Source organism: Ziziphus jujuba, chromosome 12 (genome assembly GCF_031755915.1).
Source record: "Ziziphus jujuba cultivar Dongzao chromosome 12, ASM3175591v1".
Lineage (NCBI taxonomy): Eukaryota > Viridiplantae > Streptophyta > Magnoliopsida > Rosales > Rhamnaceae > Ziziphus > Ziziphus jujuba.
The window spans coordinates 8,241,846-8,312,156 of NC_083390.1; the positions used below are offsets into that span (position 1 = coordinate 8,241,846).

Genomic DNA, 70,311 nt, shown 5'->3' on the forward strand with positions numbered 1-70,311 from the left:
TCTCAAGCGCACTAAGTGCAAGCTCTATGGCTATTTCATTAGTCTCTAGAGTGGCTGTAACATCACTTGTATTCCATGTTGTGGATGAAGTGTAATAAACTGAAATGGCAAGTGGACATAGGCTGGAGAAAGGGTGAAGCTATAACGTTGAAGAATCATGGAAATAGCAATCTTTGCTTCAGTGATAGCAAAGTTGTTGCCCACACAATTTCGAGGCCCCATTCCAAATGGAAAAAATGCAGCTGAGTTGTTTTTAGTAGCTTCAGAAACACCTTCGGAGAATCTTTTTGGATTTGAGCTGATTCATATCTTATCCCCATATTTGTGGATCATGATGAACTGCTAAAGTTAACATATATAGGTTTAGATCAGCAGGAAGAATCAGCTTTCCCCAGTTTAACCTCCCTTTCAACTTTTCTTGCAAAGCAAATAACAGGAGGATATAATCTAAGAGTTTCATTGAAGACCATGCTCATCTGCAAGAAATATTAAAAAAATAAGTAAATAACCGGGACTTGAAATTTTAAATGATTTCGTTGCCGTTACGTGCTGTTTAGTTTGGCTATGCTATCTGAATTTGGATTTTCATGGCCAAATAAATTGATTACCTCCTTTCAAGCTTGTTTTTGCCAATCTCTGGCTGTCATTGGCATCGTGGTGAGCCTTTAAAGGCAATCCAAGAAAATCACTTCCAAACCTGTCTTCTTCACCACTTGTTACCTTCTCTTCTCTTTCCTTGATTATTCCTATGATGCAGTGATGAATTTTTTCTCAAGCATGTCCGCTTCAATCTCATCGGCAGTTTTAAAAAACTTGCTGCAAAATGGATCAATGACATCGTAGCAAAAGAAGAGAATATCATTTCCTAAATTTAGGTTATCCAAAAGGAATTTACCTGATGCCAGGGAGCCTAAGTTTATACATATTTTTGGTTGTTAACAAAGCCAATCTACTAAGCATCTCAAAAATGTCCTTCCCTCTTAGATAATTACGTCCGATTGCTGTTCTGGAAATTACTTCTGAAGTCAACAATCTGAATTCTTGAAATATGTCCACCTCTTTACCTCCATATGATTTCCACCTTTTCAGCATCATCTCAACACTAGAGATCATTGCAGGCACCATACCCTGTTAAACATTCCATCATACAATTAGCATAATCTTTTCCTCTCTTGTCAAAATTTTCTGAATAGTGATTAGTAGTTTCTTGGTAGATAACAACAACAACAACACCTAATTTATGACAGAATAGCTCAATCTCAGGCTTAATCTCAGCCCAATCTCAATCATGCAGTTGATCAATCTCAATTTGGCACCCCTTGCTAAACACCAGCAAAGAAATGACAGCAAAGGCAACGGCTAGTAATCAATCATGCAGCTGATCAATCTCAATTATGCAGCTTACCTCTTGATAAACACCAGCAAAACAATGACAGCAAAAGTTATTAATGAATGGTTAATGGAGTCAACCAGCAACTATGGAAAGAAATGATAATGTCTATCAACATTCTTAGAAATAAAATAAATCATATCCATTGTATTCTCTGAAATATTATTTTACCTTCTTTTCTTAGCTCTTCTGTTTTAGGAAATTAATCAATATTCCATCCCGTGTGTACTTTATATATGTATGCATTTCTTGTAAAAGTCAAGCCTTGATTGAATAATACCAATATTCATCAACTTCTTCATGGTATCAGAGCATTTTGCTGTGCAAAACTATATTTCCATGGAACCCCAAAATAAGAAATCCTCTCAAACACAAGATATGCCATGGCTACCTGCAATCAATCAAACAGAACCCATTCTCACAATTCAATCCTTTCACCAATGCACCAGCCTAGTTTCTGTAAAGCTGAGTGTATCTAATTTTCTGCTTTGGCAGTCTCAAATATTACCATTGGTTTGAAGCCTTGGCATAAGCCATCACCTTACCAATGCTGGACCACCAGACGAATTTCTTCAAGATGAAGAAAAGATCATTGTGATAAACCCAAATTACAATACATGGGTTAACAATGATGGAGTACTCACTACATGGCTCCTAAGCACCATGACTAAATGTTTGAATATAGGGATTGACAATGCTCATCCTCTCTAGAAATCCATTGAAGAACAGCTGCTGCCCTCTACAAAAGAGCAAGAACATCTTCTAAAGAATAAGCTTTCATCTCTCAAAAAGGGATCATCATCCATTGAAGAATATACACAAAAATTCAAGCAGGTTTGTGATAATCTTGCTGCTATAAATGTACCTGTTTCTGAAATTGAAAAGGTATTTTCCTTTGCCCGAGGACCTGGTTCAGATTATAAGGAATTCAAAATAGCCATGCTTTCAAAACCTCCATATCCATTTTTTCATCGGTTTTCCTTAGCCGTTCAGAATCATAAGCAATTAATAGGCACCGATGAACAAAAGTTTGAGCTCGATCACAATCAAGCTTTCTTCAGTCAACGCAGACGTGGACGAGGAGGCCAAGGTGGTCGTTTCAACTCAAGAGAAAGGGGTTTTACTCCTGCTGGCAGGTTCAATGAAGCTGTTGAACAAAAACAAACTGAACACAAACCACGCAAACCTACTGCAGACCAAGAAAAACAACAGAAGGTAAAAACTGAAGGAAAACTCATATGCCAGATTTGTGACAAACCGAATCATAGTGCAATAGGTTTGATTATTCCTATACAAACAAGGAGGTTCCCGAAGCACTTGCTGCATTGAATATAGCTGATAATACAGATCCAAATTTCTATGCAGACTGTGGTGCAACCTCACATATGACCAATGATGCAGGTAAGGTCTCTAATCTGATTCCTTATAATGGTATTGATGGAATTCTTTGATGATGGAAATTGTTTGAAAATTTCACATACTGGTAATACAAAAATTAAAACAGAAAATGGATCTCTTAAATTAAATAATATTTTGGTTGTTCCTCAATTAAAGAAATTTTTTTTATCTGTAAGTCAAATGACTCAAGATAACAAATACACTTTTGGATTCTCATCTTCTGTCTTTGTTATTAAGGACCGCCATCAAAAAATACTAACCACAGGCCATAAAAAGGGAAAGCTATACGTGTTGGATGAAGGAAGCCATCAAGCTTTGAATGCAACTAAAGCTTCTTCAGAACTTTGGCATCAACAAATGGTGCATCCAAACTCCAACATCTTGAAGGATTTACATTCAAAAAATAATATTACTATTTCTATTTGGAAAAATAAATTTCATGTTTGTGACAGTTGCCAAATGGGAAAGAATTGCAAACTTCCCTTTGGTGTTTCAAATAATTTCTCAACTATGCCTTTACATAAGATACATTGTGATTTATGGGAACCAGCCCCTATTATGTCTACACAACATTTTTGGTTTTATGCTATTTTTATTGATGAATTTTCTAGATTCACTTAGTATCCTTTACATAAAAAATCAGATTTCTATGACTGTTTTATCAAATTTCAAAGAATGGTGGAAAAACAGTTTGATGATCATATAAAAATCTTTCAAAGTAATGGAGGAGGTGAATTCACTTCCACAAAATTCAAAACTCACTTGCAGGAACAAGGAATTGTCCATCACATCTCTTGTGTAGGTACACCTGGGCAGAATGGATTAGCAGAAAGAAAGCATAGACATGTAGTTGAAATGGGACTCACCATGATTTTTCATGCTAATGTACCACTAAAACTATGGGTTGAATTCCAAATAGCTGTATATCTTATCAACCGTCTACCTTCTAGACCTTTATAAAAGGATACACTATTCTTCCATTTATATAGACAACACCCTAATTATGGTCATTTACTTGTCTTTGGATGTAATGCTTTCCATGCTTAAGAAATTATGGTGACCATAAATTTTCTAAGAAAACATATCCATGTGTTTTCTTAGGATAGAGCCCTCATCACAAAGGTTATAAGTGTTATTATCCAGAAACAAAAAGGGGTTTATATTTCCAGACATGTAGTTTTTGATGAATCAAGTTTTCCGTTTTGCAAAATTACTAAACTGTTTCGTATGAACCTCTTGAACTTGTGGGCTTTCCAAAACATGAAAATTATATACCTTTAAACAGAAATTCTTTTCCAGACACCACTTACAACAACAACATTCCAGAATCACATTAAAACAATGCAGAAGCTGCTGAAAGCAACAGCACCAGCAGTAAAAATAAAGAACAAAATGAACCAGAAACTGGTGCCTATGTGAACAGTAACTATGTGAATAGTAACCGTGTGACCAGTGCCTGCGCAAGCAATACCGAAGCACCAGCAGCATGCATGAGGAATAGAATGAACAAACAAGTCCTCCTTCTATCACTGATTCTTTAGAAACCAGCATCTCGAATCAACAAAGAGATGTTGATCCTTCTACATCCAACATTAAGCAAAACCGTACCAATCAATCACAAACAGAACAGCCATGCCAATATGAAAAACAACCATATCATCCTCTTATCTCAATTCATGATCCCAAAGGTATTCAAGATAATCTAACAATTGATTTGTAGGTCGCTCCAACCAATATCAATCAAACAAATTCAGAAAATCTCAATGGTCATCCAATGATTACAAGAAGAAAACTTCAAAGCAATCCCAATTGTGCATCTCAAATGGCACTTGTATCTGCTGAACCAAAGAATTTTCAAAAAGCTTTTCAAGATACATCCTGGTTTCATTCAATGCAAGAAGAAGTTACTGCTCTTCATAATAATAATACTTGGATAGTAGTTTCAAGACCTCAAAATACAAATATCATTGGATCCAAATGGGTGTACGGGACCAAATATAAAGACGTATAGAGGATCAACTGAAAACACGGTTGGTGGCACAAGGATATACACAGGTTGAAGGGGTTGATTTTGATGAAACCTTCAGTCCAGTAGTCAAGCATACCGCTGTCAGATTAGTCATCTCAATTGCTATTATATCAAACTGGACAATTCAGCAGCTTGATATTAAAAATGTTTTCTTACATGGACATTTAAAAGAAACTGTTTATATGGAGCAACCTCTAGGTTTTATCTCTTCAACTTATCCTGACCATGTTTATTTGTTAAAAAGATCACTTTATGGACTCAAACAAGCCCCTAGAGCATGGTTTGACCATTTGTCTCAATTCTTACTTTGTCTTGGTTTTAAATGTAGCAAATATGATTCCTCTATCTTTGTTTTCCAACAAAATAATATTACTATCCTATTATTGATCTATGTAGATGACTTACTTTTAATAGAAAATGATCCTGCTATGATCAATAGTTTAATAAGTAGATTGGGTACAGACTTTGCTACAAAGGACCTCGGAAAGCTGCATTATTTTCTAGGAGTTTAGGCACAGTATTTTCAAGGGGGCATCTAAGTCAAGAAAAATATACCAAAGATCTTCTACTTCGAGCAAAGATGCCAGAATTTGCTAAAATTAAGACTCCACTGGCCATAAAAGTGACACCTCAAGATGATGATAACCAGCCTACCAATGCTACAGAATATCAAAAACTGGTTGGCAGTTTACAATACCTCACATTTCACTCATTCAGATATAGCCCATGCCATTAGTAGAGTATGCCAACATTTCCAAAATCCTACCCAATCCCTTCTCCGTGAAGTCAAACACATACTTCGTTACCTCAAAGGAACAATCAATTTTAGGCTAAGATTCATTCAACAAAGTTCTTTTAATTTAACTGGTTTTTGTGATGCAGATTGGGCCGGATGTCTGGACACCCATTACATCGAAGCCAACTACATCTCTTGGTCCTCGAAGAAACAACTAATTGTTGCACTATCAAGTACAAAAGCAGAAAATCGAGCAATGGCCTCAACAACTGCTTCTTTGTGACAGTCTCAGTGCTTTGCATATGACAGTGAATCCAGTTCTTCATGGCTGTACCAAGCATGTCCAAATTGATTATCAATTTGTTAGGGAATGGGTTGCCATAGGACAGCTTGTCACACGTTTTCTTCCTTCTCACCTTCAGATTGCAGACATTCAGACAACACCATTGACCAGTGACTTGTTCTACAAGTTTCGAGGCAAGCTTGGGGTTCATTCCATTCCACCCGCTGGCTTGAGTGGGCATGACCGAATAGTGCAATCTCAGCCCAATTTCAATCATGCAACTAATCAATCTCAATTATGTAGCTCACCCGTTGTTAAACATCAGCAAAGCAATGACAGCAAAGGCAACAGCTAGTAATCAATCATGCAACTGATCAATCTCAATTATGCAGCTCACTCCTTGATAAACACCAGCAAAGCAATGACAGCAACAGTTATTAATGAACGATTAATGGAGTCAACCAGCAACTATGGAAAGAAATGATAATCTCAATCAACCAGCAACTATGGAAAGAAATGATAATCTCAATCAACATTCTTAGAAACAAATAAATAATTTCCACCGTATTCTCTACAACATTATTTTACCTTCTTTTCTTAGCTCCTTTGTTTTAGGAAATTAATCAATATCCCATCCCAGCATGTACTTTATATATATATGCATTTCTTTTAAAAGTCAAGTAAGCCTTGATTGAATAATACCAATATTCATCAACTTCTTCAATTTACTCCTCTGTTTCTTTTCACAAACAATCACTTACCATGTCCAAATAAAATTAATAGTAAATGGTATATGGCAAAACTAAGAACTTATTTTTAAACTCTCTCCAAGAAAGGTATAATTGGTCAGTTTTCGCTGTTTCGCCCACTTCACCTTTAGTGGTCACAAGACCATCTCCTAATAACTTCTTGACAAAGCCTTGATTGTCAGATTTTGATTACCAATTGGATACACATTTTTATATTTTTCGAATGTTCTATAATTCTTTTTTTTTTTTTTTCATTTTCAGACACATTTTGGATACGTTCCTTGATATATTAAAAAAAAAATAAAAAAACGATCCTTCTTAAGAGTTTTTTTTTTTTTTTTTTTTTTTTTTTTTTTTTTTTTTTGGTGGGAAAAATTACCAAATCCAATAGTCTAGAGTATATGTGGAGAAGAGGAGTTTACTGACAAAAGAAACATTTTCAGGATGCGTGGAGAAGAGAAGGAGTTTACTGATAAAAGAAACATTTTCTTTAAAAGATTACCATTAGATTGGCGAAGCATTTTCTTTCAGAGATTACTGTAAGATTGGTGTTGAAAAATTAAATATAATAATTATGAATTTAGAAGTAGACAAATGGTTTAAAACTAGTTCTAATGCATATCATGGTTATCAAGGGATTAAAACTTCAATGTTGTTAATAGCTAAAGAAAAATGTAATTAAAAAAATTTGAATGAGCAATTAAAAATTGTTAAACCCTTATCGTCTATATAAACTAGCGTGTCAAAGTTTAGCAGTGTTAAAAAAAATTTTTTTTTTTTTTTCAAAATTTCCTTAACATATCCGTATCCTAAAGTTAACAAAATATTATTTTGACTTGAATTTACATATCATGTAATGTCATATCCGAATTACGTATCTTCTTAGACTTTTGACCGTTCTGTGCTTAACTTTTGACAACATATAATCAGCAAATAAAAAAATGAGCTATTTTTAATCGACTGCAATAGTTGACTGCCCATCTAGGATTAACACGTTAGCTAAATAATCTCAAGTAGTAATATAATGCTTGCTGAATTTTAAGCAAAATAATGATAGCAATATGAAAATTACCAAAAAAAATAAATAATTATTCTAGTGAAATATAAATGATAAGACATAACTTAAAATCAGGCATTCAAAACAAGGGTCATGTCAATCCTTGAGATTCAAAACGTGTAATTGTGAATTAATATCTTGAATTTGGTAGAAAGTGATTACATACCATCTATGCTCCAGCTACGGTTCAATTTTGTCTTAATTGTCATATTGAAGCATGAAGTTCTGCAGATTTTCGTGCCTGAAACATTAAGGCAAATGAAGTGAAGCAAAGTAGTTATGTGATGTTTGACTTATTAGGAGGATTGTTTGTATTTGGTCTTAAACACAATGACCACATTGTTGTGATCCACTGATCATAAAAATACACAAAACCGACATAGAAGATGTATTATTCTTTCTAAAATTAATGCACCAAAAAATTTCTCTAAAAAAAAAAAATACATCATCTCCAATCTGTGTGATGTGTTATAGGATTGAAAACTAAACACCTATTTATAAGTTTCTAAGGTTATCCTTCCACAAAACAATTTATCCACCAAGCAAACCTAGAGAACAAATAAAGAAAACCCTAATAGGCTGAGCTTTAGTAGAAGATTGAACCCAACACATATCAATTGTTACATTGTCTTTTGTGACCCCTCTCAATACGGTTGAATCATCAAAGTTGTTACACATCTTCTTTATTGTGTTTGATTTGTTTGCTTCAAACAGTTGTTACTAGCAATTAGAGTTTGTTAGACATCACAGTCAATTTAAGGAATAAAATAGAAACACAGGCACCAAATGAAATCCAATTTGAAATTTTATTTCCTTTTCTATTTTTGTTTTTTTATTGATTTCCTTTAATTTAGTAGTTTCTTGAAATATTTAGCAAACTCTAACTACCAACTAATAGATATTTTTAAAAAAAAATCATACACAATTAATTTTTAAAAAATAAAGCCAAAACAAGAATCAAAATGACAATTAGTAACATTTATTTCATTAAATTTGAAGATTATTCTATTCTAGCAATTAGAGTTTGTTAGACATCACAGTCAATTTAAGGAATAAAATAGAAACACAAACACCAAATGAAATCCAATTTGAAATTTTATTTCCTTTTTTATTTTTGTTTTTTTTATTGATTTCCTTTAAATTAGTAGTTTCTTGAAATATCTAGCAAGCTCTAACTACCAACTAATAGATATTTAAAAAAAACAAAAAAAATTATACACAATTAATTTTAAGAAAATAAAGCCAAAAACAAGAATCAAACACATTACTAAATGACAATTAGTAACATTTATTTCATGAAATTTGAAGATTATTCTATTCTCTTATGTCAATTATTTTAAGGATTGGTAATAACACTATTCAAACCTTTAATGAGGCAATGAATATGTAGATGGAAATAGATCTGGCACTTCTAAGAATAACACATAAGAGATTGAAATCAAAACATTATGTGTAAAAACAACTGTCGTACACATTTATTTATGCATTTACAAATGCCCATATGATCAGGACTCATGAAGCTCAAATCAAATCACTGTGTTTTATTTTCTGGTGCACCAAATGCAAGTTCTATGGCAATTTCACTAGTCTTTAGAGTGGCTGTAATAGAACTTGTATTCCATGTTGTGGATGCAGTGTAATAAACTAAAATGGCAAGTGTACATAGGCTGGAGAAAGGGTGAAGCTGTAGCATTGAAGAATCATAGAAAGAGCTATCTTTGCTTCTGTGATAGCGAAGTTTGTTAGTGTAATGTCACTTTTGTTGCTGTCATAAGTTGATTTGTAATGATTAGTTATTGTACTTTCAGTTTTTGATAAAAACAGTAGTGTATTAGTTAGCCAAAGTATGGCTTGTCTTTTGGCAATATGATTACTGCAGTAGTAGGTGAAAATTAGGTGGTTTACTATTTCTGAAAACTTATGGTTATATGCTATATCTATAATGAACAAGGGTGTTGAGACCACACCAGTTTAAGCTTCTTTCTCTTTTTTTTTGCTGTGTTTTTTGTTCCAAAAATCCAACAAATGGTATCAGAGCCCTATTGATCTTAGAGGGGCTGTGAGTGAAATAGCAAAAAATACAAGAAACCTTCCTTCTACCTTTCCTTCCTTTTAAATGGCTTCAACTCATTTTTCTGTTCCATCACCTCCTATATTTTCTGGAGAAAATTATGCCATGTGGTTTATAAAAATGAAAGCTTACCTTCAAGCTTTTGACTTGTGGGAAGCAGTAGAGACCGAAAGAAATCCTCCCCCTTTGACAACAAATCCCATTATCGCTCAAATAAAGCAACATAGTGAGGAGGTTGCTAAAAAGTTTAAGGCCTTTATCTGCCTTACATGCTGGTGTTTCAGAAGTGATGTTCACCAGAATTATGGCTTGCACTACAGCTAAAGAGGTCTAGGACAAGCTAAAAGAAGAGTTCCAAGGAAGTGCAAGAACAAGACAAATGCAAGTATTGAACTTGAGGAAGGAGTTTGAAACTTTAAGAATGAAGAATTCTGAGTTAGTAAAAGACTTTATTGACAAACTTATGAAGGTAGTAAACCAAATTAGAATTCTTGGAGAGGAGCTAGGAGATAAAAGAGTGGTGGAGAAAGTGCTGGTCAGCTTACCAGAAAAGTTTGAAGCAAAGAAATCATCCTTGGAGGAGTCAAGAGATCTGAATCAGATTTCTTTGTCAAAGCTTGTTAATGCTTTACAAGCAACTGAACAAAAAAGATCTATAAGACAAGAAGAAATCTCAGAAAGTGCTTTTTTAGCATTACAAAAAGGTAAGGCTCTAGCAAACAATAATCAAAGGAAGCAGCAAGGTGGAGGAAGTAATGTCAAAGGAAAACATGGTGCTGGTACAAGCAGAGAAGGTGAAAAAAAGAAGTTTACGAAGTGCTCTTATTGCAAAAAGGACAACCATCCTAAAAAGTATTGTTGGTTTAGGCCAAATGTTCAATGTAGAGTTTGCAAACAATTGGGACATATTGAAAAAGTTTGCAAAAACAAAGGAGGACCAGTGCAACAAGCACACCAAGTACAAGTTGCTGATGAAGCACAGCAAAGTGAGGAAAGGCTGTTTGTTGCTACATGTCATGTAGAAAACGGTAGCAAAGAAGCTTGGTTGGTGGATAATGGCTGCACTCAACATATGACTCATGATGCTGATCTCTTCAAGACCTTGGATAGAAGATTTGTTTCCAAAGTGCAAATAGGAAATGGAGATTTTATTCAAGTTCAAGGCAAAGGAGAAGTGGCTGTGGAAACTTCAACAGGTACTAAACTCATTTCAAATGTGTTGTATGTAACCGAAATTAATCAAAGCTTGTTAAGTGTGGGACAAATGCTTGAAAATGGATATTCTTTGAATTTTCAAGATAAGTCTTGCATAATATATGATCAACATGGAAGTGAAATTCTAAATGTTGGAATGAAAGATAAAAGCTTTGTGTTAGAGTGGAACAAGAAGGGAAATAATGTTTTTTATGCCAAAACTAGTGATGAATCTAAGTTGTGGCATAAAAGACTTGGTCATTTTAACTATGACTCTCTGAATCTAATGCATGAAAAGAAATTGGTGGAGAATATGCCTGCTGTTAGCAAAAACCTGGAAGTATGTGAAGTGTGTTAGCTTGGTAAGTAACAAAGGCTGTCATTCCCTTCGAAAGGCACTTAGAGAGCCTTTGAAAAGCTTCAGTTAATTCATAGTGATGTATGTGGATCTATGAGTGACAATTCTATCAACGATAGTATATATTTTCTCACTTTCATAGACGATTTCTCCAGAATGTGTTGGGTGGATTTTCTGAAACAAAATTCTGAAGTTGCTGAGATTTTCACCAGCTTTAAAGCCATGGTAGAAAATTAAGAAAAATGTAGCATCAAGGTGATACAATATGATAATGGGACTGAATATACAGCTCAAAAATTTGAGTTGCAATGCAAAGAAGCTGGAATTCAACATCAGCTGACCTCTCCCTATACTCCTCAGCAAAATGGGGTTAGTGAGAGGAAGAACAGGACTATTATGGAGATGTGTAGATGCTTGTTGGTTGAAAAGCAATTACCAAAGAAGTTTTGGGCTGAAGCAGTAAATACCTCAGTGTATTGGCTAAATAGATTACCAACTAAAGCATTGGAGTTTAAAACTCCATATGAGGTGTGGTATGGGGTCAAGCCTACTGTGGAGCATTTGAAGATATTTGGGAGCATTTGTTATACACATGTTCCTGAAATTAAGAGAGATAAGTTGGATCAAAAAGCTGATATGGAAATTTTCATTGGTTACAGCAGCAACACAAAAGGGTACAGAGTATATCATTTGAAAACTAACAAGCTAATTTGTAGTAGAAATGTTAAAGTTGATAAAGCTGCTGTTTGGAATTGGGAAAAGAGTGAAGTTTAAGCCTCAAAAAAGAATTTTATCCAAGAACATGACGAGATTCAGGATGAGAATGATTCAAATGATGAAAATGCTGTTGGAATACAAGGTACAAGATCCTTGACAGATGTATATGAGAAAAGCATCCGAGGTACAAGACCTCTGACTGATGCATCCAAGATAAGCATTCGAGGTACAAGACCTCTGACTAATGCATCCGAGATAAGCATCCGAGGCACAAGACCCTTCACTGATGCATTCGAGAGAAGTGTTCGAGATACAAGACACCGATTTGATATCCGAAATACAAGATCCCTGTCCAATGTCCGAGCTACAAAACCCCTGTCCGATGTCCGAGATACAAGATTCCTGTCTGATGTTCGAGCTATAAGACCCCTGTTCGATGTCCGAAATACAAGATCCCTATCCGATGTCCGAGATACAAGATTCCTGTCCGATGTCCGAGCTATAAGACCCCTGTCCGATGTCCGAGATACAAGATCCCTGTCTGATGTCCGAAATACAAGATCCCTGTCCGATGTCCGAGATACAAGATCCATGTCCGATGTATGAGCTATAAGACCTCTGTCCAATGTTCGAGGCACGAGACCCTTGACTGATGAATATGAAATATGCAACCTAGCATTGTGTGATCCAATTACTTTCAATGATGCAAATCAGTTCAAGACATGGAGAGAGGCCATGAAAACGGAAATCAATATGATAAGCAAAAATAAAACTTGGGAATTGGTGAACAAACCCCAAGGCAAAAAGGCCATTGGAGTGAAATGGGTCTTTAGAACCAAGGTCAATGCTGATGGTACAATAAATAAGCATAAAGCAAGATTGGTAGTTAAAGGTTATGTGCAGCAACCTGGTATTGATTATGGAGATACGTTTGCACCAATTGTGAGACATGAAACAATCAGATTTCTACTAGCACTTGCCGCTCAAAAAGGCTGTAAAGTTTACCATTTAGATGTGAAATCTGCATTTCTAAATGGTTTCTTAGCAGGAAGAAATATATGTTGAACAACCTGAAGGCTTTGTTGTTCAAAGAAAAGAAGACAAGGTTTATAAATTGCATAAGGCTCTTTATGGATTGAAACAAGCTCCCAGAGCTTGGTATAGCAGAATTGACTCACACCTTGTTGGAAAAGGATTTAAAAGGAGTGAGAATGAGCCTACTTTGTACGTGAAGTCAGGTTCAAATGATGAAAAATTGATTGTTTCTCTATATGTTGATGACTTGTTTGTTATAGGAGGAGATTCAGAAAGTGTGTTGGAGTTTAAATCTTAAATGCAAAAAGTGTTTGAAATGTCAGATTTAGGAGTGATGAACTACTTTCTTTGGCATGGAGATATATCAATTTAGTCATGGCATTTTCTTATCCCAAAAGAAGTATGCTGTGGAACTACTCAAAAAGTTTGACATGGAGAAGTATAATCCAGTTGACACTCCAATGGTTTACAATCAAAAATTTGAACTTGAAGATGGTGCTGCCAAGATTGAAGTTTCAACCTATAGAAGCCTTATTGGAAGTTTGCTGTATTTATGTGCTTCTAGACCTGACATTATGTTTTCTGTGAGTCTGCTTTACAGATTTATGTATGCTCCATCACATATGCATTATTCTGCAGCTAAAAGAGTACTAAGGTATATTAGAGGCACCATAGACTATGGTGTTTTGTTTTTGAAGCAAGAAGAAGGCAATTTGATGGGCTATGTTGATAATGATTGGGCTGGAAGCATGGAGGATTCAAAAAGTACTTCAGGGTACTTATTTTCTCTTGGTTCAGGTCCTTTTTCATGGAGCTCACAAAAACAGGGTTCAGTTGCTCAATCCACAGCTAAAGCTGAATATATTGCTGCTGCAGCTGCTTCAAATCAAGCTTCATGGCTAAGGAAGTTGCTTGTTGATTTAAATGAAAGGCAAGAAGAAGCTACCACAATATACTGTGATACCAAGTCTGCAATTTCCATTGCTGAAAATCCAGGTCAATATAGAAGAACAAAGCATATTCCGGTAAAATATCATGCTATGAGAGAAGCTGAAAGAAATGGTAAAATGAAGCTGGTTCATTGCAGTTCTGAGGTCCAGCTTGCTGATATTTTGGCAAAAGCTTTGCCAAGAAATAGGTTTGAAACATTAAGAAATGATCTTAGTGTTTCCGGAAAAAGTGCCAAGGAGGAGTGTTAGTGTAATGTCACTTTTGTTGCTGTAATAAGTTGCTTTGTAATGATTAGTTACTGTGCTTTTAGTTTTTGATAAAAACACTATTGTATTACGCAGCCAAAGTATGGCTTGTCTTTTGGCAATATGATTACTGCAGTAGTAGGTGAAAATTAGATGGTTTACTGTTTCTAAAAACTTGTGGTTATATGCTATGTCTATAATGAACGAGGGTGTTAAGACCACACCAGTTTAAGCTTCTTTCTCTTTCGTTTTGCTGTGTTTTTTGTTCCAAAAATCCAACAAAGTTGCTCCATACACAATTTCTAGGCCCCATTCCAAATGGAAAAAATGCAGTTGAGTTGATTTTAGTAGCTTCAGATACCCTTTCTGAGAATCTTTCTGGTTTGAACTGATTCACATCTTCTCCCCATATATGTGGATCATGGTGGAGTGCCAAAGTTGAGAAGATCAAGTTCAAGTTCGCAGGAAGAATCAGCTCTCCCACTCTAACTTCTCTTTCAACTTTTCTTTCAAAGCCAATAACAGGAGGATATAATCTCATAGATTCATTGAAGACCATTCCCATCTGCAAGAATTGAAAATTTAAAAATAACAAAATTTAAAAAAAAAAAAAATCAGGACTTCAAATTTTGAATAGCTTTCTTGATGTATATCTGATTTTGACTTACTAATTTTAGTTTTGCTATGCTATCTGGATTTGGATTTTCGCGGCCAAATAAATTGAGCACCTCCTTTCTAACTTCTTCTTGCCAATCTATGTGGATTGCTAGAAGAAAGACAGTCCATCCAAGTAAAGTGTTAGTAGTTTCTTGCCCAGCAAAGTAAAATGTTTTACACTCTTCAACCAAATCGTCCACTGAAATTGTCTGACTGTCGCTGTTATCATGGTGAGCCTTTAAAAGTAATCCAAGAAAATCATTGCCAAAGCTGTCCTCTTCACTACTTTTTACCTTCTCCTCTCTTTCATTGATTATTTCTAAAATGCAGTTGTGTATTTTCTTTTCAAGCATGTCCGATTCAATCTCTTCGCTGGCTTTAAGCAACTTGCTGCAAAATGGATAAAGGACGTATTACTGAAAGAAGAGGTTATCATTTTCTAAACTCTAGATTTACCTAAAAAGAATTTACGTGATGCCAGGGAGCTTAAGTTTGTACATATTTTTGGTTAACAACCAGGCCAATCTCATAAGCATCTCAAACAGGTCCTTCCCTCTCAGGTAATTGCTTCCAAATGCTGTTCTAGAAATTACTTCTGAAGTCAACAATCTGAATTCTTCATATACCTCCACTTCTTTACCTTCATATGATTTCCACCTTTGCAGCATCATCTCAACACTAGAGATCATTGCAGGTACCATACCCTGTAAGCAATCCCATCATACAATTTGCATATAATCTCTACCATACCAAATTTACTATGTTTTCTTCTTTCACAAACAATCACTTACTATGTCCATATAAAACTAATATTAAATAGTATATTAAAAACTAACAGCTAGCTTACTTTCAAACTCTCTCCGTGGATGGCATAATTGGCCAGCTTCCTCAATTTCGCCCATTTCTCACCTTTTGTGGCTACAAGGCCGTCTCCTAATAGCTTCTTGGCAAAGCCTTCGATGTCAATTTTTGAAACTGATCTATCTTTGTTATAAAGTAGTTCTTTGATCAATTCCTGTTCTGTTACAATCAGTTGAGCTTTAGCTCCATACCACTGAAGATAATTTTATCCTGTCACAAAAATGATAAAAGCCATTGTCAGTATTTTATAGCTTCAAAAGTAAAATTATTCATACAAGGTTGTTAATAGCTTCTTACCATATGTTTTGAGCCAGGACTCAATATGAGGCTGACATTTAGAGAATATGGCATGTGACAAACCCGTAGGTTTGGCCATGGCTTCCTTTTTCATGCTTAATATTTCTTTTGTGCTTCCATACATGAATCTGTATGAAGGGCCTTTGATTCCTTGTGAAACCATCAAATATTGTATGCGAGAAGGAACCCACCATAATTTATGAAATATCTTGATAAGAGCTAACACAAAAAACAGAACTAGAAAGCTTGAAAAAATCACAAGAAGGTCTCCCAGTGAACTCATTTTTCTTGCTGTCTTGCTCTTTCAATCAATTCTGTGATATGCTTTTACTGAAAGTGTTCAAGGAATTTATAGCTGATTAGTACAGATAAAAATAATAAAATACCAGTTTCAGAGTGTTTTGTGCTTGTATGGTAATATGGTCCCGCTTGACTATCTATGCATAAGTGGACCTATCAAAATGGAGTTGGCAAATACCTATTCAGCAAGCAAGACATAAATGCAACATTTTGACTCTGCTTCTAGAATAACGATAGTATTATCTAGGTGATTCTTTTACTTTATTGGCATTGCCTTTTTATCACCCCTCAATATTTCATCACGGCTTGCATCATTAAAGCTTTTTTTTCCACATTGTGTATCATGAAAAATAAAGTCAGATTAAATTATTTTTATTTATTTATTTATTTTCACTAGTAAGACTGCATAAAACAAATAAGTTGGTAACATTTTAGGGTTGTTCTACTTCTCCTATGTTATGTTATATACTTTAAGGACTTGTAATAAAGAAACTTCTTTTGTGTTTGATCACCAAATGTCCAAGACCCTTCAATCCCTCATGAAGGTAATGAATATTAGATCAGATTGGAATAGAATCTGGCACTTCTATAACATATAACAGTTTGAAACTGAAACATGATGAGCAGATCCAATTGTATCTTCTATGGGCTAGAATGATCGACCTATTTCCAGTTGATGGAGTGAGTAGATCCATACCATGGAAGATAATTCTTTTCTGTCACGAAAGTGACAATATGCTGTCTGAATTATATGTAAATATTCACAGAACTAAATTATGTTTAAGACCATAATACCGTATTTGTTGACCCAGGAGTCAATATGAGCTGAACTTCTAAAAATATGGCATGTGAAAAGCCTGTAGGGTTGGGCATGGCTTCCTCTTTCATGCTCAATATTTCTTTGGTGCTTCCATGAATGAATCTGTAAGGAAGGCCTATGAAGTATCTTGACAAGAGTTAATGCAAGAAACAGTGCCAGAAAGTTTGAGAAAATTTTTGCATACTCTCCCAAAGGCACTCATTCTGTTTTGCTCTTCTACACTTTTCTATCTACCATACCTCAAAACTTACGGATTTGTTATTATTGAAACAGCTGTGGAATTTATGTTTACAGGTTTAGGAGTGTTTGACACTTCTTCATGATCACAAATGCATGACCTTTTTGTAGATGAGTGTTCCTGCACTTGACAATATGTAATCAACAAATAAAAAATGAGCTATTTTTAATTGACTGAAATAATGGAGTAGTTGAAAAATTCATGAGAAGCAAGTATAAGCTAAATAGTTTAATGGTAATAGTAATGCTTGCAGGATTTTCACCATAATGATGATATCAACATGAATTTAACTACCATAATTTTATTCTGGTGAAACATAAGGCACAGTACATAATTAAGATTGATTTCAAAAGCAGGCATCTAAGTGTCATGTCAATCCTCGTGGTTTCAATATTAGGGTTTGATAGAAAAGCACCTCATACCTTGAGTTTTATTTAGATCAAATTTTTTAAGAAAATCCTTATATATGAATTTCAATTGGGAATAGACAAAAATCAGCTTTGATTTGCAGATTTGAAGCTGAAAAGGGAAACTTCCTCATTTATAATGGTTGTCCATCATCACAGAAACTGCATGCTTAGTATTTTCAAGATATAACCATGGAAATAAAGAGAAGCACTGAGTAAGCAAGCAGGTTGTGCCCAACCTAACTTATACCTCTTTTATGATGTTTGTTTTTAAGAAGATTTTCTGTATTGGGCCTTTCCTAGATACCAAACGCAGATGACAAAACATTCAACTGTTGGTATTGCCTCAATTATTAGCCACATCATCAAAGCATTTATTTCTATATTGTATAAGCATGAAAAACAGTGAGTTTTATTCCTATCACTTTTGGGATTATTTTTAGGCTGATATCCCAATATATTTTTTTTTTTTCATTTCTTTTCTTCTCAATACTAAGACTGCTTAAAATAAATCAGTTTGTAATATTTCATGACATTTCAGGTTTGTTCTACTTCTACTTAGGAGTTTTTAATAACAAATCTTCATTTGTGTCCATTTTTTACTTAATTGCTTTAAGGATTTGTAATAATAAATCTTCTTTTGTGTCGATCACCATTCGTCCTACACTCTTCAACCTTTCACATAGGTAATCAACATATCAGATTGGAATAGAACTTCGCATGTCTAATAAACATAATAGTTTGAAATCGAAACATGATGAATAGATCTAGCGTATCTTTTATGCGACACGATCAACCTATTTATTGAAATTACTTCAAGGCTTGCAAGTTGGAATGATGCTAATGTATGATCAGCATAAACATTTCCCAAAGTCATTCAGAGGTGTAACAATTCTCATACAGTTGCAGTAATTGTAAACTCCCATGTTAGGACTCAGGAGGCTCAAACCAAATTACTGTGTTCTCAAGTGCACTAAGTGCAAGTTCTATGGCTATTTTACTAGTCTCTAGAGTGGCTGTAACATCACTTGTACTCCATGTTGTGGTTGAAGTGTAATAAACTGAAAAGGCAAGTGGACATAGGCTGGAGAAAGGGTGAAGCTATAACGTTGAAGAATCATGGAAATAGCAATCTTTGCTTCAGTGATAGCAAAGTTGTTGCCCACACAATTTCGAGGCCCCATTCCAAATGGAAAAAATGCAGCTGAGTTATTTTTAGTCGCTTCGGAAACACCTTCAGAGAATCTTTCTGGTTTGAACTGATTAACATCTTCTCCCCATATTTGTGGATTATGGTGAACTGCTAAAGTTGCCATATATAAGTTCAGATTAGCAGGAAGAATCAGCTTTCCCAGTTTAACCTCCCTTTCAACTTTTCTTAAAAAGCCAATAACAGGAGGATATAATCTAAGAGATTCATTGAAGACCATGCTCATCTGCAAGAAATGAAAAAAAAAAATATATATATATATATATATATATATCAGGACTTCAAATTTTAAATGACTTTCTTGCCGTTACTTACTATTTTAAGTTTGGCTATGCCATCTGGATTTGGATTTTCATGGCCAAATAAATTGAGCACCTCCTTTCTAACTTGTTCTTGCCAATCTGTGTGGATTGCTAGAAGAAAGACTGTCCATCCAAGTAAAGTGTTGGTAGTTTCTTGTCCGGCAAAATAAAATGTTTTACACTCATGAACCAAATCGTCCAATGAAATCCTCTGGCTGTCATTGGCATCATGGTGAGCCTTTAAAAGCAATCCAAGAAAATCACTTCCAAAGCTGTCTTCTTCACCACTTGTTACCTTCTCTTCTCTTTCCTTGATTATTTCTATGAGGCAGTTGTGAAATTTTTTCTCAAGCATGTCCGATTCAATCTCATCGCCAGTTTTAAAAAACTTGCTGCAAAATGAACCAATGACAAAGTAGCAAAAGAAGAGAATATCATTTCCTAAATTTAGGTTATCCAAAAGGAATTTACCTAATGCCAGGGAGCCTAAGTTTATACACATTTTGGGTTGTCAACAAGGCCAATCTCATAATCATCTCAAAAATGTCCTTCCCTCTTAGATAATTACTTCCAAATGCTGTTCTAGAAATTACTTCTGAAGTCAACAATCTGAATTCTTGAAATACCTCCACCTCTTTACCTGCATATGATTTCCACCTTTCCAGCATCATCTCAACACTAGAGATCATTGCAGGCACCATACCCTGTTAAACATTCCACCATACAATTAGCATAATCTCTTCCTCTCTTGTCAAAATTTTCTGAATAGTGCTTAGTAGTTTCTTGGCAGATAACAACAACAACACCTAATTTACTCCTCTGTTCCTTTTTCACAAACAATCACTTACCATGTCCAAATAAAATTAATAGTAAATTGTATATAGCAAAACTAAGAACTTACTTTCAAACTCTCTCCATGAAAGGCATTATTGGCCAGTCTTCGCAGTTTCGCCCACTTCTCACCTTTAGTGGTCGCAAGACCATCTCCTAATAGCTTCTTGACAAAGCCTTGACGGTCAGTTTTTGAAAACGTTCCGTCTCTATTATTAAATATTTCTTTGATCAACTCTTGTTCCGTTATAACCAGTTGAGCTCGAGTTCCATACCACTGAAGATAATTCTTTCCTATCACAAAATTGAAAAAAAAATATTAAAAAAAAATCAATAAATAAATTATAGCTCATAAGTAAAATATTCATAGAATGATGTCCAATAGTTTGCTACCATATTTGTTGAGCCAGAAATCGATATGAGGCTCAACTTTAGGGAATATGGCATGTGATAAACCCATAGGGGTAGCCATGGCTTCATTTCTCATCCTTAGTGCTTCTTTGGTGCTTCCATACACGAATCCGTAAGAAGGGCCTTGGATTCCTTGTAAACCCATCATACACTGTATGCGAGTAGGAATCCACCATAGTTTATGAAATATCTTGATAAAAGTTAACAGAAGAGACAGAACTAGGAAGCATGAAACAATCACAACAGGGTCTCCCAACAAACTCATTTTTCTTGCTGTTTTGCTCTTTCAATCGATCCTATGTGAAAACTTAGATATATATGGTTTTGCTGGAACTGTTCAAGGAATTAACAATCATACCATTTCAGATTATTTTGTTCTTATCCAGCGTGACTTTCTAAAGACAATCATAACTACCAAAACGATGTTGGAAAAATGCATAGTCCACTAGTTAATCATAAATGGCCTATTTTTTGGCTGTCTTTGTCAAGTAATTTACTTTTACTTGAAGATCCTTTTGGTAAAATTGCCATAAGGTCACCCACTTGCGGTTCAAATCATCATTGGAAATTTTATCAATGCCCACCACAGGACTCAACCACTTGATGCCAATTACCACTAGCCGTGCTGGGTCATTTAAGAATTTAATCAAACATGTGAAGGGCATGAGACTCGGCAAAATTCTACCACTGACTTACCTTTAATTTCTGCATTTTTAACCATTTAACCACACCTGATAAAAATAAATAAATATTTAATCACAAAATTTATAAAAATAAAATAAATTCTTTAACTAGATTCCTTTCTGTATTGAGGTGGATGCATAATTATTGTACAGACAAGTAGGAGATTTGTTATGATTTGCCATAATACAACTGCTCATACATAAAACATTTTTTTTTTTTTTTCCTCACAAACATTATGAAGGGAATTTAAAGTGGAGGACCCCATGGAATAGGGTAGGACCAACAGGCTCCGTATCTCACTCACATAATATAGAAATGCCCCACATAGACAACAAGATCAGCTTTATCCGTCGTTTGGTTCTGACCAATGAGATATACATGTTTGTGGCTCATCTTTGATTGCCTGTTGCCAATGATATCTTCTATACTTGGATGAGCCATCCGTATAATCTTCCTTCCCTGCCAAACAGTTAAGAGTCCCCGAAAATACATGTATTTCTTCTTGGTAGATGATGCATAACTTTTCCATCCCAAGGGATATTTTCTCATCTAATGCTCTCATTCTTGGAACCCATCTGCATAATTATCGTTAGAAACATATCATAATCATACTTAACATTATTAAGAAGAAAAACCCCATAAAAAGTTCCAAAACCACAAGGATAGCTTCATGGATATTGTAGCCGTAGCTTATCATACTGATTTGCATATCGATGAATAAGACACACTTCTTTTTCTTGCGGTATTCGTAAATCTTATTGTCCTCGAGCCCTTAACCTTGCTTAGACTATGTGCAAATATAACAGAATTAGCTAAGACCAACATTCATGGAAGTTCCTTCAACCAATAAGTTATTGGGTGCTTTTTAAACAATCACCAATGTAAGAAAACATGTAAACCGTTTAAATAATAATAATAATAATAATAAAATAATTTGTTGTCCAATGATTTACAAAAAAGAGATCATCATGCAAATGAGATAAAATTCCCTATTGGTAAAGCCACTATTTTCTCTAGCAAAGGTCCACAGTTCGAAAAATAAAAATAAAAAAACAAAAACCCACTTAAATGAATTTCCACAATGCCTTTTGGCCCACCATTTCCAACTACCAATATTGAGGTGTTGGTGGGTACAAAAGATAAACATAGAACCAAAAATATGAAGATGGCACCGTATCCATGTGTCTGGATCTCGGTAGTTGATGCAAAGAAGAATTGCCCATGATGTATATTTACATGGCATGGTATCACATATTATAAATTTATAACCATTTGCAATTGAAAATGGAATTGCTGTGGAAAGTATACCTTATCTATACTGCTTTTTGACACTTTTTATCACCTGTAAAAGCCCGGCGTGGGAGTGGCTTTGAATTTAAGGCTCTGTCTTAGCTTTTTGATCTCTGCCTCCTCTTCCTCTTGTACCAAAAACTCAAAAGCATAAGATGTTGAGACTTGAGACGCTTTTGTAGACTAGTAAATATGAGTCCACGTCTGATGACTTAATAACAACATCTTCAACAGTAGTTATCATGGACATTTACTAGAAGACGTGAGACTCATTTGCTTTTATATGGTTTTTTTTCTTAGGCAAACATGCAGCTATACAGATAAGATGACAGGGATGGAAATATATGCCCTTACAAAATAAAAGTATATTAGGACCTTCGATTTTGATTGGAAAGGTGTTATCTCAGCTTCTTTGGCATTTGATTTTTCCTAATTTTCTTTAAAACCTGAAAAAATATCAACAAAGGTGATGATAAGATAAGTGGTAAATCAAAAGAATATTAAATAAGATGTCAAAAGGAACTAAATATGCATGCATATGTTGTGCATGTATCTATGACGGAAAAACAAAGAAACAAAAATAGATAGACAGATGTATTATTGAGAATTTGTTATGCATACCACTTTTCTTTTTTCTGCTCTTTCATCACTTTTCAAGCCAAAAGATGATGGAGTTCTAGCGTTTCTTTTATCCAGACCACCTGTTTTGAGTGACCTATAATACAGAAAATATGAAATGCACTCTTCGAGTCAGTGCCAAACTCCCCTCAAGCAATTCTTCTGCATTCCACATATCCTTCAATTTACAACCCTCAGCTTTATATAGTTCTCTCATACAGAAATATTTGCAGATAAAAAAACTAACAAAATTACAAAATTAAACAACAGAAATCAGTTATAGGATATGGAGCTCCGCAAAACTCTCGACGCTGCCCTGACATCATGAAATCCTTCAGCCAGCATGGCTTCACACGTTTCCTGATCTCACGAGGGTTGCCTGACTCTCCTACACTCTTCTTCCAATTTCCTTCTGCTTCCTTGTTGATCTCAGCTTCAGAACGGCCTCCTTCTCTGGCCGCTTCATCTTGAGTACTAGCCTGTAACATTTTCTCTTGGGCCTTAAATCCTGCCCACTTGCCCATTTGTTCCTGGACTTGGCTGCTGTCCAAAATAACTTCAACCTGGTTAACAACCTATTTCAGAATACTAATTACAATGTTAAAACACTTAAGAGTATCTATTTATAAAAAAAAAAAAAAAAAAAAAAAAAAAAAAAAAAAAAAAAAAAAGAAAGAAAGACTAAATCTGCACTTATTATTGAACAAAATGTACAGAATGAATAACCTACTCTTATATCATGATTTCCACATATCTACAGCACATAAAAATTTCAAGCAAATTTTCACAAGTACAATGAGTTACAAATTGTAATTCATTGTCCGTAGGAGGCAAAAAGAATTTAGAATCTAGAGGTAATAACACATTATGCAATATATGGTAGTAAATATATTCTCACACACAGAATAACAGTGTCATGATGCAGGTTAACATGCAGGAAAACAACAAAACTAGAAAAAAATTAAATATATAAAAAGATGCGATAATGCAATTGCCAATACATCCATAAGTTGAATAATAAATTATTACCTTCCATTTTCCTTCTTTGGAGTTATAGAAGCAGAAACCCTAAGTTTACAAAACTTTGTAGATACCTGTCCCTGATTATCATAAGCAAATTTATTAGGAATCTAGCTTTAACCTTTTCATCATCAAAGAAAATTAAATAAATCGCTTGCTAATTCAAACAAGAAATATAACAAATGGACAAACCTGATCATGCAATGCAGATCTCTCTTCACTGGAAGATTTCAATTGGCTGAAGTTGTTTTGAAATGACTTAAACGCTCTTTTGACAATGTCCTTATCCCCCATTTTCTCCATAATAAAAGACTTCCTAGCTGTGGTAGGAGAAGATGAATAGGAATTTGTGGGACCCATACCGAGTGACATGTGCAGAGATTTAGGAGCAACTTTCTTGGTATTCTTGTTCCTTGGTGTTGCTCCACTATCAACCCTATTTGCAGAAGATTTTAATGCATATACTCTACTCGAATTTGGTGTTGACTTGGGCACTACGGTAGAATTCTTAGGTGTTTTGGTCAGGGGAGCTACTGGATTCTTCTTTACCCTAGCCATATTTCCCTCCTTGTTCACTGGATTAGCCTATTTGAAAAAAAATAAATAAAAAATAAAAAAAGTAAAAAAAGAATTGGCATAAGAATATGAGACATAATATTCTACATGATATCTAGATTCAAGATTTCATACAGAAACTTAAAAAGAGTAACTTCACCTTCCGGAATTCCTTCGGATTCGGATAATCCAATTTCACCTTTTTCTTCTTAACCTTTGAATCATAGACTATGCCACTGTCCAGATCCTGCGGAGCTTCCTCCTCTTGCTCCAGGAGCTCGGCCTTCCGGGGAGCAATCTTCTTGTTAGCTACTGAACCGGGTGAGGCACACTTCTCACCCTCTTACCAAGTACTTATTCGGTGAGAATGCTGACCATTTCTCCCAAGATAGTGAATCATTTTCAAACCTTCTGAATGAGACAGACACTTCCAGAACAGAATTGGAGGTATTTGTCTCTCCCATCTGTTCATATAACAAAGGAATCAAAACCCAAGCATACATTTTCAAGCCAAAAAAAAAAAAAAAACCACAACGGCACAAACTCGGGAATTAGCAAATACAAATTGTAAATCAAATATACTATATAACCAAAGCATAGATTTGGGAAAATCAATAATTGCGACAGATTAATCAAACTGGCCACTTTTCCAAAACTAAAGACAAAGGGGGGTACTTTATCTGCATCCTTTTGAAGATCCACTATTGATTCACCCAGAAATTCTCAATTATAGGCTTGAATTGTTAGATAATAAATAATTGTAGAGTTTTCATTATTAATTTCTTGTAGAATCTGTTTATGTTTTTAATGAAATTTATTTATTTTATTATTTTATAGTAGAATTTTTGATCATATATTTTCTATAGAATTACAGTTAACTATTGGATTAGAAGACCAATTCTGTTTATAAGTACATTGATTTGTCCATATTTTTTCTATTATTATTATATTATTAAATTATTATTATTTTGTGTATATTAAAAATTAATAAATAAATCTAATTTATAGAAATTATAAAAGATCTAGGACAAGCAAACAGATAGATGCCATGCCGTACTTTTGAGATTAGAATTTTCTGAGATCAGTTGAAAGTGGTTTGAGAGTAGTATGTCTATAGGTACTATTTTATATTGTGTTCTATTTTGTGGAATTAAATATTCAATTTATAAATGACTGCATTTGGAGATTAGTAATTTATGATTAATGGAATTTATTATAAATATTTAGATCCATAAATTCTAACAATTGTCATCAGAGCCTGATTAATATGCATAATAAATTATCTTATGATTTGTGATTGTTACTGAGCGTGACTATTGATTGACAGTGTTCCTCTTTGTTGAAGGATCAGTGTTCGGATTTTGTTTCTACATATGACAGTGATTTGATCCAAAATTTAATATTGAATTTATTGATTAATTTCTTTTCATCTATTTGGACCCTTAATTGAAATAAATATATGGATATTATTTATCTGTTCAAAGCATGTGAATTTTTCTTTTGCAAAACCTGTGGTTATCAGGTTCCTATTATATTTGTGCAAAATTTGTATAATTTTGTTTTAGTTCGAATTAAAACCTAGACATGGTGGAAAATTCTTCTTTCTTGTGCTTTATATTATTTATTATCTCTAATTGGATCTGAAAACCCTTTAAAAAAAAAACAAATTTTCTTTATTTTGTTTATCTATTTATTTATTAATTATTTATTTGTTTATTTGTTTATTTGTTTATTTGTTTCTCTATTGTCCACTATTATTTTTTAAAAAAATGTTATTTATTTATTTATTTATTTATTTATATATTTAGTTATTGTTTATTTATCCCATTTTAATTTTCCTTGAATTAAATTAAATACCTATATTCAGAATTTGATTGTGTTAGCTTTTCCTAAAAAGGCTTTGTGCCTAATTGGTATAGTAGTGTGAAATTTTAGATACTCACCTGTCATGAGATTTATTTTGTCTGCATTATGTATACCAATGTAATATATGTTGGCATCGTGGATGGGATGTTTTATATTTGACTATTTTATGAAATTGCTAATATATTGATTTTCTCTCACTTATTAACCAGGGTTTATACGGGTAACTAAGCTACCCTATCGGTAGTTTTATTTGCTTTGTATGACGCTTGTAATAGCAGTGAAAGTTGATTGAATGCCATGAATCCCAAGTTCTGAGTTACCATATCGGTGATTTAGTTCAACACATTTGATTGTGGTTATTTGGTTTATTATCCCTGACACACGAAAGGGTATCTTTAGTGCTACAAAGACCCTAGCGATATTGATATTTTATGTTTTATGTTGAGGGGCTGGAAAATAGTTATTATATTATATATATTAAATGCTTTATTGTGTTTACTATTTTTACAGTTAATAGTACCCCGAATGTTCTGCCTATGACTGCCATGATAACATTGGATGGGATAAATTATCAGAAGTAGAAAAAGACCTTGGTTATGAATTTGATATTTATGAAATTGGATTTGGCTTTGGATATAGATTCACCAGAGATACCAATTGATGATAATAGTGCAGCAATTAGGAAACTTTATAAGGATTGGAAGCATTTTAATAAGTGCTGCATGATGGTGATAGAGAATTATATAGATGAAGCTATATATGCTAGTATTCCTAAGGTTGATACAGCAAAGGAACTTCCTAAGGAGATAGGAAAGAAATTTATCTAGTTTGATATGAATGAGAAGCATTATTATTTAGACCTTTTGAATAATACTAAGTATGATGATGCTTATCAGATAGGAGAAATGAAAGAGTACTTCAATGGAAGTTGTGGCTACTGCAATAAAGTTGGACACAAGAAGATAAAATGTTGGAATTTAAAGGGAAAGCAAGAGAAGAAAGACAATATTTTAATGATTGACATCAATATTATTGATGTGCCTATGAATTCTTGGTGATTAGATATTGGAGCAACAATTCATTTTACTAATTCATTTGCAGGGGATAATAAGGCAAAGGGGGCCAACCAATCTTGACCAGCATGTTTATATGAGAGATAGCTTGAAGGTGAATGTGAATATCATGGAAACAATCAAGTTGAAGCTTGCTATTGGATATACTTTAGAGTTACAAGAAGTTTCCTATGTACCATCAATAAGAAAAAATTTATTATCTATTTCTTTTTTGGATAGTCAAGGTTATAGTTTCTTTTTTGGACATAACAAATTTGAAAATGTATAATGATAGTAAAGTTGTTGGTTTGGGAACTTTATGTAGCAATTTATATATACTTGATTTATTTAATAATGGTCTTCGTTATTCTGTTAATTTTGTTGCTGCCCCTATTTTTGCTTCTAAATGTTCAGGAGTTAATGATAATTCCTCAATATTGTGGCATAAGTGTTTGGGACATATTTCTAAACATAGAACGGAAAGGTTAGTAAAGGATAGAATACTTCCTAATCTTGACTTCTCCGATTTGTCGACTTATGTTGAATGTGTGATAGAGAAACTAACTTCCAATGTTAGAAAGGATAAAATAGCAAGGTGTGGAGATGTTTTGGAGTTTATCCATACTGATATATGTGGACCATTCACATCAACTGCTTCGGGTGATTATAGGTATTTTATTACCTTCATTGATGATTTCTCTTATTATTGACATGTTGAGCTTATCTGTGAGAAGTCGGATTCTTTAGTTGCTTTTAAGGAGTTTAAGGTAAAGATGGAGCTTCAAAAGAATAAGAAGATAAAGGCTGTGAGGTCTGATAGAGGTGGTGAGTTTTATGACAGATATGATGAGACTGGACGGAACCCATGGCCTTTTGCAATATATTTACATGAGTGTGGCATTAATGTGCAATATACAATGTCTGGTACGCCTCAGCAGAATGGCATAGCTGAGAGGAGAAATCGTCCTTTATTGGATATGGTACGATCTATATTAGCAAATTCTAGCTTGTCAGATTACTTGTGGGGAGAGGCTTTAAGGACGATGGCTTATATTTTGGAATTAAGTTCCAAGTAAATCCGTTCCTAAGACTTCTTTTGAGTTGTGGTCAGGAAGAAAGCCTAATTTGGACCATTTTTGAGTATGGGGTTGCAAAGCTAAAGTAAGGATTTACAATCCCCAAATTTAGAAGTTGGATCATAAAACTATGACTAGATACTTTGTTGGCTATTGTATAGAATCTAGGGGTTCAAGATTCTTTTGTGCATCTCACATCACCAGAATTGTGGAATCAGACAAGGCTATTTATTTTGAAGATGATTTTGGATTTGAAGATAGTAATGGTCTAAGAGAGCCAATATTGTTATTCCTAATAGAGATGTTATTAATCCAGTAGTTGATGAACCAGTAGTTGATCAGGATGAACCCATTATTGAGGAGCAAGATAGTCCAGCTATTATAGATGCTGATGTGCCTTTAAGAAGGTCACAATGGACTAGAAGGTTAACTATTCCTGATAACTATAAGGTTTACTTGCAGGAACATAAGTTTGACAGAAGTGATGATTCAGATCCAGTCACTTATGAGGAGGCCATAAGCAGTTCGACTCAAATTTTTGGTTGAATGCAATGGAAGATGAAATGAAATCCATGGTATCAAATGGAGTTTGGGATTTGGTTGAGTTACAAGAAGGTAGCAAGCCTATAGGGTGCAAATGGGTCTTTAAGACTGAAAAGGATTCCAATAGTCAAGTTGAGAGATATAAGGCTAGACTAGTAGCCAAAGATTTAGCCAGAAAGAAAGAATTGATTATACAGAGCCATTCTCTCCTATATCCACAAAAGATTCTTTTAGAATCATTATGGCTATTATGGCATATTATGACCTGGAGTTGCATCAGATGGATGTTAGAACTGCTTTTCTGAATAGTGATTTGTTTGAGGATGTGTATATGGTTCAACCAGTTGGCTTCCAGCAAATAGGGGATGGTAATTTGGTTTGTAAGTTTAAGAAGTTTATTTATGGTCTTAAGCAGGCTTCAAGGCAATGGTATCTTAAGTTTGATGAGGTTGTCACCAAAAATGGCTATAAGGAGAATGTTGTTAATAGGTGCATATATATGAGGGTCAGTGGGAGTTTATTATGTATTCTGCAGTAATATCCATGTTGAGTATTATTTAGTTCTTTGAATGTTTTGATACAATGATATATATATGGATCATTATTTATTTATGAGATGATTTATTATACATATTATTGCTCCTTACTTTTACAAGCCTATTGAGACTTTTAGTCTATATATATGTGTATGTTGATCCACAAGTGCCATGGTGAATCCCTAATACCTAATTTGGGTATATTGTTGTATCCTGTCGATACAGAATGTGCTTGGATGAAATGGTATTGTGTGTTGGGAGATTACATGGTTAGGTAAATCTCTACTACCTAGACTAAGTTTATAGCATGCAAAGTGCTCAGTTGAAATGATATCATATTTTTGGAGATTTACTGAGAGAATCTCTACTACCTAATCTAGTATATTGTTCTGCCCTGTCGATATGCTATATATTTAGATGAAATGGTATTATGGTTGGGGAGATTCTGTAGTAAGTGAGTTTGGATTATATATATATGATGATTATGCAGTCCAAGTGGGAGAATGTTAGATAAATAAATAATTGTGAACTTACCATAATTAATTACTCACTTACAGGGCACATTTATGTCATTAATGGAACTGACTTATTTTATTATTTTATAGTAAGATCCTTGATCACACACTCTCTATAAGACTCTAGTTGGCCCATTGGATTGGAAGGCCAACTGTGTTTATAAGCCCATTGACTTACCCATATTTTTCCTATTATTATTATATTATTAAATTATTAAATTATTATTATTTTGTGTGTGTTAAAAATTAATGGATAAGTCTTACTTGTAGAGACTATAAAAGGTCTAAGGCAAGCAAACAGATAGATGGTATGCCGTATTTTTCAGATTAGGATTTTCAGAGATCAGTTGAGGGTGGTTTGAGATTAATGTGTCCATAGGCACTACTTTACGTTGTTTTCTATTTTGCGGGATTAAAGATTCAATTTATCAATGACTACGTTTGGAGGTTAGTAATTTATGATTAATGGAATTTATTATGTATATTTAGATCCGTAAATTCTAACATGAATTACAAAAGCTACGAGTCCAAGACACAGGTTGCTTAAAGCATGGCCCTTGACAACCATGAGCATACTATCAACCAACTGGATCAAACAAAGAGACCCAAGAATAAGAAAATTTACAATTAAGGCAAAAAGGAAGACTTTCAAATTGTGGAAATAAAAAAGATTAAAGTGTTCGGTTCTGTTACAATCATTTGAGCTTTAGCTCCATACCACTGAAGATAATTTTTTCCTTTCACAAAAATGATAAAATCCATAGTCAGTATTTTATAGCTTCATAAGTAAAATTATTCATACAAGGTTGCTAAATAGCTTCTTACCATATGTTTTGAGCCAGGACTCAGTATGAGGCTGACATTTAGAGAATATGGCATGTGACAAACACATAGGTTTGGCCATGGCTTCCTTTTTCATGCTTAATATTTCTTTTGTGCTTCCATACATGAATCTGTATGAAGGGCCTTTGATTCCATGTGAAACCATCAAATACTGTATGCGAGAAGGAACCCACCATAGTTTATGAAATATCTTGATAAGAGCTAACACAAGAAACAGAACTAGAAAGCTTGAAAAAATCACAAGAAGGTCTCCCAATGAACTCATTTTTCTTCCTGTCTTGCTCTTTCAATTAATTCTATGATATGCTTTTACTGAATGTGTTCAAGGATTTTATAGCTGATTAGTACAGATAAAAATAGTAAAATACCAGTTTAAGAGTGTTTTGTCCTTGTATGGAGAGATGGTCCTGCTTGATTTTCATGCATAAGTGGACCTACCAAAATGGAGTTGGCAAATACTTATTCAACAAGTAACACATATATGCAACATTTTGACTCTGCTTCTAGAATAACGATAGTGTTATCTAGGTGATTTTCTTACCAAGCGTCATGATACTTGACTTTAGTAGAATTGTTTGAATCTGATCTTTATCTGGACACAAAACACAAGTGACAGAAATTCAAATGTTATTGGCACTGCCTTTTTATCACCCCTTCAATATTTCATCCTGACTTGCATCATTAAAGCAGTTCTTTTCCACATTGTGTATCCATGAAAAATGAAGTGAGATTTAAATATTTTTACTTATTTATTTATTTTCACTAGTAAGACTGCTGCATAAAACAAATTAGTTGGTAACATTTCATGAAATTTCAGGGTTGTTCTACATCTATATTATGTTATGCACTACCATGAAAAATAAAGTGAGATTAAAGTATTGCCATGGAAATAAAGAGAAGCACAGAGCAAGCAAGCAGATTGTGCCTTACCTATCTATGCTCCAACAAAATTTCAATTTGTTTGAATTGCCTCACCCAAGCAATACCTTTTGCAGTTTTTTAGTCCCAGAAACAGAAAGCAACTTAAGTAAATGGTTGAACGTACGCCAATTTCATGATGTTTGTCTCTAAGAAGATTTTCTGTATTAGGCCTTTCCTAGATACTAAATGCAGATGACAAAACATTCAATTGTTGGCATTGCCTCAATTATTAGCCATATTTTGTACCATCAAATCTTTTATTTCCAAATTGTCTATGCATGAAAAGCAAGGTGAGTTTAATTCCTAGTTTCCTATCTCTTTTGGGATTTTTTTAGGCTAATATCCCAATATATATATATATGTTTTTTCAATTCTTTTCTTCTCAATGGTAAGACGGCTTAAAACAAATTAGTTTGTAACATTTCATGACATTTCAGGGTTGTTCTACTTCTACTTAATTACTTTAAGGATTTCTCATAACAAATCTTTTTTTGTGTCGATCACCTTTTGTCCTACACTCTTCAATCTTCCATGAAGGGTAACCAACATATCAGATTGGAATAGAATCTGGCACGTCTAAGAAATGAAACATGATGAATACATCCAAGTGTATCTTTCATGGGACATTGTCAACTTCTTCATTGAAATTTAATTCAAAGCTTGCAAGTTGGAATGATGCTAATCTATGAGCAGCATAAACATTTCCCAAAGTCACTCTGAAGTGTAACAATTCTCATACAGTTGCCGTACTTGTAAACTCCCATGTTAGGACTCAGGAGGCTCAAACCAAATTACTGTGTTTTTCAAGTGCACCAACAAGTTCTATGGGTATGTCATTAGTCTCTAGAGTGGCTGTAACATCACCTGTATTCCATGTTGTGGATGAAGGGTAATAAACTGAAATGGCATGTGGACATAGGCTGGAGAAAGGGTAAAGCTATAGTGTTGAAGAATCATGGAAATAGCGATCTTTGCTTCAGTGATAGCAAAGTTGTTGCCCACACAGTTTCGAGGCCCCATTCCAAATGGAAAAAATGCAGCTGAGCTGTTTTTAGTCGCTTCGGAAACACCTTCAGAGAATCTTTCTGGTTTGAACTGATTAACATCTTCTCCCCATATTTGTGGATCATGGTGAACTGCTAAAGTTGCCATATATAAGTTCAGATTAGCAGGAAGAATCAGCTTTCCCAGTCTAACCTCCCTTTCAACTTTTCTTACAAAGCCAATAACGGGAGGATATAATCGAAGAGTTTCATTGAAGACCATGCTCATCTGCAAGAAAGAAAAAAATTTAAAAAAATATATATATCAGGACTTCAAATTTTAAATGACTTTCTCGCGCTTACTTACTATTTTTAGTTTCGCTATGCTATCTGGATTTGGATTTTCATGGCCAAATAAATTGAGCACTTCCTTTCTAACTTGTTCTTGCCAATCTGTGTGGATTGCTAGAAGAAGGACTGTCCATCCAAGTAAAGTGTTAGTAGTTTCTTGTCCGGCAAAATAAAATGTTTTACACTCATCAACCAAATCGTCCAATGAAATCCTCTGCTTGTCATTGGCATCATGGTGAGCCTTTAAAAGCAATCCAAGAAAATCACTTCCAAAGCTGTCTTCTTCACCACTTGTTACCTTCTCTTCTCTTTCCTTGATTATTTCTATGATGCAGTTGCGAATTTTTTTCTCAAGCATGTCCGCTTCAATCTCATCGCCAGTTTTAAAAAACTTGCTGCAAAATGGACCAATGAAATAGTAGCAAAAGAAGAGAATATCATTTCCTAAATTTAGGTTATCCAAAAGGAATTTACCTGATGCCAGGGAGCCTAAGTTTATACATATTTTTGGTTGTCAACAAGGCCAATCTCCTAAGCATCTCAAAAATGTCCTTCCCTCTTAGATAATTACTTCCAAATGCTGTTCTAGAAATTATTTCTGAAGTCAACAATCTGAATTCTTCAAATACCTCCACCTCTGTACCTTCATATGATTTCCACCTTTCCAGCATCATCTCAACACTAGAGATCATGGCAGGAAACATACCCTGTAAACAATCCCATCATACAATTAGCATGATCTCTTCCTCTCTTGTCAAAATTTTCTGAATAGTGATTAGTACTTTGTTGGCAGATAACAACAACACCAATAACAACAACAACACCAACTTTACTCCCCTGTTTCTTTTTCACAAACAATCACTTACCATGCCCAAATAAAATTAATAGTAAATGGTATATAGCAAAGCTAAGAACTTACTTTCAAACTCTCTCCGTGAAAGGTATAATTGGCCAGTTTTCGCAGTTTCGCCCACTTCTCACCTTTAGTGGTCACAAGACCATCTCCGAGTAGCTTCTTGACAAAGCCTTGACTGTCAGTTTTTGAAAATGTTCCGTCTCTATTATTAAGTATTTCTTTGATCAACTCCTGTTCAGTTATAACCAGTTGAGCTCGAGTTCCATACCACTGAAGATAATTCTTTCCTATCAATAAAATGAAAAAAAAAAAAAAAAAAAAAAAAAACAATCAATAAATAAATTATAGCTTCATACGTAAAATATTCATAGAATGATGTCCAATAGCTTGCTACCATATTTGTTGAGCCAGAAATCGATATGAGGCTGAACTTTAGGGAATATGGCATGTGATAAACCCATAGGGGTAGCCATGGCTTCGTTTCTCATCCTCAGTGCTTCTTTGGTACTTCCATACACGAATCTGTAAGAAGGGCCTTGGATTCCTTGTGAACCCATCAAACACTGTACGCGAGTAGGAATCCACCATAGTTTATGAAATATCTTGATAAACGCTAACAGAATAGACAGAACTAGGAAGCATGAAACAATCACAACAGGGTCTCCCAACAAACTCATTTTTCTTGCTGTTTTGCTCTTTCAATCGACCCTATGTGAAAACTTAGAGATATATGGTTTTGCCGGAACTGTTCAAGGAATCGACGATCATACCATTTCAGATTGTTTTTTTCTTATCCAGCCATCGTGACTTTCTATGGAAAAGCATACCTACCAAAATGAAGTTGGAAAATTTTATATTCCACTAGTTAATCATAAACGGGCTATTTTGGCCTTATTTGTTAAGTAATTTACTTTTTCTTGTTTTCAGCCAAAAAAAAAAAAAAAAAATTACTTTTACTTGAAGATCCTCTTGGTAAAATTGCCATAAGGTTACCCCACTTGTGGTTCAAATCATCATTGGAAATTTTATCAATGCCCACCACAGGACTCAACCACTTGATGCCAATTACCACTAGCCGTGCTGGGTCATTTAAGATATGAATCAAACATGTGAAGGGCATGAGACTCGGCAAAATTCTACCGCTGACTTATCTTTAATTTCTGCATTTTTAACCATTTGTCCACACCTGATAAAAATAAATAAATATTTAATCACAAAATTTATAAAAATAAAATAAATTCTTTAACTAGGTTCCTTGCTATATTGAGGTGGATGCATAGTTATTGTACAGACAAGTGGGAGACTTTTTATGATTTCCCACAATACAACTGCTTATACATAAAATATTTTTCCTTTCTCACGAACATGATGAAGGGAATTTAAAGTGTAGGACCCCATGGAATAGGGTAGGACCAACAGGCTACGTATCTCACTCACATAATATAGAAATGCCCCACATAGAAAAAAATATCAGCTTTATCCGTCGTTTGGTTCTGACCATTGAGATATACATGTTTGTGGCTCATCTTTGATTGCCTGTTGCCAATAATATCTTCTATGCTTGGATGAGCCATCCATATAACCTTCCTTTTCTGCCAAACAGTTAAGACTCCCCAAAAATACATGTATATCTTCTTGGTAGATGATGCATAACTTTTCCATCCCAAGGGATATTTTCTCATCTACCGCTCTCATTCTTGGAACCCATCTGCATAATTATCGTTAGAAACACATCATAATCATACCTAACATGATTGAGAAGAAAAACCCCCATAAAAAGTTCCAAAACCACAAGGATAGCGTCATGGATATTGTAGCCGTAGCTTATCATACTGATTTGCATATCGATGAATAAGACACACTTCTTTTTCTTGCGGTATTCATAAATCTTATTGTCCTCGAGCCCTTAACCTTGCTTAGACCATGTGCAAATATAACAGAATTAGCTAGGACCAACATTCATGGAAGTTCCTTCTACCAATAAGTTATTGGGTGCTTTTTAAACTATGACCGATGTAAGAAAACATGTAAACCTTTTTTTTTTTTTTTTTGGGTCCAATGACCTATTGGTAAGGCCACCACTTTCTCTAGCAAAGGTCCACAGTTCGAAAAATATAAATAAAAAACAAAATCAAGAACAAACAAACAAACAAACAAAAATAGGTGACACAACACATTCATTTTGATGACAACCAACAAGACACTTATTTTAACAGCAAACCAGGGCCTGCCCAGTTCATCTGCCATAACTAGTAATAACTTGTAGAATAATGTAACATTGATTTCAGCTCAAGTTTTAAATCCCACTTAAATGAATTTCCACAAGTCCTTTTGGCCCACCATTTCCAACTACCAATATTAAAGTGTTGGTGGTTACAAAAGATAAATATAGAACCAAAAATATGGAGATGGCACCGTTATGTATCTATGTGTCTGGATCTCAGTAGTCGATGCAAAAAAGAATTGCCCATGATGCATCTTTACATGGCATGGTATCACATATTATAAATTTATAACCATTTGCAATTGAAAATGGAAGTGCTGTGGAAAGTATACCTTATCTATACTGCTTTTTGACACTTTTTGTCCCCTGTAAAAGCCCGGCATGGGAGTGGCTTTAAATTTAAGGCTCTGTCTTAGCTTTTTGATCTCTGCCTCCTCTTCCTCCTGTATCAAAACTCAAAGCATAAGATGTTGAGACTTGAGACATTTTTGTAGACTAGTAAATATGAGTCCACGTCTTATGACTTAATAACAACATCTTCAACAGTAGTTATCATGGACATTTACTCGAAGACGTGAGACTAATCTGCTTTTATATGGTTTTTTTCTTAGGCAAACGTGCAGCTATACAGATATGATGACATGGATGGAAATATATGCCCTTTATAAAATAAAAGTATATTAGAACCTTCGATTTTGATTGGAGACGTGTTCTCTCAGCTTCTTTGGCATTTGATTTTTCCTCAATTTTCTTTAAAACCTCAAAAAATATCAACAAAGGTGATGATAAGATAAGTGGTAAATCAAAAAAATATATATTAATTAAGATGTCAAAAGGAACTAAATATGCATGCATATGTTGAGCATGTATCTATGACAGAAAGACAAAGCAACAAAAATAGATAGATAGATAGATGTATTATTGAGAATTTGTTATGCATACCACTTTTCTTTTTTCTGCTCTTTCATCACTTTTCAAGCCAAAAGATGATGGGGTTTTAGCATTTCTTTTATCCAGACCACCTGTTTTGAGTGACCTATTTCAGAATAATAATTACAATGTTAAAACACTTAAGAATATCTATTAAGAAAAAATAAAAAAACAAAAATAAAAATAAAAAACAAGAGAAAAAGAAAGAAAGAAAGACTAAATCTGCATTTATTCTTGAACAAAATGTACAGAATGAATAACTTATTCTTATATCATGATTTCCACATATCTACAGCACCTAAAAATTTTAAGGAAATTTTCACAAGTAAAATGAGTTACAAATTGTAATTCATTATCGTCTGTAGGAGGCAAAAAGAATTTGGAATCTACAGGTAATAACACATTATGCAATATATGGTAGTAAATATATTCTCACACACAGAATAACAGTGTCATAATGCAGGTTAACATGCATGAAAACAACAAAACTAGAAAACAATTAAATATATAAAAAGATGCGATAATGCAATTGCCAATACATCCATAAGTTGAATAATAAATTATTACCTTCCATTTTCTTTCTTTGGAGTTATAGAAGCAGAAACCCTAAGTTTTGTCTCCTTCGTAGATACCTGTCCCTGATTATCATAAGCAAATTTATTAGGAATCTAGCTGTAACCTTTTCATCATCAAAGAAAATTAAATAAATCGCTTGCTAATTCAAACAAGAAATATAACAAATGGACAAACCTGATCATGCAATGCAGATCTCTCTTCACTGGAAGATTTCAATTGGCTGAAATTGTTTTGAAATGACTTAAACGCTCTTTTAACAATGTCCTTATCCCCCATTTTCTCCATAATAAAAGACTTCCTAGCGGTGGTAGGAGAAGATGAATAGGAATTTGTGGGACCCATACCGAGTGACATGTGCAGAGATTTAGGAGCAACTTTCTTGGTTTCTCCATCAGAAGGATTCTTGTTCCTTGGTGTTGCTCCATTATCAACCCTATTTGCAGAAGATTTTAATGCATATACTCTACTTGAATTTGGTGTTGACTTGGACACTACGGTAGAATTCTTAGGCGTTTTAGTCAGGGGGGTTACTGGACTCTTCTTTACCCTAGCCATATTTCCCTCCTTGTTCATTGGATTAGCCTATTTGAAAAAAATAAAAAAAGGGAATTGGCATAAGAATGTGAGACATAATATTCTACATAATATCTAGATTCAAGATTTCATACAGAAACTTAAAAAAAGCAACTTCACCTTCCGGGATTCCTTCGGATTCGGATAATCCAATTTCACCTTTTTCTCCTTAATCTTTGAATCACATACTATGCCACTGTCCAGATCCTGCGGAGCTTCCTTTATGCCTTGAGATCCATTAGAAATAGTCTCCATTTTCTTCACCACAACAGCATCTTCAGGTTTGCTTGTGTTGGGACTGGACAGCTTGCTATCCAATTCTTCTTTCTCTATCTCAACCGACGAACTTTGACATTCTATAGTAATTAGATCATCATCCTTCAGATCATCCAAATGGGTCTCACTCATCTCATCCAGCAAATTAGTTTCCTGCTTAACCTCTTCAGCAAAAGTTTGGTCCTTGGATATATCAGTTTCTGCACCATTGCCAAAAGTGTTCAGATCTCCTCCACTTTGATCATCTGATCTGCCAAGATCATGTTGCATTTCCTTCTCTTGCTCCAGGAGCTCGGCCTTCCGGGCAGCAATCTTCTTGTAATGAGCTTCGAAATAGGCCTTCTTCTTAGCTACTGAACCAGGTGTGGCACACTTCCCAACCTCTTCCAAGTACTTATTCGGTGAGAATGCTGACCATTTCTCCCAAGATAGTGAATCATTCTCAAACCTTCCGAATGAGACAGACACTTCCAGAACAGAATTGGAGGCATTTGTCTCTCCCATCTGTTCATATAACAAAGGAATCAAAACCCAATCATACTTTTTCAAGCAAGAACAAGATAAAAAACACCCACAACAGCACAAACTCGGGAATTAGCAATTATAAATTGTATATTAAACATACTATAACCAAAGCATAGATTTGGAAAAATCAATAATTGCGATAGATTAATCAAATTGGCCACTTCTCCAAAGATAAAGACAAAAGGGTGTACCTTATGTGCATCTTTTTGAAGATCCACTATTGATTCACCCATAAATTCTCAGTTATAGGCTTGAATTACAAAAGCTAAGAGTCCAAGATACAGGTTGCTTAAAGCATGGCCCTCGACAACAATGAGCATACCATCAACCAACTGGATCAAACAAAGAGACCCAAGAATAAGAAAATTTACAATGAAGACAAAAAGGAAGACTTTAAAATTGTGGAAATAAAAAAGATTAAAAGAATAGAACAACATGTGCCTGAGCATGTGTTCGGTTCTACCCTTTTGTTTTCTATACTTAAATTATTCCTCCACAGTCATGCACCTTTTCACAGTGGTGAAACCCTTGTCTGTTTCTGGTACTTCTGGAAACTCCTAAAATCATAGACCTAATCATTAACACAAAACACATTGGATGAAGAAAAAGAAAGGGAAGCCAAAACTAAAAAAAGAGCTCAAAGCTTTAGATATCTCATAATGTATTTAGCTTTTCAATATCATTAATGTTCCAGTTCTGATAAAAAGTTGAACAGTTTAGACCTTTTAGAAGTACAGAAGTGGGTGGTAAATGAGATTAGATAGCTCAAATGTGGGGTTTCAACAGAACAAGGTAAAGCACATTGAATAAACAGACACCAAAAGACATAAAATTATGAAAACATCAATCTCAACCGAATTTCCCTCTCCTCCATACCTATGAAATTCTCATTCAGGATTTGAATATAGAAACCCAAAAAACCCATAGAGAGTGATTCAGATGAGATTAGCCATCAAAAAAATAAATAAATAAATAACAAGATGCTAAGGAAGGCCCACTTTGGGAAATAGAGAAAAGACTTACATGTGACACCTCCCAGAGGTCACTGAATTAATTATTCAGCCTACTTTGCTCAACTTGTGGTCCCTCTGATTGAATTGGTTGAACTAAAACAATATATGGAAATAGCAAAAATTATTGACAAAGTAAATAAACAAATCTTAACTAAACAACGTCGTTTGGAAATACTAATTTAGACAACGACACCGTCTTAAAGAATCAAAGTAGGGGGAACATATGGGTCCATCGTGATGGAGCTTATTCTTGTTGCAAATTGCAAATAACGCCAATTAACACCCAAAACGAACCACATACCAAAAATGGCTTTGCTTTAAAGTTTAAAGAATTCAAGCAATAAGCTCAAAGCACGTTTAATCAAAACTGAATGTTCTATAGCAAAAAATAAATAAATAAATAATAGGAAAAAAAAAAAAAGAGAGAAAAGAAAAAACTTGACTTGCCTTGTGTTTTTCTCCTCCTCTAATGCCTCCTAAGCTACTCAATCACCCTTCCCACCACTCAGTAATTATCTCAAACACTTACTCTCCACCATTTTTTTCTCCTATATAAAGTTCTGGTTTTTTGCTTGCTAAAATCCATACAACCAAATTCTTCAACATGGGTTGTAATTCTTCATTGCTCCACATACTGCTCCTCTCCCTAACCCTTCAACTTTTACGGGTCAAACCCGACCCGGATCCACTTCAAGATTACTGTGTTGCAGATACAAAACCCAACCAAACCTTCTTCATCAATGGAGCACCATGCATCGACCCAGAGCTAGCAACAAGTTCCCATTTCACCACCTCTGCTCTATCCAAACCAGGAAGCACAAAAACCAACCCATTCGGTTTCAATGTCACCCTCACAAACAAAGTTAATCTACCTGGGCTCAACACATTGGGCCTGACACTGGCCCGAGTTGATATAGCCGAAAACGGCATCGTTCCACCCCACTCTCACCCAAGGGCCTCTGAGGTAACCATTTGTCTCCAAGGTTCGGTTCTTGTGGGCTTCGTGGACACGTCCAATCGTCTGTTTACTCAGACACTCAATGAAGGTGATTCGTTTGTGTTCCCAAAGGGTTTGATTCATTTCCTTTATAATCGTGATCTGAACCATCCAGCGTTTGCTTTGTCTGGGCTTAGTAGTCAAAACCCAGGTACACAATTAGCGGCACTCGCTTCCTTCACTTCCAAACCCGCAATTCCCAATGAGATTTTGACCAAAGCGTTTCAGATTAGTGACCAAGATGTTAACAGGATAAGGAAGAACCTTGGAGGTTAGATTATTTTATTCCCTAGCAAGCTGAGAACGATTGATTGAGAAGAAAATAATATTTATAAAAAATAAAAAAACCATTTTATATTTTCTTTTCTATTCAAACCAAATATTAAACTCTCCAAGTGGCTCATATGGTATGTGTGTTTTATTTGTGTACATATATACACAAGTCCGTACTTCGTATCTCCCTTCTTTTTCTTTTTCTTTTTTCTTTTTTTGCCCTTTTCTTCTCCTTTTTGGGTGTTGGAGAAAAGTGTTCAATCTTTAAAATAAATGTGAAAATAAGGTTATATTTAGTGGTAGAATTTCAAATAAAAGTGTATTGACCTGCGTCGCAATGCCATCACTGCTAGTGCTATACCAATATTTAACAACTTTGTGGTGCACTTGTTTTTTTTTTTTTTTTTTTTTTTTGTTCCTGCCCAAAAAAATAAATAAATAATAATAGTCTATGTCAACGCTATTTCCATATACCCATTTCCTAATTCGTTCATTTTTGCGTAAAAAAATAGAATTTTTTTTTTGTTTTGTGTGATAAATAGTTATCACAACGTATCGTGTTCATGTGAAATTTAATTAATCCAAATATTATTCGTTAAGTTTTCATATGGAAATAGATAAATTTAAATTTATTTTATTTTTTAAATTATCATGTAATATGTCATCTAATTTATTAATCTATTAAAAAAATATATAAACTCTATTTAACTTTTAAATAATAAAATAATATTTTTCAAAATAACTGAAAAGTATTTGTTTTTAGAGTTTTTTAAAAATTAAATTAAAAAAATAAATTAATACATATTTGATAATAAATTAAGCATAATTATAAATATCATTTTTATTGAATCTAATAAATTTATTATATATTATCATATTTTATTAGTTAAAATTTATTAATTTATTCAATAATATTAATAAAAATTAGGTATAATATTATTCATCCAAATTTATAAATTATGATACAGATTTGTATAATGGATGATATTTTGGCAATGATAAATAATTTGTTTGGCATGTGAGCCAATGACTCTAAAAACCGAACTTTCAGAGAAATTTTGATGCATGAACAACGCATCCAAAAGACAAAAAAAGAATTATTAAGAAAACAAGAAGGCTGTCCTTTCTGGCACTCGAATTTATAAACTTCTAATTTTATGAAGCAGAAATCTATGAGGTGGAAAATTTTGCAAAGTGACTAGTTTCTCATACTTTTAACGTACAAGACCGATTCTCATACTAACGTTTTTTTTTGGTGAATGACTAAAAGGACTTACTTGGCAAGCTTCTAAGCGCCCATTGCATCATGGAACGAGACGTGTTAAATAAGTGTGCAAGTCCAGGTCAATTTTTAGAGGTTAAAGCTTCAACTTCACCCACTAATAAATAAGTAAATCTACCTTCCAATTGAAAACCAAATTTTTTTTTTTTTTTCTTTTTAAGGGTGAGTGGGGTCCCCAAGTGGTTGACATTAACACCGAAGTGGGCTTGTCACTTTGTCAGGCTCTCTTTCTCATTCTCAATGAAGCCCCGTGAACCCACTTCTTCCCACAATTGCTTCGCAACCATTCACACCTCTATTTCAATTTTTTTTTTTTTTTCATTTCATAATACTTCAATTGTGGCCCAGAAACATACTATTCCACAAGCAACGCACAATGCGTATCAAATTTTGATTCATAAACCACAATCAAAGAAAATAAAATTTGGAGAGCTTGAAAAAATCAAAAATGAAAGAACAAAGAACAACTTTGAATCAAATGTTATTCTTCACTCAAATTACATACAAAAGAAAAATGAATCCTAATCAAAATTGTTCCACAGATTGGAACCCAAAAATTTTAGAATTCTGATATCAAAATCAAGAAATACAAATGAATCCGGAAATAAAAATTACAAACAAAAAAAAAAAAAACCCATTAATCTAATCCCTTCCTAATGTGTTTCTTAAAAAAAAAAAATCTATACAAATCTATCAAAAGAATATGTGAATGGAACAAAATAATATATGAAAGAATAAAATATCAAAACTCATAGCAACACTCTAGAATACCCAATCAACGAGGAAAACGAAGAGGAGGAAAACGACGATAAAGATAAAGATGACAAGCCGAGTGGCTGCTGATCATTGGCCGCGGCAACATTGTCATTCTCATGGTATTGTGGCTTGAACAGATCGTACGGCTTCCAAAGGCTATCTAAACGACAAGGCGTTCGAGCATCCAGTCTAACCCATGGCTTCCCTTTCCCACTCCAATGGAGCAAACTCACCGGACCCGGATGCAGAGACCTGCAACTGCCCCTCACATTGTCTCCGCCAAGTCCGTGCTGATTCCACCGGTGGTCGATGGCTTCGACGTTTCCGGCGAACACCAGCAGAAACGGCGGCAGAGAACCCAGATCGTAAATCCTTCTCTTCCGCTGCAACTCCATCCAATTCTCGATCTTCCTCTTGTAATTCCCTTCCCTCCATCTCACCAAATCCATCACCATCACGCCCGTGTTGAAGTAGCAAGGCCTCCTGGTCGAGAAGACCCGGGATAGAACCGGGTCGGACCAGAACCGGTCGGTGAAGTACTTGGTGAAGTTGGCGTGGCAGTATTCCGGGGCGCCGATTACCCGAGAACCCGTGAGCGTGGTATTCCAGAGCTTGCGAATGTCGTCGACGACGATCACATCGGAATCCAGATAGATGACCCGGTTCACACACGGGTCGAGCATGTCACCCAGGTAGTTTCTCGCGTAGTTCAACGGGTTCTCAAGGGCTTGACGAATCGAAGACGAGATTAGATTGATGACCATGTCTTCCCTGAATATGTAGACCTTGAAACTCAGCGATGGAAAAGTCGAGCGGACGAGTCTCTGTAAAACTCGGGGACTCACCGGGTCGAACTCGGCCGCGATGAAGTGGAAGAAGACATTTTCTGGGCAAGAGGCGTGCTTCAGCACTGAGTGTACGGCGGCTATGGAACCCCTGAGATACTCTGAATCCAAAGTCATGGCTATGTGGACCAGTGATGGGTCGCAGGACGATGCCTTTTCCCTATTGGTTGAAACAGCGCAGTCGTAGCCGTTACGATAGTCCGGCGCTTCAGCGAATCGAAGAAACCCTTCGCCGATTTCGATCTCTCCTCCCGGAAACATTCTAGATCCCAGACATAATGGCGTAGAAACAAGACAAACCCCGATGAGCACCAAAACGACGGCGCTTAATCTGAAGGTCTTCATGACCATTTTCAAGAAACAAAAAGAAAAGGGTTTCTTTTTTTTCTTTTTTCCTGAAACTGAAAAAAAAAAAAAAAAATTTCCAGGGCAATGGTGGAAATTTTCTAGGCTTATAGGGCTATGTTTTTTGCATTACCATAGTCTTTCATTGTCATACACTAGAAAATGTATGTGGAAAAAAAAAAAAAAAAAAAAATTCTCAACGCGGTTGTTTATTTTCTTCTTCTTCTTCGTTCAGAACAAAACCAAACGCGGTTTTCCTTCTTTTTTTTTTTCTTTTTTTTTTTTTTTTTTTGGGTCCTTCCTTCCTTAGACTAAGAAAGAAGATAAAAAGGAAGGAAGTCTTCTGGGTTTCTCTTTGGTGGTGTGTGTGTTTCGGGAATGAAAATATATATAATTACTATACATATACGTGTATTGGATTCTCACTCTCTCTCTATCTCTCTCTCTCCCTGTCTCTGTTTTCTGTCTCTTTTGGTAAATTTTTTTATATTTTTTTTCTAAAATAATAATAAAATAAAATTTTCCAGGTACGAAAAAAGGGAAAGTGGATGATTATTTATTCTGAAACCTTCTGGCAAGGTAAAGAAAGGAATATCATGGTTTCTATGTTTCTTTTTTTTTTTTTTTTTCCTCTTTTTTGCTTTTTAATTTCTGGAATTTTGTTTTACAGTTTTGGTGATATTTATTTCTTTTTTTTTTTCAAAATGAGTAGATTTTTTTTTTTGAAAATAAAATAAATAGATTATTATTGGTATAAAATACACAATCTGTTCAAATTTTTCTTATCGTAACGCATTTACGCGCTTCCTTACTTTGATTTATCCGCATCCAAAAAATAAAAAATAAAAATCCAGCTTTTTCTTTTAATTTAATTTCATCAAAATAATTCAATAAGGTTTTTCTATTAAAAATGATATAATAATAATAATAATAATACAGTTTTATCTTTTCGAGAACATTTAATATTTCACGTAATGGTTGCACAGCCGTAATGCATTATTAGGTGTGGACCAGTATTCACATTTCCTGCTCATTTTTATGATTTCATCTTTTAGCATAATTTTTTTTTTTTAAATTTATATATGCTGCTGATGATAAAGAACTCACTCCGTTAATTCATCTAATTTCATAAAATGTCTCTCTATTTTTTTTTTTTGCTTTTCTTTTCTTTTTTTTTTCCTTTTCTTGCCAGGGATAAAATGTATTAAACCGTTATAGAATTTCTATTTTAGCTGTTTTATGGTAAATAAACATATCTCAATAATATTCAAATACAACAACCAAAAAAGAAAAATTCAACCAGTTTTTTGTCTCATAAAAAATTTAATAAAAATAGAAATGGGATTATTATATTTTTTTATATATATAAATAATCGGATTATTAGTTAACTTAGAACCGAACTTGTATTTATTTATTGGTTGACAGGGGAGGAGTAGGTGAGAGGGACGAATGCTGAACTAATTGATTGGGGCAGTTACTAATGAAACGGGGATAGTGAGAATGAACCATAATCGATATGAATTGACCCTTTCAATCCCAAACCAAAACTAACATTATTATTATTTTTATTATTATGATTGTTGTTGTTTGAAATAAAAACTACTATTAATTTAGTTGTAAATATACAACTTTGAGGTTGAGAGGTATTGTTCATGATCATGAAAGCCCTCCTTATTCATTCATTATTAAACTATATATTATGCATTCATTTTGAAGTTGAACCAAAAATCGCATATAAGAGGTATAAATCAAATCTCGAAACTTCCAAATCGGCTAATGACATTTCCAATGAACTATAAAAATCTAATAAAATCAAAAGGTTTGGATCATTTTAGGTACAAAATGTTTCTCTATGTTATCGTAACAATACATATAAAAATATAAAAATAAAAATAAATAAATAAATAAAAAGCTAACTTGAATCCATAAAAGTAGCCCATACATTGATATATGAATCTACACCTAACGGTCACAAAAATGATAAATAACATGTTTCAAAATTTTATACACAATTGTTATATAAATGATATAATGCAGCAAAACTATTTGTAATCCACCATTTAATATTAAATATTGCAATATGATTATTAATGGTTAAACAGATGACATGGTAGAAGCTAGATGGTTATGAGTGAAGCATATAGAAGAGAGTGAGGAGAGAGGTTGACAGGTGAGAAGGGATGGGTAATGATATGGGGTTTTATTGGAACAAGTAATATTCTTTGAGTCCAGTGGTGCAATGCCAGCTGTGACCAATAGAAGAACTGTCATCGATGTTGACGGCTGTGATCAGCCTGTCATTTTGAGCTTCCAATCCCATGTGATCACGTGCTCTCCAACTTGGATCTGCCTAATTGGTTCACTCTTTGCTTTTTTTTTTTGCCCTTTTTTAAACATCCACATCCCACACTCACAAGTCACACACCGCATTACGGTGCACCTGTTATCAATTTTTATTTTTATTTTTTTATTTTTTTTGGATTTTGGTTTAATAGCTGCTCAAGAGTCAGGAGTCGGCAAAATACAATTAACTCTTTTAAAATTGTGTAATTTATCAACATTATTTTACAAAAATAATAACCGAGAAATACATAATAAATTAACAACAATTTCAATACTCATAGATTTAGGCCAATAATTATACCATTAAAATTATATTTTCAAATTCTAGATTCAGTCATTGATTTGGAAAAAAAAAAAAAGTCTTCCTTTCCTTACAATAAAAAACATAATAATATAACTTCAATAAAAAATAAATTTATTCAAAGTTGTTGTTAGGTTTGCCAACGAATATAAATTTTTTTATTGACAGTGAACTTGACAGAAATTAGTCGTAGTTTAATACCGTTTTGGTTGGATAATTTAAACTTTTAATGCATAAAATTATAATATTGATGTAAAAGCTTCTCATATTTAAGCTTTTTTTGGTAAGAGCTATTCATATTCTTGTTGAGTACACGTTAAGATGTAGAAAATTCCTTGCCGCCGTGATAATCATTTTTTTTTTTAATTTGAGAAATAGAATAAAATAATTTAGTTTATTTTTTTTAAATTGCCAACAATAATTGGGGCAATTTTTAAATAATTCAATGTATAAAATATTTAGATGAATGCCTTTTTTCTAATTTGGATAACAGACGTGTCAAAAAGTAGTTGTTATGTAGCATTAAAGCGTCCCTAAAACAAAAAGTTAATTACTTGATGCTTCAACAACCTCATATCAAAATGTATAAAAATAAAATAAAAATAGCAGAATAAAAATTTTTTGGGTAAGTTAAACGATACTTAGACAAATTATATAATATCTTTTCCCGAATTTAAAAATAAAATAAAATATTTTCATCAAAAAATTAAAATAAAAGATTTTTAACATATTGCCAGTAGGCAATCATACATCCAGACAATGACAACTTGGATTTTCCGAGTCGGCAATAATTGTTACCAATTATACCATGACATTTGCCTTTTTCCTTAAAAAGAAAACAAGGTGTGTAAAAAAATTTATTAATCGAAGAGAAATAGTAGAGGTCTAATTTTTTTAAAATAATAATAATAATAATATTATTAATAAATTAATTTATTAAATATTGTTATATAATTTAATAAATATTTTGATAATATAATATTATTATATATAAATATATATAGTTAATTTCAAATTAATAATGAGATTTTTTTTTAAATGTTTTAAATTCCTACTTTCAAATATCATGGAAATCATGTATGATTTTATTTTTCAAAATATAAATATTCCAACTCTAATTCTATGCCCAAAAAACATAATCACTTTTGCCATTAGAAGATATAGGAAAGATTTATTGGTACATCATCAGCCATCATGGTATTGACCAACCTGTGTGTTTTTTTTTTTTGGTAAATGACCAATATATATATATATATATATATCTAGAGAGAGAGGTAAAATGAAATGCAACATAAAATTATAATATGGAGTCAGGTGAAATTAATAATTAATAATTATATTTGGAGACAGATTGGGATTTTGGGACCAACAAACTTTAGCATTATTCCAAAGTAAACAATTTTATTATTTTTATACCATTAATTCGTTTAATTTATAAGCTTCAAGTGTATTAAAGTTCCAACAGGACCGACCTGAACAATGTGATTCCAAACCTACTCAAAATAAAAACAATTTCCTTCTTAATCATATCCCTTCCCTACTTCATCAAAAAAGGAATGTTTTGCTTCGGTATTATTCAATCCATGATCTATCACATAATCACACGGTCAAGATAAAAAAGTTAAAAAAAAAAAAAGTGACATTTTTAACTGCACGTGTGGTTTAAGATTTGCAGAGCAGTTAACTTTTAGCAAATTTCCAGGAAAAATAATAATCATAATAAATAATAAATTATTTTGTTAAAATATATATATATATATATATATTGGGAAGGTGGAAGGAAAACAAAGAAGTTTGGCAGGTGGATGGTGTCGTCTGTGTTAAGCTGCATAGGATGCTCTGACGGTCTCGCACGGATCAATGGCCAAACTGCATTTTGGAGTTTTTTTTTTTTTTTTTAATTTTATTTTATTATTATTTTTTTTCTGACGGTGGTGTTCGTACACATGTGACCTATTTTAACTGGCCGCCACGTGGAAGTAATACAAGTCAAGGATAAAAAATATATTTATATATGAAAATGAAATGGCCATTAACTTTTTGTGGGCTTTCACCTCTAGACTAGTAGGATCCACTGGTGAATTTGCCGGTCCCACTGAATAAACTGAGTTGAATCGTAGTCGTCGATCTAATGTTTCTGTAGCTCGCCCGTGAAACGTGCGTGTTGCATGTTTTTAATCCTTTTCACGGTTTTCGTATGATCCGGGAGCGCTAGAACGAAAATGGATAATCCGTTTTTTGTGTGCATGAAATTGGGCTTTTTAATCCCTTTTCTTTTAGTTTCACGGGAATGGAGCAGTAATTGGATGATGCTTCATTTATAGTGGTGCATCCGTAAACATATAATTTTGCTATTAGAGCGACCACCATATAAATTATGTATAATTCAGTATATATATATTACCTGATTTTATGTATTCTTATATGTTAAAAAATCTATAAAGAATAATATTCATAATTATTTGATCTCTATGATTTTGTGATCTAATTATTATTTTTCACAGCCGTTCTGCAATAAATTTAAAAATTATTAAAATATAGGTATTTGGTCCCCTCTAAACTAAATATAATTAATTTAATTTCCATTGTAGTAAATAATAATAGTTTTAATCAACAATTACATATGTTTTTTAGTAATCATGTTATCATTATAATAAAGGTAAATAAGTTTGAATGCTTTATATTTATTTTTTGATTTAACGTAGCTAATGTTTATAAAAGTTTATTTGATTTTTCTTTTCTTTCCCACTCTAAAATTTTGATTTTCATTTTATCTTTTTCTTTTTTAAATTGGTATGGAAGTTATATTTATATATATATATATATATATTATAGATGTTGCTAAAAGATATTCTTTATAATATTAACATCCAAAGTAAATGTACTCTTCATATAATATTATTATACATAATAATTAATTGATTAAAATTTCCTTATAAATGCTTTTAATATCTATAATAATCACGTGAATATTTTTTGCTTGGTATTACTTATATAAAATTTTGCATATATTAAAAAAAAAAAAAAAAAAAAACTCCCCTCAAACCTCTAATCCTGGTTCCTTCCTTTGGACAGTAATTCTCTATTTTATTAAATATATATATAAGTATATATTTTTCATGTGACTAGTGTTAATAGTTGCGAATATTTTGCTTTATATTTTAACCAAGTGGTCTCTGAGAGCGCAAACTACAAAAAATAAAAACAAGCAAACAAATAAATAAATAAAATATGGTAACAAAAGTACAAGTGGGAAATGGTTTAAAAAAGATGAGGGTATACTGAGGTTGAAGACAAGGAATTTTGGAAGAAAAATATAAAATAAAATTAGATGGTAAAAGTTGATGATGGGCAAAATTTTAATTATTTTTGTGGAAGGACCTTCCCCCCTCTAATATTTTAATAACAAGTAGAGGCAATGCTCCAAAAACACCCCTAAAATAATTTATTAGACATCACTTTATTGTTAAATTACTAAAATGCCAAAATAAAATTTTCCTCTATTTTTCTACAAAAATAAAAATGAAAAATATTTTTTTCTTTTATTATTTCTGTATACTTCCTTTTTTCTTTTTGTGGATTAGAAAGTCAAACATTCATTAAAAAAAAAAATGAATTGTTACAATTTCACGTGTAAGAATAAAAATATGCAACAAGCTAACACGTTTGGTTATTTTTATAAAAATCAATAAATAAACAAAAACAATTGCTCGCTCTGTTCATTACCTTGTTCGGCCCAAAGTTACTATGGATGGAAATTGCCCACTGGGTGTCCTGGTTTATAAATAATAGCTACCGCAGAGTACGTCCCTCACGTATGCAGAGCACTAATAGCGTGATTAATTTATGTTTGTTTCTCAGCTTCAAAATAACTTTTTTTTTTTTTTCGTTAATCTTGGTTATATTGTGTATCTATTATGTGGGTAAGTTTTATATCCCCTACAATTGATATTAGAAAAAAAAAGAAAAGAAAAGAAAGAAGACATTAAATCTTGGCAAACCTCAAAAGGGTTTTAAATGACAACCAACATGAATGCTACTAATTGGGGTTTTAAATAACAACCAACATCTATGCTACTAATTGGAGAAGAAATGTTAGAATGTCCAAAAGAAGCTTACAAAATTGGACGGATTTTGAAATCGAGTAATCATTGCTACAATTACATATTTCGTTTTATACTTAGTTCTTTAATGTAGACAAACTTAGTTACAATATTTTATACCAATTCTTTTTTGTATTGTTGTCCTTGCTTTCTAGTGCCAATTATCAATTTTGATATTTTCTCTTTAATACAATCCATTATTATACTCCCCAAAAGGTTAGTAGTGATAAAGGGTAATGACAATCAGGCTAATAGATTAAACCTAGGCTCATCAAACAAGTTGTTGATTTATAAAGCTACATGCTCAACATAAAACTTTGAGCTCTTCTGGATAAGCTAATCAAGCAAGGTGGTTATGTTGTTGACGTAGGTACGTATAACACACTGACCACTACATTAGAGAAGGTAGGCAGGATGGTATGAATAGAACAAACTCTTTGAAAAGATGAGGACTGTGTAGAGAAGGTAGGCAGGATGGTATGAAGTGAACAAATTCTTTGAAAAGATGAGGACTAGTGGGGATTAAGGTTGTGATCTTCTGATAACAAAACCACAGAAAACCAACACAGAAAATAAAGAAAGACACAAAACAAAATATTGAGAAGAAAAAGATATATTATTCTCTTCGAAATTAATACATAAAAAAACGTCTCTAAAAACTCTCTCTTAGAATCTCTAAAAAACTATGTTGTCTCTAAGTTATGTGATGTGTTACAAGACTAAAAATTTAAGCATCTACTTATAAGGTTTAAGTTTGTCTTTTTACAAAACAATTTGCGCACCAAGTAAACTAAGCCATTAAGTAAACTTAGGGAACAAATAAAGAAAATCCTAATGGGTTAGGCTTTAGGAGAAAGATGGACCCCACAATTCTCCTCCTTCAACCGCATTTCAAAAAACCTTATGGTCACTTACCATCTATACCAATTATATCTTTACACAGCTTTAACTTTTCTTACCAACTATGTTTTTATACAAATTTAACTTCTTTGGTGTGATAAACTTCGTAAAAATATCTGTAGGATTCTCTTTTGTGTGAATCTTTACCAATTTAAGCAATTTATGCTCTATCACTTCGCTTATTCAATGATAAAAAATATCAATATGCTTTGTCCAAGAATGATACATTGAGTTTTTGCTTAAATTCATAGCACTCTGGCTGCCACAATGTATTTTATGTAGAAGGATGCTAAATTCATGGAGTAAACACTTTAACCATAATATTTTCTTATCGACTTTCGCTGCTGCAATGTACTCTTATTTTGTCATAGATAAAGCTACAATCTTACTTCCATGATACTGCTCCTCCAGCAAAAGTGTAAAGATGACCTGAAGTAGATTTACTATAATCAAGATCTCCGGCCATATTTGCATCTGTATAGCTTTTTAGAATTGCATCACCTCCCCTTAACACAAGCGTACTTTCAATGTACCTTCAAGATACCTGATAATCCACTTGATTGCTTCCCAGTGTTCCTTTCTAGGATTTTAAAAAAATCAGCTCATGGTACCAATTGTATGGACAATGTTTGGTCTGGTACATGCCATTGCATACAACAGATTTTCTACTGCTGAAGAATAAGGCTCTGAAGCCATCTCCTCTATCTCTACTTTGGATGAAGGGTACAATCTCTTACTTAACTTCAAATGATTTAATAGTGGAATGCTGACTGGTTTGGTTTTATCCATGTCAAATCTTTTTATTTCTCGTTCAACATACTTTTTCTTAGATAGTCATAACGTGTGATTCTTCCTATCTTGGGCTATTGGCATTCCCAAAATATGTTGAGTTAGACTCAAATCCTTCATATCAAATGACTTGAAATGTTTCTTATTCAGCTGACTAATTTTTATTGCATCTTGTTCAACAATCAATATGTCGTCGATGTATAGTAAAAGTGCAATGATTTTCCATTTAAAAATCTTTGGATATAAACATAGTGATCTGTATCAGTCTTCTTGTATCATTGACTCACCATAAAATAGTCAAACTTCTTATATCATTATCTAGATGCTTGCTTGAGGCCATACAAGCTCTTCTTTAGTTTGCAAATGAGATTCTCTTTCCCTAAAACCTCAAAACTTTTTGGTTGCTCCATATCAATCTTTTAATGTAGATCACCATGAAAAAATGCTATTTTCACATCCATCTACTCAAACTTTAGGTCTAAATACGCTACTAAAGTGAGAATAACTTGTATCTAAGTCATCTCCACCACTGGTGAGAAAATCTTAGTAAAGTCAATTCTTTTTTTCTGAAGGAAACCTTTGATGACTAATTGAGCTTTACGCTTCACCACCCGTCTGCTGCTATCTTTCTTAAGCTTTAACACCAATTTATTCTTTAGTGTCTTCTTTCATTTTGAAAGCTCAACTAACTTATAAGTATAGTTCTTTTGCAAACACTCCATCTCATCTTGCATTGCATACAACTATTTTTTTTGTCCTGATGAGAATTAGCTTCCTAGAAATTCTTTGACTCTCCTTATTTAGCAATCATAATATATTAATATTCTGGATATCTCTTTGATGGAATACCGTCTCGTTCAAATCTTTAGAGAGTGTACCATAATTTGACTATTGTGATGGTCCTGCAGCTTTTGGTGTTTGAGTCTCTCCCTGCTCAACATTCTCTTCTCTCTCCTATTTTGCTTCTAATAATTCTCCATGCACCTAGTTGTCATCTGTGGTAGTTTGTGCTAGTGCTAGATTAGGAACAAAATCATAGGTACTAGTACTAGAAGATTTTATAGGGCTTTTCAATGTCTTTTATAGTTTAGTTTTCATGGAATATTATATTCCTGCTTGTAATAACCTTCTTTGCCTTTGGATTCTATCGTATGTATTTGAATTTTTCATCTTCATATCCAACAAAGATGCATGGAGTAGTCCTTGTATCGAGCTTTCGTCTAAACTCCTTAAATAGATGTGCGAAGGCTAAACATCTAAATACTCTTAAATGAGTAAGGGATGGATTCTTAATAACCACACTTTCTCTGAAATTTCAAAATTCAATGGTACTAATGGCGATTTGTTAATCAAATAGCAAGTGGCATAAACAACTTCTCTCAAAAATGGCTTTGACAGCTTAGCTATACTGATCATATTTCTAATCTCCATAATCTTCTAGTTATTTCTCTCAGCTACACCATTATATTGTGAGGTAAGAGGAACTGTCTTATCATGTTGAATACCTTGTCCTCTACAGTAGGCATCAAACTTTTTGAAAGTATACTCACCTCTATTGTTTGAGCGAAGACACTTTAGCTTCTTTCCTATCTCACACTCTACCATAGCATGAAACTCTTTGAAGTGATCTAAAATTTGATCCTTCAACTTTAGGAAATAAACCCACATTTTCTGAAAAGTATCATCTATCAAGGTTAGAAAATATTTGTTACCACTTAGAGATTCCACCTCTAAAGGAACACAAACATCAAAGTGTATAAGACTAAGCAATTTTGATCTTCTCGTTGAAGAGGATCTAAATGAGATTTTATGTTGCTTACCATATAAACAATGATTACAAGCATCTAGCACAACATCGTTGGAAATAGTGATAAGCTTCTTTTTTGTCCAAATAGACAATCCTTTATCACTTATGTGACCGAGTCTCTAATGCCACAGATTTTAAGATATTTTTCATTCTGTAATATTGAGGTTATCTGCACAAATCTTCTGATGAATCTTATAAAATGTTCCACAAATATGTATTCAAGTAACAACCATAGCATATTTTATTATTTTTCATATGCCATTGTAAAAGTGATAGCCAAAACCTTCCTTATCAAAGGCTATTCTTGAGAGCAGATTAACCTGAAGATTTGGAACATGTCGGATATCCTTTAAAGTAATTATATGTCTAACGTTGTTCTTTATCTGAATATCGCCAGTTCCAACAATCTTAATAAAACTGTTATTTTCTATCTTCACCGTGCCAAAGTTTCATGCTTTGTATGTTTTCAAAAACACTATGTGTGGAGTAACATGGTAGGATGTTACAGTATCAACTACCCATTCAACTTTTTAGCTTGAAATGTGAAGGCATGTTTCTTCGTCTGTGGAACAATATGCCACTTCTCCTTTAACACTAACCAAAGTTTCACCATCCTTCTTTAGCTTATTGCTTTTCTATCCCTGCTCTCGCAATATCTTCCTACAGTATTTCTTCAAGTGACCTTTTCGACTACAATAATGACACTTATATGTTGGCCTTCTTCTATTTATGGATTTACCTTTGCTATGGCTCTTACCTTTCCCCCTGTTATGACTATCTTCTTGTTGTCTCCTCCGTTTCTCTATGACAAAGGCACGTGATTGATAATTGCTAATGCCCTTTCTCCTGGCCTTTTCATTAAATAGGGCATCCATTACCATAACCATGGTAAGTTTACCATTAAAAGCTTAATTGCTGAGAGACTTCCAATGTCTCTCAACTGTTTAAAAGAAAACTAAGAAGAAGTGCCTGATCCTAATTCCCTAGACGTAACTCCACTGCGGATAACTAATTTACCCAATTCTGAAACATACTGGTGTACTCGACTATATAAGTTCCATTCTTCAACTTCAACTTTACCAAACGTCTCATCAACAAAGTTTTATTTCCAGCAGTTTAGGCTTGATACATGTCCTCTAACTTCTTCCAGAGGATGTATATGTCTGTCTTTTGTGCAATATGATGGACGACATTATGATCCATTATTGGATTAGACCGATCATTTTTCTATTTTGCTTCTTTGGTGAGATCGAGATTCCTTCCTTTGGCATCCAAGTGGTCAAACAAATCATTGCAATTTAGAAGATCTTTCATCAGGGTCTCCAAACTGCATAGGTGGTGGTAGTAAGCTTGTTCATAGCTCCCGAAAATAATTTCTCTATAGATATTTTGCTCTACAATGGCTTTATAAAAAAAAAAAAATTGCTGAATTTGACAAAATGAAGTCAACAAATGCGTTCGGAGTGGTAAAAAATGTTGGATTTGACTCTTCTCGGGTCAAAATTCAAATATAAAAATTTGAAGGTCTAAGTGCGATTTCTAAAAACTCTGGATCAAACTACAAATACCAAAAATTCTAAAAATATTTGTAAATACCATAGCTATAGGGGTATTTTTGAAATTTTAGAAAGAATTTGGACTATTGCCAATGTGGAAAATGACGTGTTGAACTAGCATAGGTGTCACCACATGGCAGATAAGATGGCTGTTGGTGTGGCTCGGCTTGGCACATTGCTCGGCTTAGCTCAGCTCAATGAACCAGCTCGGGTGTTCGGCTTGCGCTCAACGTAATGGCATGTGGCTCATTAATTGTTGCATGAAAATTTGCATAAGGTTTTGACCAGTGTGTGGAGATGCTTGCGGTGCCAAGTGGAGGTCCAATTGGCCTCGTTCTCTTCGTATCGGTAAGATCTACCTTCTGGTATGCTTAAATCTTTTGTTTGAGCTTGTTGACGACGAACCCTATATCTAGTATCTTGGCTCTAATACCATTTATTGTGATCCTTTCATCATAAAAAACACAGAAAACCAACATAGAAAATGAAGAAGGACAAAACACGAAATATCGAGAAGAAAAATCTTTATTATTATCTCTAAAATTAATATATATATATATATAAACTTCTCTAAAAACTCTCTCTTAGAGTCTCTAAAAAAATGTGTTGTCTCTTATCTGTGTGACATGTTACAAGATTGAAAATTAAACATCTATTTATAAGTTTTTAAGGTTTCCTTTTTAGAAAACAACTTGTCCACCAAATAAACTTATGCATTAAGTAGACTTAGGAACAAATAAAGTAAACCCTAATAGACTGGGTTTGAGGATAAGGTTGGACCCCACAATTAATCCTGATATTGTTACTTTTAATACACTTATTGAAGTTCATAAAGAGACTGGCTCAACTAAAGGATGCATATAAGTTCTTCAAGATGGTGCTGGATGCAGGCTCCAATCCCAACCATATCCCTGACACACTTTGGATTTTCTCAAGAAAGATATTGATAAACTTTGGTACCAAAAGGCATCAATGATGCGAACAAGGATGATTCTGCATATAAAAATCTTCTGGTGAGGTTGGTTCAAGCACTATAAAAATAAGTTATAGTTGAATTGTTGTGAAATTATTATTTGAGTCATAATTCATTAGGTTATGTGACATTTGTATTGGTTCTTATAGCTTGAAATCATAACCTCTCATTAACTTGATGCTTATTGATTGGAAAAAGCTCATATAATGTTCTACGTGGAATTAAGAATTCTTGTGTTCTCGGTATGCTCATTTTCAACAGGTATTAAATGCGAGATTTTACTAAGATTGCATTGAGTGCAAATTTTAAGTTCGTAAAAAGTACTGGATTTCGAAGGTGCTTTCAATTTGGCTCATCTTTGTGAAGATATTGGAAACTTATTTCGTTTCAAATATTTGTAAGTGTGCCACACACCAACGTACAAGTGCTTCTAAGGTCCATAGTGAAATTGTAAAACCTAGAGACATTGAATCTAAAATATTCATTAGTACATGATCTGTTAGATGGGATCAATATACTTTACAAGTTGAAGCATCTTTTAGCATTCCGAGATCACACCAAAAAATCAGCTACCGCTCTTGCAGATATGAAGGACTAAAATTGTGAAAAGGGTTTTGGTGCTTAGCTTCTTTGCAAAAGTTATACAATGTTGATGGGCTTGTTATTGAGCTTGTGGTTTAGCAGGTTATCACAACTGAGAGAGTTGGCATCTTAAATCTAAAAGCTAAAGATGGAAATGGTATGTGTAAATGTATTAATGAGATAAAACACCTTGAATCTCTGTGAGTCTCTTTGGTAAGTGACAACGAAAACATTGATTTGGATTTCTTGTCATAACCCTCTGGATTCCTTAGGTGCCTCTACATGAAGGGTCCTTTAAGGAAGTTGTCTGAATGGATCACGAAACTTCATAACTAGCCAAACTAGAAATTGTATGGTCAAGGTTGAAAGATGAACCATTGAATGTCCTCTATAATATGCATAATTTAATAATGCTTAAGATTACTAATTATGCATACAAAGGACAAGCAACTATGCTTTAAGAAAGGAGTGTCTTCAAAATTAAAGTATATTCATCTTCAATCCTTATGTGTATTGAATTTGATGGTAATAGAGGAACAAGAAATGCCTTCTCTTGAGCAGCTTCTCTTGAGAAATGCTGCCAACTGAAGGAGGTTCCCTTTTGGCCTCCAACATCTAACCCTCTAGCTTAATTGACGTTTATCTTTATGTTTTCAATTTTCTACCTGGAGAACTTACATGAATGATAGTCATATTATATATATGTATATATATATATATATATATATATATATAAAATGAGGTTCATTTTAAAACTAATTTGAAATAGTTTTCAACTTAATATATTTTGTAAAAATAATAATTAATATTTACATATATTTTTAAATCTTGTAGCTTATTTTTTAAAACTTGTACTTAGGTGAAAAATATAATTCTCACTTAAAATACAAACCAAACAGAACTAAAGTAAAAACTTAAAAAAAATAATATTAATATTAATATAAGAAACTAAAAACATAAATATTACAAAAGTGCACTAAAAAAAAAAAGAGTCAAAAAAATTGACAATCAATACGATACGCATATTAATTAAAAAATTTTAGTTTCCAAATAAAACACGTAAAAACTTCTTTCTTCACCTAAAATGGAAATTACTCGTGATAATTCAAGCATAGCATAGCTGATAGTGTTTCATATACGTGTATATTGCGATCAACTAAATTTCAGGCAAAAAAAAAAAAATTAAAAAAAAAAAAGAAGAAAAAGAAAAAGAAAAAGAAGATCAGACGTTAGTGCGTCTAATAAAATCTAAATGCTCTGACAAATGGAAAACCAACATGAAACAATTTCAGACAATTTAACAAAATTTATGGCTTGTAAGCAAAGAAGTAGCCGACAAAGTATACAAATCTAATGGAACCGAACATAAACATAGTGGCAAAAATAAATATGCAGGTATCCCAGGACTGAATTTCTATCTCACATATCAATCACAAGTGGAATTCAACAATTCCACCACAAATTTTGAGAAGAATCAAATATCCTATACAAAAGAGAAAAAGGCATCAAATGGCAACAATTGCTAGGATGAGACAATTATCTCTACTCATACCACTTATTGTTTTTTGTTTTCTTTGCCCTGGAGAATTTGATGGATGTAATCCATTTAGGAGAACAAAAAGGCGAGTTGTCAGTTATGGGAAAGTTTCCAGTTTCGTTTTTTTGATTCATGGAAGTACAACTCTGACTTCTTTCCTATCGGCTCCAAATGACTGTAATTAAACAAAAAAATAAAAAAATAAAAAAGATCACAAAACATTAATCAAAATATAGAAAATGGTTAAAACATATCAACTTTTAATTTTTTCATGTTAAAAAGGCAGTATCTAATATCCTTCTGTTCAGACTTTACCAATATATATATATATATATATATATATATCCATTTGTTCAGAAAATTTACCTCGGCACCTAAACCTTTCACATAAATATTTGTGAAGAGTTCAGAAGGATCAGGCATTGGACTTTCCTGGAAACATGAAAAACAAAAAGGATATTAAAAGTGCAACAGCAAATAATGTCTACTTGCATCTATAATCGATGCTGAACAAAATTACTTTGGAAAACATTCGCATAATTAAATAATAAAAAATATTGAACAGCAGCATGCTTCTTACCTTAGCTTTGGCAATTGCTTCATCAACTTCTTTTCTCAGTTCCTTCTCAGTGTCCTAAAGAAATAAAGTAACACACGTATTAGCTAATATAAAACAGGATCTTAATCAACTTCCAAATTTTCCAGCTTCATTATGAAAATTTATCCTTCAGGCATGCAATCCTAAATGTAGAATTTTCAAATATTGACTAAATTTCAAAGAACTTAAAGAGGAAAATTATTTGTAAATGCAAGACCATCAATACCTTCAGCTCTTTCTCAGTAGCAAGATCATGGGCTAATATCAGCTTTCTTACCCTTTCAATGGGATCACGCTCCTATAAATCATCACCAAGAAATACAGTCAACGATAACTTCTTTACCAAAAAAAGCACTTTCCTCAAGTAAAAATTGCAAGGTAAATATCAACCTGTCTAACACCAGAGATCTCATCACGTGTACGATAGGTGCTTCCAGGATCAGACATAGAGTGACCATGGTACCTATAAGTATCCATTTCAAGAATCTGCATGCCAAGTTACAAACATCATGAAGAGAGGTCAAATAACTTAATCATCTAGAATGACAATAAACTATCAAATGAAACAACAAACTCATAACAAATACAGATCTAAGCAATACACAGGCACACTACGAAAAGCCATGTTCATGACCTTCAATATATCTAAAAAACTGAAATTCAAGTCAGGGCCAGCACAAGCAGAAAACATTGCACATTGGATTCACATATGAATCACAACTTGATTATGATGGAATATACTTTTTATAGGGGGAAAAGGGAGGTAAGCTTTAAACTTTAAGATTTAACTATTTTTCAAAAAAAGAAACCACAATCCACCAGAGAAAGAGAAGTTGAATACCAAAACTTCTGGTCTCCTAAGGAAAATAAACCATCCCAAACACCACCATTTCATGGCTAAGAAAGTAAACCATTATCATAAGATTTCCTTTTCTTCGATAATACGTTATTATGTTAATGTACAGCATTAGCGACCAGTTGTATCAGTGCCCACAGAAAAGTCCTACGATTGTGAAATGGCACCAAATTTGTCCCAAATGTCTGGCCCATTCCTCCAATCAAGAGATCAAAAATTATGCCTCCAGGAATTTAATTACAAAGCATTAAGCATTTCTTATATGCCACACATGATTTAATATGTGCTTCACAGGAATCTCCTTGAACATAGACTACATAATCTTATACTTTCAAATGATTGATTACAATTTCTCATGGTTTCAGAGGATATTCAATGAGGTTTGCTTTCTCATGGTTTCTGAGGATATTCAATGAGATTTGCACCAAAGCACATGAAAGGTTAAGCCCTCAAATCAGTCAAAAGTCAATTTTTAACCTTTCAAACAACTCTCTTATTACATTGTACGATGGTCATCACATTCTAAGAAACATGCCAAGTTTGGGGCTAGTTAAGGTAGCAATCATAATATGATACCAGTCAACACGAGATGTTACATTTATTCTGTTTCTAAAAATACACCTAAGCCATGCCTTACAAAGCATAAAGCAGTTATGTTGCAAGGCTTGGTAGACAAGCAACTATAAGATATACCATGTTCTAAAAATAACTAAAGATAGAAGATAACGACAGCACAAGCAACACAAATTCTGGCCCAATCTTTAAACTACATTCTGCAATAAGTCGAGTTAAATTTTGTAAAAGTTAATGGTCCTATCATATTAACATGATCCAATTACTCATGCCAATAACAATAATAGATTTATTCAGATTTAGCTGAATTACATACAAGAACTCATCTAGGTCCTTTCTATCATAGGCAAAAACTACGGTTCTGACATCTCTTATTTCAACCCCTGCGTTAACTAAGTACAAAATATCACCACAAAATTTTAAGAAACAGAAAATAGTCTCCCTGGTTGAAAAACTATGAATAGCAAATGGCACTTATTCTGAATTTTAGGTTTCTTTTGATTGGTCCAATAGTAAGATCCACAACAGTTTGCATGAGAACATTTGGAAAAATATATCAAAGAAACAAAACTCACAAGAGGTCCATTCTTCAAAGCATGCTCTTTGGCGAATTTGCATACTTGTTTGACGGCAAGCACGTCCATGCCATCTACCTGTTACAAAATAGAAGACATATTACAAACTATTGGATAAACAACCTAGATTACTCTCGAAATAATTAACTGGGCAACCAAATGCTCCGCTTTTTTCATACATTCCATTTCAATACATAATGGACACATGCATCTTTCCTCAGGAAGGCACTTATACGAGTAACATTTAAAGCACTTAGAAGAAAATGAGCTAGAAATGCCTAAACGACAAGAAGAAAAGCATTCTCAAAATGTAAAACAGAACAATAAGAGGTCTACTGAGAGTTGGTTAAAAAATATTAGAGAAATGACTATGCAATTAACCTAAGCACTTTAACCTAAATACCCCTAGCAGATTACAGATACATGAAAGCCAGGTCAACTTTGCACACTCAGAAATATCCGACTAGTAATCCATCAAAAAAAAAAAAAAAAAAAAAAAAAAAAAACTCACTTTTTGAACTTTTCGCGGAATGAAAATTCAACAACAAAATTACCCCTCATGGATCTTGCAGCATAATTTGACATCACAAATCGCCAAAAGGCACGACAAAACTAATTCCGTAGTGGAAATTAAAGAGATTGAAAAGGGCGTCTGAGAGACCAAAAAGTTAGTTTCTAGCTCCACTCTCACCAAATGACCAAGCAAGCTAAAGGAAGGAAAAAAAAAATTAAATAAATAAAGTACGGCTTTCTACCAAATAACTCACTCTAAAATGGTTTTTATTTCACCAGAGGCAGCTAAATTTAATGCAACCAAATCAGCACAAAGAAAAAAAAAAAAAAAAAATCCCACAAACACAACCAAAAAACATATTCATCATCACCTTCAGGCCAGGAACATAATCTCCACGCTTGTAATAGGCCGGACTCTTCGCCGCTCTCCACTCCGCCGTACCCATTCCATCTATACCCCCCAAAAAAAAAAAAATCAACATTAGAATCCAACAAATCGAAATGGTTAAAATTATAAAATTCGATTATAAACCCTGAAATTCTCTCACTACCCCCTACTCCACTTACAGTGATTGTTCTCGCAGACCAAAATCGCAGGCAGATCCCAAAGCGCAGCAATGTTAAGCGCCTCGAACAACTGCCCCTGATTGGCCGCACCATCACCGTACAGAGCGAACGTCACCGTTTCATCCTTCTTGTATTTCTGCGCGAAAGCCAAACCACAACCCAAAGGAATCTGAGCCCCAACAATGCCGTGACCGCCATAGAACCCACTCTCCTTCTTGTAGAAATGCATCGAACCCCCTTTACCTCTGGAACACCCATCCTGGCGTCCCATGAGCTCCGAGAACACCTCCAAGAGGGTCCCACCTCGTCCGATAAAGGTGCAGTGATCGCGATAAGCGGTGATGATGCTGTCTTTCTTGGTTATGGCGGCTTCCATTCCTACGGCGACTGCTTCCTGTCCGTCGTACAGGTGGCAGAATCCACGGATCAGTTTGGCCTTGTAGAGCGAGTCAGCAGCGATCTCCATACGCCGCATCAACGCCATGTCGTGGAAGAAAGAGAGGAGCTCCTTCGGTGTGGTCTCGACGGAGCGTGACGGTGCTTCGCAGTTGTGCGCCGTGAATGGGACCGAGGTCTCAATGGTTAGAGTGGTGGAATCGGAGGAAGTGGAGATCGGACGGCGGAGAGATGGAGTGCATGATAAGACGGCGGCGATTGGTTTCAGGAGATTTTTGGATCTTGACGATGAGGAAGCTATGTGTGACAGAGCCATCTCGATCGTCGGATCGGAATTTTTTTTTTTTTTTTTTTTTTTCTCCGGGTGAGACAGAGAAAGAAGGGGGTTTGGTGGGGAACTGTTTTGAGGGAGAGTTGGGGAGAATAAGAAGCTAACAGCGAGCGAGCTTGAATGGAAAATTAAAATTATATAAAATAATAAATAATATTGAAAATTAATAAAATAATAATAAATAAAAATAGAGTCTTGTTTGGCAGTCGGGTAATGATTTGACGTTTTTGCTTATTTGTGACCCGACCAGTGACAGTACTTTTTTGACTTCGTTTTTTTTCCTCTTTTTTTTTTTTTTTTTTTTTTGGTTATTTTTATCTAACGGTATCATTGATCACTTCACTCCTCGTTCAAGGGTACTATTTTAGTATTAGTGATGAAAATCATGTTGGATTTTGGGGTTTTGTAACTTTTTTTAAATTCTTTTTTCCCTTAATGGTGCATGAATCAGATTGATTGATAAGTTATTTAATTTACACAATTAAGTATTTTATAATTATTTCACAGAATTTACATGTTTAATTTTGACATTGCGTGTTATTTAGAACATATATAAAAATATAATGTTATAATAATTTTATGCACATTTTATCAATTTTTATCAATTTTTGATAGGATATACATGTTTTGTAGATTTTTCATTTGACATTATATCAAAATTTTTGGAACGTGTGTTGTCTATCATATAATAACTGTGCAAGCCTATCCTAATAAAATTAGGAGAGACCATATATGTTAATTTTTTCTTTGTGCACATGATTATTGGTTGTTACTTTTTTATTTACCATATTTTTTTAAAATATAAAATGTGGTTAATAAATTAGGTATGGTGACACTGTAAGCGACCTACAAAAATATTTTTAACAAAACTATATTTATCCAAATAGCTTTTCTTTTTATTTTAAGAAAAATCATATTTAGAGCACAAATGACTTTTTTTTTAAAAAAAAAATAATTAATACAATTACATATGTAAAATTGAGAACAAAATGAACCATTTTATCGGTGAGGTGGTTCTGATACTGAGTCAGAACTTTAAAGTAACTCATTATTAATTGGAAGGAAAAAAAAATTAAGAAAAGAAATTAATCTTTTTTTGTTTTTTTCATCAAGAAATTAATCTTTTTAATATAATGATTTGAGTATTAAAGTAAGTAATTAACTTATTATATGAAATTTAATTTTTTAAAAGTTAAAATATGAATAAAATTACAACATAAATATAATATGATTATTAATTTAATAATTAACATTATTTCCACTTTTCATATTCACAGTTTAATAAACAAAAAGTCTTTATTTTATCCAAAAAATGTTTTAATAAAAAGCAAATCCGATTTCCATAATTTATTACTATTCAAACCATGTCTTTGGATGTTACTTCACTGAAAAATATTTATGAAGGAAGATATTGAAAAAAATAAAGAAAATAAGATAAAAAGTAGAATTTTTTTACGACAATATAACAGTAATTGTCCAATATGGACTCGTCTCTGTGGTAGGAAGTTTTGACAGGCAGGTTGTACGGACGACATCAAGATTTAAAAAGGGGAGCTTGTTGGAAGTAAAGGAAGATGTGCTGCACGTGTTTGAGTGGTTGTCTTAGACTTTAATTTTAATTTTGTTTTTATTCATATTATTAATTAAAAATATATATATATATATATATATTTATATATTACAAAACATGGTGGTAGGTAGCACTGCAGCAGCAACTTGGATCGTTTAAAAATATATATATATATATATATATATCATTTTGGTTTTTATTTTTTAATTTTTTGTTGAATTTCAAAGAGATGCTTTAGATTTGGCAGCTCCATTTTAATGATCTTGGGATCATATTGGAGGTGAAAAGCATTAATTTTATTATTTCGAGAACATTGGTTTAGTTTAAAAAATATTAAATGCCACAAACACCAAAAAACTCATCCTAAAAGTAATATACTTTAACAATCAACCCCTTTGAACATGCTCAATAATTCAAAGATTTCTCTAGTAATACTAATTACAAGAAAAACTACCAAAAAAAAAAAAATCCCACATATTTGGGGAAAAAAGAAAAAGAAAAAGAAAATCAGGAGAGGGTACTAAAATAAAAGATTTCATATTGCCTTCTCAAACTTCATGATTCTTGTTCTTCCCAAATCCAAAGTGGAAGGCGTTGATAAAAATTATACATAATATATGAATATATATGTGGAATGAAAATATAAATAAAATTATAGGAAATTAATAAAATAAAATTGAGAACATATATGTTCTTAGTTTTAATCTGTTTGTTGAGAAATAGTCCGAAGCTTGTGTGGTATCACAGTTTTTTTAAGATAATTTTCTTCCTATCAGTGCAGATGTTTTCCTGACGGTTGTCAATCAGAATACAATAGATTTGAAATCCCTCGGACACAACACCACCGAAATTTTCCTTTCAAACTTTCAGTGCACCTGATCTTTAACACACTCAATACAAAATATGCAAAAAAACTAATTTTTTTTTCCTTCTCTGTTTCCAAAACACATGTGAAAGGAGAAGACCAAAAGTCACATTCAAATTCCTCTTTTTTTTCTTTTGTTTTTCCTTTCCTTGTTCCAAAAAACCAAAACGGAAAATAATTAAAAGCCCACTAATGCCATTGAGGCCCAAATTATTCACGTTCCAATTAACCAAAAACGTTATAATTTCCTACATGAATGATTTGAGTACTTGGACTATGCAAGACTCTAGTGGTAAAGCTCTGAAATTGGAACCTGCATAAAATAGATAGATATTACTCTTTGAACCTTCCCTTATAAGACTATATCTTCTCTACTGACTAATGGTAGATGCGATATCTTTAAACCATTTCGTTGTTTGTGTAAATGACAATATAGTTCACACAAATTCCTTCCTGATACACTTCAGTTCTCACTGTTGTCTTTATTTTGGCTTTGAACACTTGTCTGGTTCTGCAAGAATTTCTAAACAATTGTGCCCTTACCAATTTTCCTTTAAAGCGACCACTTTTCTCTCTCATATAAGTGATTCATTTTTCCAATGTAATTAGTATCAATATGCAAAGATTACTAAACACACACTTATAGGAATCGTTAAAAGCATACTTCATGCTTAACGTATTTATATCACTGTTTCATCATAGAAATGGGCAAATGATTAATCCCCACAATGATCCATATCAGTCCTTACAATTGCATTGTCCCATTGAACCTAGATCTTGGGATTTTTAGTCAACTAGGTTGGGTTTCCATCGTATCGACTTTACTCATTGGCTTTAATCCCATTCCTATCGATGATTTCTCAACTAATTATCTATTTAACCATTTGGTTAGCAGATCTGCAACGTTATTTTTCTACTTTACATAGTCTATTGAGATAACTCCAGTTGAGATTAATTGCCTAATGGAATTGTGTCTACGACGAATATGTTTAGACTTTTCGTTATACTTGACATTTGTGCCTTGCCAATCACAGATTGACTATCACAATGTATATTTATTACTAGCATAGTTTTTGGCCACCTTAGAATGTCCTCCAAAAGTTCTGCCTTTTCACCACATTTATCTAATGTGATGAACTCATATTCCATCGTGGATCGAGCTATTACTGTTTGTTTTGAGGACTTCCACTTTACGGCTGTATCAGCTAATGTAAATACATAGCCATTAGTGGATTTTGAATTTTTGATATCTGATATCCAGTTAGTATCACTGTATCTTTTTAATACAGCTAGATATCTTGTATAGTACAGTTCGTGTTCATGAGTATATCGTGAGTATCTTAATACTATAATGATTCCTTTCCAATGATCATCATTCGGATTACTCATGTATCTACTCAGTCTAGTTATAGTGTAGGCTAAGTCTGGTCTTGTACAATTCATTAAGTACATTAGACTTCCAATCACTTTTATGTATTTCACTTGAGATACACTCTGTCCTTTATTCTTAGATAAGTGTAAACTCACATCTATGGGTGTTCTGGCTATATTAGTATCATCTTTAGTAGAATTAGCCAATATTTTATCCACATAATGCGTTTGACTAAGAATGGTTCCATTCGAAGTTCTCGTGATTTTCATTTATAAAATCACATCTACAAACCCTATATATTTCATATCAAATTTGGATTTCAACATTGCTTTCGTAGTTTGGATCATATTGCCGTCACTACTTACTATGAGTATGTCATCTATATATAGACAAAGAATGAAATATCAATTTTCTGTATCTTTTACATAGATACATTTATCACACTCATTTATTTTAAATACATCATTTAGCATTATACTATCAAATTTTTGATGTTATTGCTTCGGAGCTTGTTTAAATCCATATAAGGATTTCACCAATCTATGGACTTTCTTTTCTTGACCTGGAGTGGAGAAACCTCGGGTTATTCTATGTAGATCTCTTCATCAAAATCTCTATTAAGAAAGGTTGTTTTCATATCCATTTGATATATCTCAAGATCTCTCAATGCAGCAATCACCAGTACCATCCTTATGGAATTTATTCTTGTCATTGGAGAATAAGTATCAAAATAATTAAGGCTTTATTGTTACTTGTATCCTTTAATTACAAACCTTGCCTTGTATTTATCTATTGTTCCATCTACCTTCATCTTCCTTTTAATAATCCATTTGTAACTTAAAGGTTTACAACCTGGAGGAAGATCTACTAATTCTTAATTATGATTTTGCAAGATGGAATCAATCTCACTTTTTACAGCTTCTTTCCATAAATTCCCTTGAGGAGAATTTATAGCATTTTGGAAGCTTTGAGCTTCTTTCCATAAGAAAATCCGGACTGTAGAATTTTTCCGTTCTTACTCTCTTGCTAAGTCTAAGCTCAACCTTAGTCTCAACATCAGTTTCTTATTCTTGATCACTATCATGATTATCTTTATCGATAATATCATAAGTTCGTTTAAATGAACTCGGTCATTCTTCCACTTTATACGAAAAAATATGCTAAAAAAATAATACATTTCTCAATTCCATTATTGTATTTTTGTGTATATCAGGAATTTTTGATTTATATACGAGAAACTAATATGCACTACTATTTTGTGCATATCTTATGAAAATGCAATCAACAGTTTTAGGATCTATCTTTACTCTCTTTGGAGTGGGTATCACAACTTTAGCTAGACACCCCCACACTCATAAGTAATTATAGGAAGGTTGTCTTCCTTTCCATAATTCATAGGGTGTCTTTACTTGGTTCTTTTGGGACACCTTATTTAAAAAAGTCGTTTGCGGACAAAACGGCTTCCCCCCACAAGTTCTAAAGTACTTAAGAATTTATCAACATTGCTTTCATCATTTCTTTTAAAGTTCTATTTTTTCGTTCAGCCACACCATTTGATCATGGCGAATATAGTGGAGTAACTTCATGTATTATGCCATGTTGAGCACAATACTCTCCAAATGGAGTCACATACTCTGCACCACGATAACTTCTGATCACTTTAATTTTTCTGGTGAGTTGATTCTCAACTTCCATTTTATAGAGAATAAATTTCTCTATAGCCTCATCATTGCTCTTAAGTAAGTACACATAGCAATATTTCGTGCTATCATCAATAAAGGTGATAAAATACTATTACCACCTCTAGTCGATGCAAATTTTAAATCATATACATCACTATGTATTAAATCCAAACGTTCATTATTTCGTTCTATTATTTGATATGATAACTTCGTTAATTTTGCCTCTATACAAGTTTCACACTTATGTCTAGAATCAATATCAAACGTTAGAACATGATTTAAGTTAACAAACTTCTGTAGAAAATTAAAATTAACATGACCTAGTCTACCATGTCATAAAATAGAAAACTTAAGCAAGTAAATAGAAGAACAATTAGCTTTATTATTAATATTCGTTGGCTTTAGAGTCATTACATTCAATTTGAGCATTTCATTGACTACATAGCCCTTTCCCACAAACATCCCATACTTGGACAAGATAACCTTATCTGACTCAAACACTAAGCGAAATCCATGTTTATTTAGCAGTAATCCAGACACCAAATTGTTTCGAATATCTGGAACATACAATACATTATCAAGAGTCAGATCTTTCCTAGAGGTCATTTTCAGGATTATATTGCCCTCCCCTTGGATTTCGGATGTGGCAG

The 70,311-nt window shown here is 33.4% G+C and overlaps 8 protein-coding genes and 1 pseudogene across 14 annotated transcripts; 1 reads left to right on the top strand and 8 right to left on the bottom strand.

Moving 5' to 3' along the window:
• Positions 1 to 14,394: 14,394 nt before the first annotated feature.
• On the bottom strand, positions 14,395 to 15,223 carry LOC107428754 (cytochrome P450 CYP749A22-like). Its single transcript, XM_048462805.2, has 2 exons — positions 14,882 to 15,223; positions 14,395 to 14,778 (listed from the first exon to the last, which is right to left on the bottom strand). The coding sequence occupies exons 1-2, from the start codon at positions 15,221 to 15,223 to the stop codon at positions 14,395 to 14,397; spliced, it is 726 nt and encodes a 241-aa protein (XP_048318762.2).
• Positions 14,891 to 16,107, bottom strand: LOC132799290 (cytochrome P450 CYP749A22-like). Its single transcript, XM_060813137.1, has 3 exons — positions 16,029 to 16,107; positions 15,718 to 15,935; positions 14,891 to 15,574 (listed from the first exon to the last, which is right to left on the bottom strand). Exons 1-3 carry the CDS (start codon positions 16,105 to 16,107, stop codon positions 15,338 to 15,340), a joined length of 534 nt encoding a protein of 177 aa, XP_060669120.1. The 3' UTR covers positions 14,891 to 15,337.
• A 2,373-nt stretch (positions 16,108 to 18,480) lies between these two features.
• Positions 18,481 to 21,182, bottom strand: LOC107428764 (cytochrome P450 CYP749A22-like). 3 transcript variants are annotated; one of them, XM_060813484.1, is made up of 5 exons: positions 20,530 to 21,182; positions 20,207 to 20,430; positions 19,777 to 20,009; positions 19,319 to 19,697; positions 18,481 to 19,093 (listed from the first exon to the last, which is right to left on the bottom strand). In XM_060813484.1, the coding sequence occupies exons 1-5, from the start codon at positions 20,810 to 20,812 to the stop codon at positions 18,911 to 18,913; spliced, it is 1,302 nt and encodes a 433-aa protein (XP_060669467.1). In that variant the 5' UTR covers positions 20,813 to 21,182; the 3' UTR covers positions 18,481 to 18,910. The 3 variants fall into 3 exon arrangements, with proteins under 3 accessions (XP_060669467.1, XP_060669466.1, XP_060669465.1); XM_060813483.1 differs by having other exon boundaries at positions 18,481 to 19,096; XM_060813482.1 differs by having other exon boundaries at positions 18,481 to 19,229.
• Positions 21,183 to 21,321: 139 nt separating this feature from the next.
• LOC132799379 (uncharacterized) lies at positions 21,322 to 26,664 on the bottom strand (annotated as a pseudogene).
• A 5,977-nt stretch (positions 26,665 to 32,641) lies between these two features.
• LOC132800230 (cytochrome P450 CYP749A22-like) lies at positions 32,642 to 35,345 on the bottom strand. The gene is made up of 6 exons (XM_060813481.1): positions 35,208 to 35,345; positions 34,651 to 35,083; positions 34,320 to 34,543; positions 33,875 to 34,107; positions 33,417 to 33,795; positions 32,642 to 33,338 (listed from the first exon to the last, which is right to left on the bottom strand). The coding sequence occupies exons 2-6, from the start codon at positions 34,931 to 34,933 to the stop codon at positions 32,910 to 32,912; spliced, it is 1,548 nt and encodes a 515-aa protein (XP_060669464.1). The 5' UTR covers positions 34,934 to 35,083; positions 35,208 to 35,345; the 3' UTR covers positions 32,642 to 32,909.
• A 140-nt stretch (positions 35,346 to 35,485) lies between these two features.
• Positions 35,486 to 40,441, bottom strand: LOC107428763 (protein WVD2-like 7). Of its 5 annotated transcripts, none has more exons than XM_025078200.3 (10): positions 40,237 to 40,325; positions 39,868 to 39,931; positions 39,552 to 39,692; positions 38,680 to 39,339; positions 38,161 to 38,568; positions 37,978 to 38,048; positions 37,423 to 37,516; positions 37,168 to 37,239; positions 36,813 to 36,923; positions 35,486 to 35,964 (listed from the first exon to the last, which is right to left on the bottom strand). In XM_025078200.3, exons 3-10 carry the CDS (start codon positions 39,591 to 39,593, stop codon positions 35,935 to 35,937), a joined length of 1,488 nt encoding a protein of 495 aa, XP_024933968.2. In that variant the 5' UTR covers positions 39,594 to 39,692; positions 39,868 to 39,931; positions 40,237 to 40,325; the 3' UTR covers positions 35,486 to 35,934. The 5 variants fall into 5 exon arrangements, with proteins under 5 accessions (XP_024933968.2, XP_060669471.1, XP_060669470.1 ...); XM_060813488.1 differs by lacking the exon at positions 35,486 to 35,964 and adding an exon at positions 35,973 to 36,167 and having other exon boundaries at positions 37,168 to 37,230; positions 40,237 to 40,330; XM_060813487.1 differs by lacking the exons at positions 35,486 to 35,964; positions 40,237 to 40,325 and adding exons at positions 35,974 to 36,167; positions 40,384 to 40,441.
• A 381-nt stretch (positions 40,442 to 40,822) lies between these two features.
• Positions 40,823 to 42,046, top strand: LOC107428765 (germin-like protein subfamily 1 member 1). Its single transcript, XM_048462806.2, has one exon. It carries the CDS (start codon positions 40,978 to 40,980, stop codon positions 41,644 to 41,646), a length of 669 nt encoding a protein of 222 aa, XP_048318763.1. The 5' UTR covers positions 40,823 to 40,977; the 3' UTR covers positions 41,647 to 42,046.
• A 1,328-nt stretch (positions 42,047 to 43,374) lies between these two features.
• On the bottom strand, positions 43,375 to 45,221 carry LOC107428773 (probable galacturonosyltransferase-like 9). The gene has a single exon (XM_016039363.4). The coding sequence runs from the start codon at positions 44,875 to 44,877 to the stop codon at positions 43,675 to 43,677; it is 1,203 nt and encodes a 400-aa protein (XP_015894849.1). The 5' UTR covers positions 44,878 to 45,221; the 3' UTR covers positions 43,375 to 43,674.
• A 14,283-nt stretch (positions 45,222 to 59,504) lies between these two features.
• Positions 59,505 to 64,282, bottom strand: LOC107428751 (pyruvate dehydrogenase E1 component subunit alpha, mitochondrial). Its single transcript, XM_048462877.2, has 8 exons — positions 63,446 to 64,282; positions 63,250 to 63,329; positions 62,366 to 62,443; positions 60,752 to 60,847; positions 60,588 to 60,659; positions 60,344 to 60,397; positions 60,130 to 60,195; positions 59,505 to 59,938 (listed from the first exon to the last, which is right to left on the bottom strand). Exons 1-8 carry the CDS (start codon positions 64,155 to 64,157, stop codon positions 59,894 to 59,896), a joined length of 1,203 nt encoding a protein of 400 aa, XP_048318834.1. The 5' UTR covers positions 64,158 to 64,282; the 3' UTR covers positions 59,505 to 59,893.
• Positions 64,283 to 70,311: the final 6,029 nt, after the last annotated feature.

What these genes read in the sequence shown, in the direction of transcription:
- LOC107428763 (XM_060813487.1), bottom strand. Translation starts at nt 39,593, where the DNA reads ATGGGTGAATCAATAGTGGATCTTCAAAAAGATGCACATAAG. An exon ending in GATCTGCATTGCATGATCAG is followed by an intron (nt 38,049 to 38,160) that starts GTTTGTCCATTT and finishes TATGATAATCAG; the next exon opens with GGACAGGTATCTACGAAGGA. An exon ending in CAAAAAGCAGTATAGATAAG is followed by an intron (nt 36,168 to 36,812) that starts GTATACTTTCCA and finishes GGTCTAAGCAAG; the next exon opens with GTTAAGGGCTCGAGGACAAT.
- LOC132800230 (XM_060813481.1), bottom strand. Translation starts at nt 34,933, where the DNA reads ATGAGTTTGTTGGGAGACCCTGTTGTGATTGTTTCATGCTTCCTAGTT. An exon ending in TTTCTGGCTCAACAAATATG is followed by an intron (nt 34,544 to 34,650) that starts GTAGCAAGCTAT and finishes TTTTATTGATAG; the next exon opens with GAAAGAATTATCTTCAGTGG. An exon ending in GCATAGCGAAACTAAAAATA is followed by an intron (nt 33,339 to 33,416) that starts GTAAGTAAGCGC and finishes TCTTTCTTGCAG; the next exon opens with ATGAGCATGGTCTTCAATGA.
- LOC107428764 (XM_060813482.1), bottom strand. Translation starts at nt 20,812, where the DNA reads ATGAGTTTGTTGGGAGACCCTGTTGTGATTGTTTCATGCTTCCTAGTT. An exon ending in TTCATGGAGAGAGTTTGAAA is followed by an intron (nt 20,010 to 20,206) that starts GTAAGTTCTTAG and finishes AATGTTTAACAG; the next exon opens with GGTATGGTGCCTGCAATGAT. An exon ending in CTTAGGCTCCCTGGCATTAG is followed by an intron (nt 19,698 to 19,776) that starts GTAAATTCCTTT and finishes TTCATTTTGCAG; the next exon opens with CAAGTTTTTTAAAACTGGCG.
- LOC107428754 (XM_048462805.2), bottom strand. Translation starts at nt 15,223, where the DNA reads ATGCTTGAAAAGAAAATACACAACTGCATTTTAGAAATAATCAATGAA. An exon ending in GCATAGCAAAACTAAAATTA is followed by an intron (nt 14,779 to 14,881) that starts GTAAGTCAAAAT and finishes CAATTCTTGCAG; the next exon opens with ATGGGAATGGTCTTCAATGA.
- LOC107428751 (XM_048462877.2), bottom strand. Translation starts at nt 64,157, where the DNA reads ATGGCTCTGTCACACATAGCTTCCTCATCGTCAAGATCCAAAAATCTC. An exon ending in GGTCTGCGAGAACAATCACT is followed by an intron (nt 63,330 to 63,445) that starts GTAAGTGGAGTA and finishes TGGGGGGTATAG; the next exon opens with ATGGAATGGGTACGGCGGAG. An exon ending in AGATCTCTGGTGTTAGACAG is followed by an intron (nt 60,660 to 60,751) that starts GTTGATATTTAC and finishes GATGATTTATAG; the next exon opens with GAGCGTGATCCCATTGAAAG.
- LOC107428773 (XM_016039363.4), bottom strand. Translation starts at nt 44,877, where the DNA reads ATGGTCATGAAGACCTTCAGATTAAGCGCCGTCGTTTTGGTGCTCATC.
- LOC107428765 (XM_048462806.2), top strand. Translation starts at nt 40,978, where the DNA reads ATGGGTTGTAATTCTTCATTGCTCCACATACTGCTCCTCTCCCTAACC.
- LOC132799290 (XM_060813137.1), bottom strand. Translation starts at nt 16,107, where the DNA reads ATGGCCAAACCTACGGGTTTGTCACATGCCATATTCTCTAAATGTCAG. An exon ending in GTCCTGGCTCAAAACATATG is followed by an intron (nt 15,936 to 16,028) that starts GTAAGAAGCTAT and finishes TGACAGGATAAA; the next exon opens with ATTATCTTCAGTGGTATGGA. An exon ending in TCCACGGAGAGAGTTTGAAA is followed by an intron (nt 15,575 to 15,717) that starts GTAAGCTAGCTG and finishes GATTGCTTACAG; the next exon opens with GGTATGGTACCTGCAATGAT.